A 72,089-nucleotide genomic window follows, 5' to 3' on the forward strand; every position below is an offset into this window, starting at 1 on the left:
ACAGAGCCACCTACTCTGGGAACAATGGCCAGGGCAACACCTAGAGAGGAGCCAGGCCCATACAAAAGTGGGAGAAGTGCCTGGAAAAGGAGCGAGTGCTGAGCAAGCGGAATTGTTACCTTTCAGACCCCTTCCCCATACACAGTGCCACAACGTGGTAAAATGGGTCGCCCTGTACTGACGAATACCCAAGGCTCCGCCCCTTAAATGTAACAGCTCTACCTAAGACACAAAGGCAGACACAGGAGCCTGTGAAGATGAGGAGACAGAGAAGTATGGCCCAAAAGAGAGAATGGATCAAGGTTCCAGTGGGAGAACTAAGCGATGAGAAGATAGCCAACCTAACAGATGAAGAGTTCAAAACACTAGTAATAAAGATGCTCACAGACTAGACAGATATGCTTAAGTATGGCAAATGCATAAGGGAAGAAATGAAGGCTATGCTAAATGAATTGAAGGAAAATCCACACAAAACCAATGGTGAAGGGAAGGAAACCAGGGTTCAAATCAATGATTTGGAATAAAAGGAAGAAAAAATAGTCAATAAGTATAAAGTGAGGAAACAAGAATTGAAAAAAATGAGGAGAGGCTTAGGAATCTCTGGGACAACTTTAAATGTGCCAACATCCAAATCATAGGCATGCCAGAAGGAGAAGAGGAAGAGCAAGAAATTGAAAGCTTATGTAAAAAAATAATGAAGGAAAACTCCCCAAATTTGGTGAAGGAAATAGACATACAAGTCCGGGAAGCAGAGAGTCCCAAACCAGCTAGACCGAAAGAGGATCATACCAAGACATATCATAATTAAAACACCAAAAGTTAAAGATAAGGAATCTTAAAAGCAGCAAGAAAAAAGTAGAGAGTTACCTACAAATGGGGTGCTTATAAGACTATCAGCTGATTTCTCAAAAGAAATTTTTCAGGCAAGAAGGGGCTGGCAGTAAGTATTCAATGTGATGAAAAGCAAGGACCTATAAGCAAGATTACTCTATCCAGCAAAGCTATAATTTAGAATGGAAAGGCAGATAAAGTGCTTCCCAGACAAGATAAAGCTAAAGGAGTTCATCATCACCAAGCCATTATTATATAAAATGTTAAAGGGACTAATTTAAGAAAAAGAATATCAACACTATGAACATTAAAATGACAAGAAACTCACAACTGTCAACAACTGAATCTAAAAAATAAAAACAAAAACAAACTAAGTAAACAACCAGAACAGGAACAGAATCACAGATGTGGGGATCATTTGCAGGGTTATCAGCTGGGAGGGAGAAAGGGGAGAAATGGGGAAATGGTGCAGGGACTAAGAAGCATAATTGGTTGGCACAAAATAGACAGAGAGGAGTTAATAATATAGGAAACGGTGAAGCCAAATAACTTATATGCATGACCAATGGACATCAACTAAGGGGGGTGGGATTGCTGGAGTGAAAGGGGGTACTGGGAAGAGGAGAGCAAAGGAAAAAAAAATGGGACTATTGTAACAACATAATCAACAAAATAAACTTTAAAAAAAAGATTATCTCTATCTTTAACCTTCGGCATTTTAATTATGATGTGTCTTGGTGTGGTCCTCTTTGGGTCTAGCTTGTATGGGACTCTCTGTGCTTCCTGCACTTGTATGTCTATTTCCTTCGCCAAATTAGGAAAGTTTTCTTTCATTATTTTTTTCATGTAAGTTTTCAATTTCTTGCTCTTCCGCTTCTCCTTCTGGCACCTCTATGATTTCGATATTGGTACTTTTAAAGTTGTCCCAGAGGTTCCTAAGCCTATCCTTGTTTTTTTCAATTCTTATTTCTTATTTCTGTTCTGGTGAATATTCATTTCTTCCTTTTGTTTCAAATCATTAATTTGAATCCTGGCTTCCTTTTCTTCACTGTTGGATTCCTGTATATTTTTCTTTAGTTCACTTAGTATAACATTCACGTCTTCCTTTATTTTATGCGCATACTCAGAGCATCCTGAGCACCAGTGTTTTGAACACTGCACTGATAGGTTGGCTATCTCCATTTCACTTAGTTCTTTTTCTGGAGTTTTGTTCTGTTGTTCCATTTGGGCCACATTTCTTTGTATTCTCAATTTGGCAGCCTCCCTGTGTTTCTGTGTATTGGGTAGAGCTGTTTTGACTCCATGTCTTGGTAGTGTGGCCTAATGTAGTTGGTGTCCTGTAGGGACCAGTGGCACAGCCTCCCTCATCACCCAAGCTGGGTACTCAAGGTGCACCCTTCATGTGGGCTGAGTACCCCTCTTCTTGAGTTGAGACTTGGTTGCTGTTAGCAGATCAATGGGAGTGATTTCTCCAGGCCAGTCAGTTGGAAGGACTGGCTGTGACAGCTGACCACTAACCTCCTCCCTCTGTGGAGGATCAGCTGTATAGGGGCAGGGTGGTAGTGCTCCACCCTGTTGCTGTAGCTATATACTGGTTGTACTGGCCCTGGAGTTTCCTGGGTGGCACAAGCCAAGGTCAATCCCCACCTGTGTTTTGCCCAGGGCACTCTGCCTGAGCTACAAAGCAATCTGAGGTGTCTGCTACTAGTGCTGGGTCTGGAGCTCAATAAGGCCAGCTGTTGGTTGTTTGATAGGATTTAGGAAATTGTGAAGCCTGAGCCAAGACCAGCCATTCACTGAAAGGAAGCTTGGATGGGCACATAAATTGTCTGGGACAGTCTCTGGGTATCTCCAAGTTGGGTCAAATGCTGTTAGTGAGGTTGATGGAGTCTCAGACATAGCACCAGCTTGCTGGCTCTATCTCAATGGATGTTGTTTCTTTAATTTCTTAATACTCAGACTTCCATTCAACTTGATTTCTGATGGTTCTGGCTGATGGCTGTTCTACATTTTAGTTGTAATTTTGATGTGGTTGTGTGAAGAGGTGAGCCATGTCATCCTATGCCATCATCTTGAACACTAGATTTAAAAAAAAAAGAATGATAACAGGTATTTGGTTGCCAAAAATATATGTACAGACAAATAAAACATAAAGCAGAAACTTCCTTTAAAAAAAAATCTTTTGTACTAAGATGAAGGACATGGCCAGTCTGAGACACACCCTTCTGAGGAAATATTTTCATGTTATTGTTTGCATATTCCTAGTCCAACTTCCTTAAATCAGCCAAAGAGGATTACAGACCTTCCCTGACATGAACCATTAAAAGGAACAACAGCATTTCTCTCTATATATATTAAAGCACCATCACCTTATTGACTGATTCTGAATTTCAAAAAAAGCATAACATATCAAAAATCACGTGTGCATTTTTTATTGTTGCTCTTTACATTGAGAAAGAAAACAAAAATGACAGTCCCTGACATTCAGAAGCTTGCCTTACACTCACAACTGGATCATGTTAATCTCCTATTAGACATAAATCATCTCACGGAACATCAACCTCAGACAAGATTATACTAAAACCATGATAAAATGAGACAAAATAAGCCCCCGCCCATAATTTAGCCTGAGCAACAGACAAAAACAAAGGCAGATGACACCTACAAAATACCAAATATCTTCTACCTTGGACAAGATGATTGCTACTTATTAGTCATTTACTTTATCCTTGTTCTAATTTCCCCTCTGTACGGATAATATTTATTGATTCCCAATTATAGAATTGCCCCTGCTTTCTTACATCATCTGATCTAGAGCAAACCCCTGCCTCCTTAGAGCCTCCTAGAAATTATCCAATCTGATAAAATCTTTCTAATTTCCTTTTATGGAAATGCTCCATAATTCCTGTTGATGTATCATCTCCCTGGCTACCACAAGTAATAAACCCAATTTGTTTAACTACAGGCACATTCTCTTTTTTTGCTTATAAACAATAGAAATTTATTTCTCACAGTCCTGGAGGCTGAAAGTCTGAGAAGAGGGTGCCAGAATGCTCAAGTTCAGGTGAGAGCCCTCTTTCAAGATGTAGACTGATGACTTCTGGTTGTATCATTACATTGTATATGTCAAAAACAGAGCTACATGTGCATGACTAATGATCAATTGTATGTTATTTTCGTTTTTTTTAAAATGAAAGCTTCTTTCATGAGGACCCTTTAACACAACTGATAGAATGAATCTGAAAAGAAATTGATTGACCCAGAAGCTCATCAAATAGTTCAACCCTCTGTGCCAATTCACCTGGTTGTTACTTTGTACTATGTTTAATCCCTTAAGAAGTCAAACATCAACTATTTGGTTTATATATCACTTTTATGCTTAGATTTGGTCAATTTAGAAATAGTTGTTAAAATAGAAAATAAAAATCCACATATTTCTAATGGTCAAAAGCTAAAAAATGAAAATCATACTTAGATATTTTTGACCAAAAAGATTATTATTAGCCTCTATTATTGTGACAGCATGGATGGACCTTGGAGAATATTATGCTAAGTGAAATAAGTCAGTCAGAGAAAGACAAATACCATATGATTTCACTCGTGTGGAATCTAAAGAACAAACTGAACTAACAAGCAAAATAGAGACAGACTCACAGAGAGCAGGCTGACGGCTTGGGGGATGGGCAGTTTGGGGGTAGGGATTGAGAAAAAAAGAAAAAGAACTCATGGACATGGACAACATTATGGAGATTGCAGGACAAGAGAGGTGGGTGGAGGTGTAAGAGGGATAAATGGTAATAGAAAAAATAAAATTTAAAAAATGTCAAAAAATTTGATAAAAAAATAAGAAAAAAGAAAAATCATCACTTTCCAGCAAAACACTGGAATACAAATACCTTATACATGAAGGTCTAAGTAATAGCCTTAGTATTGAATAAAACCACATATTTTCAAAAAAATTTTTCATACATTCCAATCCACAAAATGAAGGGCTGCCATCATAAAAATCCTCTTTCATCTTAAACCTTGACATATTTTCATTAATTAAAATTTATAGTAATGTATCAACAAAGTTTTAGCTCCAAGTAGTTTATCATCCAAGTCTCCAGAAAAATCCATGTGGACATAAATTGAAATCCTTAAAGAGTTCATGACAACATTTAAAAACTCATCAATAAAATACTTTTTGGAATAAGAAGAAATTTTAATCTAGAAATATTTCAAATAAAACCAAATTTAGGAGAAATGTCCCTTTCTTAGAGTTGAGTTCAAGTTCCCACATTTTCTTGTGTCTGAGAGTAGTAAACACAAGTCCACAGCATAGGATGAGTAGCAGACAGTTAATAATATTCACCCTGAGAGCATATAAACACCCCATTGGAAAAAGATGTTCTGCATGAAATAGGTTATCTCAGTGGTAGTAAAAACATGGCAGACATATTGGTATGCTCACGTACTCATGATCTACTTTACAATCATATTATTAGACTCCTTTTATTAATTTATAAGAGGTTAAATTTTCTTTTGACAGTAAAATTATAACAAGGGTTGATTTCTCTTTGTTTTATAAAAAGTGTGCAGCAAACTTCTGGTAATAATAAAATTGTCGAATGATTATTTTTTATCTAATTATGCACATTTAATTTTACTGCTCTGTTGTTTAAAAAATTTTTTTACAAGCCACCAATTTTAAAGCTATATTTTTATATATCAGACATTCATTAATGGAACCATGATTTCAATAAGAGTTCTTTCAGGAAGGGCAACTAGTCATAAATAAAATGGAGGAACATTCAGTATTTATTGGATGCTCCAATTTTGAAAAATATTTTCAACCACTAACATACTTCCTATGCCTGTTATTCAACCATAACCTTGTTATGCAAGCTAATTGTTAAGATTTCATTAATAATTACAATATGTAGGGAAATACAACAAAACACACACACATGAAATAAAATTACCCAAAATTCAACCCTGTAGACAACTAATGTAAACATTTTGATTTATTGCCTTCTTGTTTATTTTCAGAGTATATACACATCCAACTTTTAGAAACAAATTAGAGTCATACTAAACATAGCTTTGGTTTCTTGCTTTTTAACCTACAATTATAATGGAAATTTTTATGTTAATAAATATGAAAAGAAAATGTTTGAATCATTGAGTGGTATTTCAAGATAAAGATTAGCATAATTTAATCAAACCTATGCTGATATGCATTTATGTCATTTCCAATTAATTAATTAAAATAAAAAAACTTAAATTACAGTTGACATGCAATATTATATTAGTCTCAGGTGTAAAACATAGTAGTGAGACATTTATATAACTTATGAAATAACCCCTATAATAAGTATTCTTGAATTAATGATTTCTACATATTTTTAATTATTTTTTACCTTGAAACATAATTATTGATATTAAAATATGATTTTTAAGGTTCTTAATACATATTTTTAAATTACAAATGCTGGACAACAAAAGAAAAAATAAACAAATGAAACCATATCAAACTAAAAAGTTTTAGCACAGCAAAGGAAACCATCAACAAAATGAAAAGACAACCTCCTGAATGGGAGAAGATATTCGAAAATGATATACCTGATAAGGGGTTAATATCCAAAATATTGTTACACAACTTAACACCGAAATAACCCTCCAAATAATCTGATTAAAAAATGGGCAAAAGACCTAAGCAGACATTTCTCCAAAGAGGACATACAGATGGCCAACAGACATAGGAAAAGATGCTTAATGTCACTAATCATCAGAGAAATCAAGACCACAGGAGATACCACCTCACACCTGTCAGAATGACTATCATCAGAACAATCAACAAATAACAAGTGTTGGTGAGGATGTGGAGAAAAGGAATCCCTTGTACATTGTTGGTGGGATTGTAAATTAGTGCAGTCACTATGGACAACAGTATGGAGATTCCTCAATAAATTAAAAATAGAGCTGCCATACAACCCAGCAATCCACTTCTGGATATTTATCCAAAAGGGGAAAAACTCACTAATTCAAAAAGATATATTCACCCCATGTCCATTTCAGCATTACTTACAATAGTTAAGACATGGAAGCAGCCTAGGTGTCCATTGATAGGATAAAGATGCGGTATTTGTACAATGGAATATTACTTAGTAATAAAAAAGAGTTAAATCTTGCTATTTGCAAAAATATGTGTGGATCTAGGAAGTCTTATCAGTGAAGTAAGTCAGACAGAAAGACAAATATAATACCATATGATTTCACCTATATTTGGAATCTAACAAAACAAAACAGAAATAGACCCATAGATACAGAGAATAAGCTGATGGTTGCCAAAGGGAGGTGGAATAGGGAAAAGAAGAAGAAAGCAAGTCTGCAATTTTGTGGGAGACTTAATCACACTTGTTATATCAGTAAATCAAATAGACTAATAAATAAGGATTTAAAAAAACCAAAATGAAATGCTTACTATTAATTTTAAAGACATAATTAGAACACAAAGAGTCTAAATATTTTGCCCAGGTCCTATAGTAAAAATGTTGATGCACTAGTGCAAAGCCCGCTTTAAGCCCTTAGCACACATAGTGCATACAGAAGTTTGGCATTTTTATTAAAATCTTCCAGGATGGCTTATCCATGTTACTCTTTGGCATAAGATGTTCTTAGATGGGAAGTCACACATCATCAAGATATCAAGTCTCCTTAAACTAAGCCAGAAATGTAAGGCAGTCCTAATAAAAGTAACAAAAGGATTTTTATAGCAATATGAGCATGTTTTAATATTGGTATATTAAAAATAATATTTCACATTCACATGAAATATTAAATAAACAAGTATAGAAAAATTCTGAAAATGAAGAGTAATAGAGGTGGACTACTTTTTCAAATACTAAAGCATATTATAAGGTGACAATAACTTAAACAGTATGATAAAGATACAGGAATAGATTGATAGATTAACAGGAAACACAACGGAGTCTAGGAATACACCTAAAATACATACGTGAATGTTTAATATAAGATAAAGGTGGCATTTAAAATTATTGGAGAAATAACTTTATGATCAAGAAAGGTCATTAGAGCAACTGGAAAAAAATCACGCCAATACCTCTCACTTCACAGCAAAATAAATTCCATTGAGGTCTAAGGCTTTAATGTGAACAATAAAACCACAAATGCACTAGAAGAAACTAGAGGACAATTTTTAATAATCTTTACATGAGTAAGTCCTTCCTAATCTTGAAAAAACTAGATAAAATTTTAAAAACTCAGATAAAAGAAAAAATTCATAAAGTATATTATTTACAATAAAAAAAAGGTTTGCATAGAAAAAAACTACCATAAGTCAAGTCAAAATCTACACTGAGAAAAATATTTGCAATTTAAATCTGAAGCAGAGGCTAATTTATCCCACTCATAAAAAGATCCTACAAATCAATATTAAAAGACAATCCAACAGAAACTTGGCCAAAGACATACATATCGTTCACACCAAGGCTCTTAAATATCTGAAAAGATGTTCAACCTCACTTTTTAAAAGATGCCAATTAAAACTTCAGTAGAGTACTATTTTTTGAGAAGCTATTTTTTTATCTAGTAGATTGGCAAAATCAAAAAATTTGGTGACATTCTTGGAAGAATATGGGGAAACAGTCACTCTCATGTAATGTTGGTGGGAGTATAAATTGATACAAACTTTATGGAGAGCACTTTGGCAGTATCTATAAAAAATCCATATGCACATGCTCATTAACCCAGCAAGTTTACTACTAGGCTTTTATCTTAGTGACATAATCACTCATACATGTGAAAATATCACACATATAAGGTTATTTGTTATAGGAGTATTGAAATAGCAGGTTGGAAACAACCAAAAAGCCCATCATTTGAAACTAATTGAAATAACCATGATACATTGAAACAATGAAATATTAGACAGTCAAGAAGAATGAAATGAGGAAGCTCTTCATGTGTTGATATGGGATGACCTCTGAGATAGATTGATTGATAAGTATGGACAGATATATGTATATGTACAAATGTATAGGGTGTTATTGACTGCATATGCATAGTTTTGCAAGAGAAACCAAGGAGCTGGTAATTGGTTTTGAAAATGGATATTGGATTGCTTCTTTGTACCCTTTGAATTTTGAAGTATTTGAATATACTATCTGTTTTTAAAACTAAACAGAAATGTTGTTTTAGTTGAGTAGGCCTTGGTAACCACAGATAATAGCCTGGATCCAAAAGGAAGCAGTCCAAGAAATAACAAAAAAAATTTATCAGCAGAGCATAATATCCAGGACCTATTGTTCCCCTAAGTCTCCAGTTGTCAAGTAGTCTGAATTATCTACTCCCCATGCCAACCAGGTAGCAGGGTACTTATCAATGCCAGAATTTCTTTGGCATCCGAAATCGGGGCTACAGCGGCTCACACCTTCCTCTCCTTGGTTGCTAGCAATGGAGAAGTCAGTACAGCAAACATTTAGACTGACCAATGAAAGAATGGGTGGAGCCTTCCAGTTCTTCAGCTGATATTAAACTCAGTGAGACAAAGAAAGTATTGGAGTCAGTGGGACCAGTGACTACCAATCTTCATGTCACTTCCTCTTTAGAGCGAAGTCTTTGAGTTCTCCTCCTTGGATCTACTCCAATGACTGGATGACTAACTACATCAGCCACCCAGCCTTGGCTAGAAGGAGGCAGTGCAGATGAGGCCCACTGTAAGGTCTTCATAGATATTCTTTTTAGTTAAATGTAATAAATCTGCTTTTGTTTAAGTGGCAGATGGATTGTTCTTTGGCAGTAGGAAAACTTATGTGAAGAAACTGAACCCAGATGGTCTGGAAGGGAAAATTAGGGCAACTATCAAGATCTGGATCTAACTATTTAGCTAATCATTTAAGAGTCAGCCATGATTAATGGGCAAGGTCAGGATGAAAGGGACTTCTAAGAATGCCTTACCCCTAATCTTAAGCACTTTACTTGTATTAACTCATTTACTTTTCACAACAACTCTAAGAGGTAGTCATTACTATGATTTCTATTTTACAGATGAGGCAACTGAAACATGAAAAGTTTAATTGGTCCAAAGTTACCCGAGGGGTAAATAGCAGAACTAGGATTGACCCCAGATAATCTGGCTGCACTCTCATCAAAACAGATGGCATTCTGTCATAGTAATTTTACCTATAGTATGATCTAAGCATGAAAAGCAATAATTTTTGTTTGAACCAGCCCCTCCTGAAACTCATAGATCCAAATGTCTGTTGATGTCTATATTTATTTCCTTTAGTCAGTGTTTCATACATTGTTGAACTTTTTGATCTGAGGACATAAAAACCCAGTTATATGTACCTAAGCATTTTGCAACACTAATTTTCCTGAAATAAACACAATTCCCTTTTATCCTGTCCCCCTCATTTTTCTTTTTCCCTCTAAATCAAAGCAGTGTTTCATTTAGCATACACATCATGTAGTGTGAGCAAAGAAAGCAAATAAAACAAACCAGGAGTCCTAAGCAAATTTAGGACAAAACTTCAGTTCTAAAGACCGAAGAGTGGAACACTGACTAGACAGCAGCATGATGGAGTTGGGACACAAACCTCCTGACTTCCAGTCATGAGTTATTCACACTAGGCAAAGACTAAAAACAGGTCACCTTCACCTCTTCATGCCATTTCTTGATTTTATCTAAAAATTGCTATGGTTTTCTCCTTGTACTGCCAACCTCTCCTAAGATTTTCCACCATGGGAAAAGTAGACAGATCCATTAAGAAGCAGCCTATGGAGTCTAAGAACCACCAGACTCAGAGCCAGATCACTTGATATTCCAATGACTTCATCTACCAGCCTGTGATCTTGGGCTTATTACTTACATCTCCAGCTGCAATAGCCAGGGACTAATAATGTTATAGAGCGAACCTGGCTACAGGTTCCATTAGTCCCATCTGGGGTCACCAAAACTGTTACAGAGCAAAAGGGGGTTTGGCACCTTAGTGTAAAACCTGACAACGAGTGTTGAGGTAAACAGGTCTTTATTTACAATATTCCAACCTGGGGAGGACAGTGAGCACTTCAGCTCAGAGCCCTATTCTCCCATGGGACCCAGCACTTCCCTTGCTCCCTAAAAGGCTAGAATCCAAAACAATGCCCAGAAGTTCCCCATCCCTTATCTGTCAGCTGTCTCCTTCAGGATCTGGGGTACGATGTCATCAGCTTCTGTATAACAGTCCAGGAAAACATGTGCCATGTTGCACTGGATCACACATGTTCTCTTTGCCCTTTCAAAGCTGCATGGTGTTCTCCTCTGCCCTCCTCACAAAACTGCATGGAGATCTTCTTCTCAAAACCGCATGGAGAACCTAGCTAAAATGTCTGCCGCCTATTTTTAAACCCCTGACTGCATCCTTTGATGCAGTGGCTGTGGCACCCAGTTCTGACCATTCACAGAACCTTGCGCAGGCCCCTTGTGCTCTCTCTGTACCACTCCATAGCCAAAACCCCTCCCATCTTCTTGGGGCTTTGAAAGAACCAAAGCCATTTGTATAACTGAGAAACTAAGCTACTGGCCATAGTCATGCAAAGGCATCTCATAAGCTGTTCCCTTTTCCCCATCCCCCAACCCGCAGGCTCTGGGGATTTTTTTGGAGACCCCCCACTCTGTAACAATAAGATGAATCTTGTGGAAACATGGAGATGATGTAAATTAAGTGCCCTTAGGTGATAAAGAAATGAAAATAGTTATTACCAGTATGGATTTCTCTAATTTATGCAGCTACTGAGCCGTCCTCATTTTTTCATTTCTCAAATCATCACATCTGTAATAACATTCTGTAGCACCTAACATGACTGTGTATGCTAACTTAGAAAATGACTATGAATTATTTCAAAATACAGAAAAGCATGGGAAATAATATACTCTCACCTATGTAAGTATCCATTAAAATATATAGTGCTGTCTTGTTTTAAAACTTTATATAAATGGTATCAGATTGTCCATTTTATGCTGCAACTTGCTCCACCCTCCCCAGCTTTATGTTTTTGAGATTTACCCATGTTTCTATATGCAGCTTTGTTAGTTATTTTAAATGCTCTATAGTATTCAATTGCATGAGCGTAAGAATCCATCTCTGCATTCTCCTACTGGTGGACATGTAGATTTTTTCCAGTTTTTCCACACTTACAATGTTGCAATAGCCATCTTCCTCATGAGTGCTTCTTTGGGGACCTGTGAAAGAGGTTCCCTAGGGTACAAACCCAGAGGAGGAATTGCTAGGTTCATAAAATATGTCCATTTTTGACATGACTAGCTATTGCCAAATTACGTTCCAAATCACTATAGAATTTTGTTGTTGCAGTTTCTGGGTTTTGTTTCTTTATTGTTATACTTTATATGCCATAAAAGTTACCCATTTAAAGTGTACAATTCAGTAGTTTTTATATATTTGCTGAACTGTGCAACTGTTAACAATATAATTTTAGATTCATGTAATAGTGTTTTTATTTATAAATATACTTAAGGCATCTATTTGTAAAGCTGGTTATGTGTTCTGTCCAATGTATCCATGGAAATCTTCTGGAGGAGCTAGTTTGTACAGATTTCCTTGTTTTAAACCTGTTGTTTGAGTAGGTAGCTGAAAGGAACATTCCTAATTAGATTATGAAACTGCTTAAATGTAGGTTCTTGTAATTTGCTATAAAAAGCATTCCTATTTATTCACCTCAGAGTAAAATGACTCAGAACTAACTCTATTTGAAGAGAATGGGAGGAGTGCTATACCAAATAAAGGAGTTTTTTTTTTTTTTCCCCTGGAACAATTCTTGCTGAAGCCAGAAAGGGAGGAAGGTGTGAACGAGCAGATGCTGGAGTAAACAGTTGTGGAAGCCAGTACATTGGCAAAGGAGGAGGGAGAGCAACCATCATACACATAGCTTACCTTGCTGAGCTTTTAATCAAATAATTTTCATGCTCTGAGTTAATTAATGGCACTTTCAAATACTATAATATTTACTCCAATTCAAACTTAATGTGTTAATTGACAATGTGGATTGCCAAATATGACTTAGAATAAGAATTTATATAAGAATATTATTCTTATTCAGCTACTAAATATTCCAAATTTAATACATTTTTTTCTACTTGGAATCTCGTAAGGAACATCAGGTTCCCGGATAACAACATTGCTCCTCTTGTATTAGCTCATTCCTTTTCATCATTGGCTTGGGGACATCAATTTTCAGATGCTGTGGTTTCATTTCATCAGGTGCTCAACAGCTTTCTGAAATTTCCTCCTTGCCCTTCAGACTTTCCTACAAGTACAGAGAGGATAGTTACATTCTGTGACCTTCCCAGCAGGTGGCATTAAGACCTGGCAATGTAAGACTGTGATGAGGAGGAAAGGCACAGGGTTGACTGCCCAAGCAAATACACTGTACCTCACCTTGCTAGCAATGCAGCTGTGGCAAAAGCTTCTCAGCCTTGGGCCAGCCCCACCCCAGTCATGGGTCAAGAGGCTTTACCTGAAATAGGTAACAGCTTGACGCAACAGTGAAGTGTGGAATGAGGACAGACACAATTCTGAATTGGATGTTTCTACTGAGCCACCCTAAATCCTCAGCAACTCGGTTGCTGACTCAGATTTCCCTGAGTCAGTGAATCACCTTGATCTCTATCCTGTAGCATCCTCTGCTGAGCAGGGAGATGGCTCTGAAAGATCTTGTCTACATGTGCGTTTAGTATTTACTACCTGGGGATGAAGTGATTGGGCTTTTCAGGCCTTGGAACAGTGTTCACAGTCAGCAGCCAGGCTTGGGTTTTAATGAGCTGTAGTCATTGTGAGGACCCAAGGAAGCTGCTTCTGTAACTAGCTGTGCCACTGCCTGAGCATTGAGGCCTGGCCCTTACCAGAGGTAACTAGCTGTGCCACTCCAAGGCTCAGCTAATGTTTTAGGATCTGCAAAGGGGAAGGACAAGGGAATCAAATGGAAAACAGCCATGACTTGCACTGGAAGGGATTAAGTCCAGCAAGCAACCTTGAATTCAGGGTAGAAATCCAGTTCACCAGGACAGGAAGGAGCCAAGTGGATGAGTGCTCCTTTCACTACCCTCTCCGCCCACCCTAAGAGGGAACAGTCTAACTACACTTCATCCAAGCTATGTTCCTAAGTGAAGCAAAATTATCTAGGTGTTGCTCAGTCCCAGAAAAGGGCTCAGTTAAAGGAGCCCTCCGCCCCCAACTCAAACGCATGCTACATCTATCCGCTGCTTCTGAGTGTGAGGAGCAACAAAGACAGCTGGGCCATTCTCCTGACCTGGCTTCTGAGCTCACACTCCGGGACTCCACCTTCCTGCTTTCCAGTCTCTGGCCCCACTTCTGTAACTTGTTACAGTCCTGGGGCCATGCTTTCACCCTCCTGGCTTCTGTTCCCCTCACACCCACACCTACTATTAACAGCTCACACATCTCTTGCTATTCAGGGGGCTTCTCCCAGTTTTCAGCATCCAGATGGGAACTGTACTGCACAAGGTAATGAGGTCCAGTGTCTTTTATTTCTGTTTAAAATCTATTTTCCACAAGTTACAAGGGTTCCAAGAGGTGGGCTGTGGGTAGTTTTAAACTCACATGTGGCCTCTCCCCCATCCCATGGTGCAGATTAAATGTGGGTAGGCAACAATAAGTTCTAATAGCATAGACCTGGCATAGCAGCTATGTGTGAGGCACTATTTGAGTGCTTCACGTGTATTATTTAGTCCTCAGTATAACCCTACCAGGGAGGTATTATTTTAGTTTTGGATAAGGGCTCTGAGACCCAGAAAGCCTAGGTATCTTGATTAAGGTCATATTTTATAGAGGATGGGATGAGGTTTAAACCCAGATGCACTGATTCCAGAGCAGTGGTGCTGGAGGGGACAAGGGAAGGGGTATGAAATTTGAGAAACAGGAAGCAATATGGCAAAAAAGAATACTTATTATTAAAACTAAAAAAGAAAAGTTAGCAAGCTACTCTGATAGAAAGGGACTCGAGGTGAAGAAAATGTCACCATGCAATGAAAACAATCTCTTCTTTAAGAAGTACTAGTAGAGAAGGAGGCCACACTTACTTCCATGATTTTGGGGGTATGTTCCTCATGGAACATTTTGGTTCCTGGCTATGAAGAGGTTAACTGTAGACAGATGTGAGCAGACCCCAGGACTAGCAGGAGATTCAGAGAAGTGGGATAAGGAGAACGAAAAATCAAGCACAATGTCTTTGCTCAAGGGTCCCTATAAAAATATATCTATTTTTTAAAATCTCAGTAAGCATTATAATTTTCTCTGTGACTATAAAAGTATAATGGGCAGTAATGAGAAAAGCTGTAAACATATAACACCCTTTCATTGTAAACAAACATACCTCCTGAAACTACATTATATATCACATTACAAAATTCTGTTTTTTTGCTTGTTACCTTTTCTGGTTCCTAGTTATTCACACTCTGGGAGAGAACAAAGGCTTTTACAAACCCATCAAATCCAATCCTTTTACTTAACAGATAAAGAGAGTAAGCAGCTTGCCAACGGCCACATTCATCCTCAGTGGCAGAGATTGAACTAGAACCAGGTCTCCTGATCTCCCATCAGGTGCTTTTCACATTGTAACAGGACATGATTCATACCACACTCCATCCTGGTCTGTGCTTGATAGTTCCCTGAATCTCAGCTGGGGCAGGACTGTGAGGGAAAGGAATAGGTCTGTCTGGGGCTTCTCTGGCTTGTTATGAGCGTGGGACACTAGAAGAGGAGGTGATAAGAAACATCTCCCACTTCTATCCCAACTCTAAATATTGAGAGACAGACAAGAGACTATTCTAAATACCTGAGAAATACTTCCTGGCTAGAACCGTGTGCATGTGAGAAATTTTTTAAAGGTTACCGTGAGAGACAATTTATTTTAAAGAATATCTGACCAAGGACACACAATCATAAACCTTTCAGAAGCTCTGCAGATAAAGCCCTGGTTATAGGAGACGACCAACATGAGGAGCTTCAGGCTCCAGGGGACATCTCAAACCTGCTTCATGGAGTCTCTAACCACCACACTACCAACTGAGCTACTCATCAGTGGTGGGACCTGCCTCCAAATCTGCAAATTCCAGCAGAAAGAAAAATACATTTGACTGGATTCTTTTTAAGAGACCCATCATTCTCACATCTACTTCTGATTTCATATTAATCAGCACTCAACATTCCATATGTTCTATCCTGGCTAACCAGATCTCTGGTGACGATACGGGGATGCTTTATCACAACATTTATGAGAGGTGTCTCAAGAGGGAGGGTGACCAGATATCTCAGGGCCATTATTATGTGTGTCCTTTGAGAACAAATTTCAGTGAAGGTGTTATATATATATTTTTAAATCCTCACCTGAGGATATGTTTATTGGATTTTTTTTTTTTTTAAAGAGAGAGAAAAACATCCACATGAGAAACATTGATTGGTTGCCTCATGTACATGCTCCAACTGGGAATCAAACCTACAACCTAGGTATGTACCCTGACCAGGGATCGAACCTGCAACCATTTGGTGTATGAGATGACACTTCAAACAACTGAGTCACCTGGCCAGGGCAAAAGTGTTATATTTTTAAAATGTCTATCATACAAGTTTTGTTCAAGGTGCAACACAAGGACTATGAATTGAGAATATCCTTTGTCATATTCACGAACTGGGAAAACTCTGACAGACAAGTTCTTGAAACTCTGACAATTCTCGAGTTTACTGAAACATCAAAAAGTACCACAATTCTTTGATTTTTCTGGCAGAAATTTATCTTTGTTGTACTCCACAGGTTCCTACAAGAATAGACTCTCTTTTATTTAAACTTTTCCTGGAAATTGCTTCCTCGAGTATAGATAAATCATTTGTTTTTTAAGACAAGAGCCAGCCATGTGTTCTGTGTTCCATCTCAGGCAATAAATTGCCTTTGTACAATTTTTCTTGTCTCTTTCCATACAGTTTCTTGTGTCTTATACACAGAATCCTGAAAAATTCTTTCTACTTGTGTAGGAAAGCCACGACTTTCTTCCTCCAGGGCATTGATGGTTCGCAGAGCAAAGGGAGTACTTTCCCGTGGCAGGGGATTGTTCAGGGGCCGCATGGGTATAACAGAGTTGTATTTGTGCTCTCTGTTAACAGAGTTCATTAGGGAGGTATAGAACTGGAACTTACACCAGGTATCTCTTAAAAAGTTTTCAGTCAACAATAAGATTGTCCATGCAGACCCATTTACAGCATCGTCTAAATTCTGTAAATGCTGTCTGCCACATGGCATCTCAGCAAAAATTATTCCAGGTTTGATGCCAAAGTCATTTTGGAGCAGATCCTGGACTCTGAGAGCTTCGTTTGTGTCATCTTCTGCGTGCAGTATCACAAATTTGAAGAACACCTCTTCTTCTGCTTCCTCATCACACATCCCGTTCTCTCCTTCAGCTCCCTGCTGCTCTCCTGTTGGCATCTCTGTGGTACTGCTATGCTTGGCAACATCAGGGAGGGAGATTTCAGAGGTCCTGGAATCTGACTCATGATGTCTTTGACTTGTATCCACACTGTGGCTTTTAACCAAAGAGAGAGAAAGAGGGCAGGGATCTATTTTAGACTTCCCAATACCCATTATAAATATCCAAGACAGAAGAGAACAGCTTTATTTCTCAGTATTTCTTTTCATTCTAAAAGAAGAAATAACAAAGAGAAGAACATTGTAAATGTAATCAAAACATTAAAATAGAAACTTGCATTCAACCTGAAAAGCTCAAAAAGATGACAATATGTAGGTCCTAAGAAAGAAATGCTGAACAGATCATTTGGAAACAAAATCACTTGTCCTTTGTGAGCTTCACAAGGGCTACTACAGGTAGTCGAGGGTGAGTTAAACTGAGGGGTCCAGGTATATATAAGGGGAGACTTTTGAAAATATTAAATGGTATTATATTAGCACTATAAACCTCCAGATTAAAATGAATTATTTTGGTACTGTAGTGAAGAGGTATCATACCACTGTATCAATTAGGAGTTAAAATCCAACTTCTCCATTATCAAATTATTGTGTAGAGTAGAAATATGGAAACCTAAAGAAAAAGAACACTCAAATATTAAGTACAAAATTTATTTTTGTATCAACCACAAATACAAAACAGGCATCAACATCCTAAAGTTGGCTAGCAGGCAACTCCTACTGACTCAGCATAAAGATCAAAAATGTTAAAACTCACTGGTTCAGAGCTTTTTTATTTGTCTAAGGTCAGGCATTACTATGTAATGAGGCTGGTGGAGAAATTATAATAAGGGTTATTGAAAAGTAAGGAATACTTTCTTCCAGCTAATCCTGTGAATACTGAATAAAACATATTCATTATCTAGGAAAAAATTAACATCTTGGTTTGGTAGTGAAATCTAGAAGCAAAAACTTGTGATTTTCTCCAGTGAAATCAACAAAGAATCATTATTGTCTAAACTCATTCTTTTATTTTAAAAATTCTAAGATAAGAGTGAAAGAATTTGATCAGCCATGAAAGAAAAGTATTCCATGTGAATCTGATTTAAATAAATGTTCAAATAATGTTGGTCAGCTTGTTAATATAACTCCAAAATAGGCAGTTACAAGGGGAATTCTTTTATCAAAAGACATAAAATTTAGAATACATAAATATAGGTTTCCATATTTCAAATATGGGCCTACATTGTTTATTTTCCAGAGCATTTTATTTATTGTGCATGGACAAAGACCAGAGTTCAATAAGAAATCAAAATTATAGTCATAATCACATAAGTAACACAGCTTCATATATCAAAATAATTCAGGTTTAGAAGAAACCAGTCAGCAAAAATGATGAAAATTTGTTATGAGAAGAAAAGGTAAAAAAAAAGAAACACAGAGAACTTCTTTCTAATATATATAAAGAATGAAAGGGTTTGCTACTGCCTCTGACTAGTGAAGGCACCGCCATTTGTTATACTATACTTCAGGTTCTGACTCCATATTATATTATGCCAATTACCAAGAGGCACTCTAGGCATAACTCTAAACTACTACACACACACACACACATATATATATACATTCCAAATAATAAAAACAAATGAATTTGAATCTTCTTCATCATTTAGGATTAACTGCTGACTTTGTTACTGCACTATGAAAAAAAGGTTTAACTATGCAACATTGCAGAAAGAAGCTTCCCCTGCATAATGAAATAATTGTTAAGCCATACAAGGACATCTCTTTACTGTGCCTATTAAAATGATCTTCATTTACTCATTGAGATAGGTTTGTTAAAGTAACTTAACATCATCACCTTGATCACGAGCTGCTGCAGATAAGTGCAGTTGAAGTAATACAAGATACACATAAAAATGTCAAAAATCTCTATGGTAAAATGGTGTGTCAAGCCAAATCACAAAATCTTTTAAAATAAATAAATAAAAAAAAAAAAGAATTACAACTTTATGTCTTATTTTTCCTAAATACATACCAATCAGAAAAAGAGCAAAACACTCCAGAAATCTATGGTGTACTATTCAACTTCCAAGCACTCCCACCCACCCCTACCCTAAGCAGACCAGAGAGAAAAAAGTTAACGACAATGTCTGAAAAACGTCACTATGCTTCTAATTTGGAAGGAGAGAAGAAGGAGATAGCCAAGCAGGAAAGACGTGGAAAGCAGTGTGCTCGTGACCTGCCTTTCCCACCACCAGTGACTTACAGATGGGGAGATGGTCTGAATTCATCACTGAAGTTGGTTCTCAAGGCTGAAGAAAGGAGAGAACCCAGTTGTGCTCTCTCTGAGCCAATCAACTCCATCAATACAGAGTGCTCTGCCAGAACAGAAGGGAGGCATGGAATGCTGATGGAAATGGGCAGAGGAGAGAAGGCTCCCAGCAAGAATCCTGGAAAGCTCCCTTTCAAGTTCTCCTTGCCCAATCAGGAATGGTCAGCACCAGGGCTAAAACATTTAGGTTTCCTCTCTTTCCCTCAGCTAAATGGGAGGAAAGTGAAAGTGGCCGCTGGGGAGAGGTACATGAGATGGCTGTTTACAGGAATGAACAACACGTGTGTATTCACCTTTTAATTCACTTTTTAAAGAAAAGGTAGTGGTTGAAACACCTAATGACACTGAAAACATTTATACTGAAGTCTCACCGCTATCATTATCCATCCAGTTACTCCCCCAGCCTCCCGCTGGTCAATTTTAAGTTTCTCCTATATCCTTCTATTGTTTCTTTATGAATATAATATATTTTTCCTTTTTCTCAAAAAAGTACTATATATATGATATATATGTATTATATGTGATAGTTAATATACTTAAAAAAATTATAATATATGTTCATTTACATACACACACACCCAAACACCAGTATATAGATTGTTTTCATTAATACTATGATCTCAGAGCTTTCCATATCAGCACACAGAGAACTTCTTCACTCTTATTTACAGTGACATAATCTTATAGCACATGGATGTACTGTAACTGTTCCCTGTTCCTGGAAATGGGAGTTGTTTCCAGCCTGCCACTATTATGAACAATGCTGCAATAACAACTTTGGGCAACAGTTATTTCATATGTGTGTGAGTCCATCTGTAGAATAATTTTACCAAATGGGGTTTCTGTAGCAAAGGACAAATGCATTTGTGATAACAATGATTTGGCCAATTGCTCTCTATAAGACTGAACCGTTTTTTTTTTTTTTTTTTTTTGGTTCTTGTTTTTAACTTGATACAGTAACACTCCCTCTTCCCCCTTCCTTGCCCCAGCCAAGATCTAAGACCACCAAAGCTACCAATTATTATTGACCACAAGGGCAGCTTGGCAAATATGCAAAAATATTACAGGAAATAAAAAAGAATATAAAGAAGAGTCATAGCATACAAAACTATGTGCTCTGGAATCAGACTGTCAGAACGCAAATCCCAGTTCTGCTATAAAAAAGCTGGGAGACAAATTGGAACTATTGTAACAATATAATCAATAAAATATACTTAAAACAAAACAAAACTGGGAGGCTTTGTCCAAGTTACCAAATATATTTGTACTTTGATTTTATGTATAAAATGGTAATAATTACAGGACCTACATTTAGGGGTTTTAGTATATAATTATAGTACCTATGAAGGTCAAAAGGATTTAGTGTCCCCAAAATTTTAGCAGCTATTAGTTATTAAATACGTAACAAAGAAACTAAAGAAAAATGGACACAACAAATGCTATGCTCCAGGACAGTGCTACTCAAAGTGTAGTTCATGGACAAGCGGCCAGTCTCTGAACTTTCAGGTGCCGGTCTATGACAGGATAAGGAGACTGCCAGGAAGTCAATCAACTATATCAGTTAAGTACATATGCTGTTTAGTTCAGCTGACTTTTTTTATAGAAAGATACTTTCAATGAAGAAGGAAGCATGGCTTACATTGGGTGTGTGCTTCTTAAATTACAGACAAGCTCTTTGATTAATAACTGTTCTAGGAGACAATAAAGAGAATATGTAATCAATAAAACAAAAATATTAGTCTTGGCAAGGTGGCTCAGTTGGTTAGAGCATTGTCCCCATATGCCAAGTTGTGGGTTACAATCACCGGTCAGGGCACATACAAAAAACAACCAATAAATGCATAAATAGGTAGAACAATGAAGCGATGTTTCTCTCTCTCCCACTTCCCCTCTCTCTCAAATCAGTCAATAAAAATTTTTAAATATTGAGGACAACACAATTATATGAAAAGGGATACTGTAGACAAATCAAGGACCAAACACCATGAAATAAATATCAAATCAAAACCATATCAGTTAAATATGGTGGAAAGACTTTTAAAAATCTTAGAATATGGGAAGGAAAAAAGACATAAGTATATAGCAATTTGGAAAAAAAAAAGATATAGCTATGGAGATCTCTTTTAAAAAGCAACCGATATAATGAAAACTGATGCATGTGAAATAGAAAATCCAATGAATATAACAAAAAAATTCAAAGATATAACAGATTCACCATCCTAACCCAAATGTTCAGTCTTACTGATGACAGCCAGACATTATGTGCCTCCTGATGTAATTGGATATGATACACATAGCATAATGTATGATGAGATTTGCTAATAATGTTGAGTAGGCATAGAATATAGGGTCTGGAGTTTGGGAGAGAGGTCCAGCCAGGGGATGTGTATTTGGCATTTTCCTGTGTATATATTATATTTTAAACCTAAAGACTATATGAAATTATTAAAAGAGTATAGATAGAAAAAGAAAAGTGGATTTCATACTTGCCAGCCCCCACTGTCACGTGAGCCAATTCCTAAAATAATTCCCTCTCCCTCCTTCCATCTCTCCTGCTCTCTCTCTAACCTATTAGCTATGTTTCTCTGGAGAACCCTAATACAGTCTTCTTTAAAAGTTTTTGCCCTAAAATTAAGAGTTAATGTTTGATTTTTTAAAACATTATGATCACTTGGGAAGAGCAGCTCCCAAACAGTAAGTAAAATAATAATCAGAGTAATAATTTGATAATAAAATACATACACATATATAATTTTTTAATCTGCCCATGTGTTTACCACAGATTAAATCACTGTCTCTGAAATTTAACACATTTAAAATTAAGGCATCTAGTACTATACTTGAATCCTTCAGCTTTTAAGCTCATTCCTATCTAAACAGCACCATCTTGTGGCGAATACATGTAAAATCAATGGTTTCTTTGTCAATAAATTTTCATGTTATGAATAAATGTGTTAAAAACTCACTGTGCACCAAGGCCTGCTAGGTTTTAGGGCTGTGAAGCCGGACTAAATAGACAACTAGAATTCACTGCACAGGTGCTTCATTCAGGATAACAGGTGCTAGGAAAGGCCTGCAGCAGGGAATACTACGCATTAGTAGGGCTGCTGCCCCTGGTTGGTTTGGCTCAGTGGATTGAGCGTCGGCCTGCGAGCTAAGTGTCGCTGGTTCGATCTTCCAGTCAGGGCACATCAGAGAAGGAAAACTCTGACTCCAAAAAACCTCCGCTGCCTTGCGGCATACCTCTTCAGGGGAAAGGCTAAGGGAGTAAACCCCGACAGAAAATCCGGAGCCGGAGTCCCTAAGGCGGTTTGACGTTGTAGTCAACACCGGCAACTCCTGCGGCGCACCTGAAGCCAAGCTGTATTGACTCCGTCTTTCCCTTGGACCCTTCAGCTGCGAAGAGAGGGGGGGTCTGCTGCATGGGCAACAGCAGACCCTCCATATCACCCTGCCCAGGCTCTGTAGCTTCAGCTTCATTGGAGAGGACACTCCAGCGTCATCACAAGATGTCGATTCAACATGGGAGGAGACAGATACCGTGTCACTCCCAAGTCGGACTGCACAGCCATTCTCGGCGGTGCAGATAGACTCTTAAGAAGCTACACCATCGTCTCTCGAGACGGACGGCTGCCGACGACGAGTAGGGCTTAGGGGAGTGCACGTTTTCCAGGAAGTGGAACCAGCATTTGCAAAAACACTGAGGCACCAGAGGGCAAATTCTGTTAGGATAATTTTGCACTAGGTGTTTAAAGGGCTTCATTCCATGAATAAAAAAGCAAGAGGAAGATGGTGGTAAGAGATAAGAATGGAGAGATATACAGGATTAGAGCGCATAAGGGGTCTAAATCTATGATATTCAGGACTTAAATTTGATCCTGTTGGCAGACAGATAGCCCCTGGTAGGTATTAAATCATGAAGTGACATGATCTGACTCATTTAGACAGGCTAAAATATTTGCAGTAAAAAGACTAGGCTAGAAGACTGGAAGCCCTTAGACTGGGAGATCAGTGGAGAGGCAATAACCTGGGTGAGAAAGCAGAGTCCAGACCTAAGGAAGTGATAATGGAGACAAAGGTATGTAGTAGGTATCAGAGGCAGGTAGGTGGTAGAGAGAAGAATCAAGTATGCTTCCCAGGCCTGAGCCTTGTGTACCTTGGTGGTGTTGCCATTTGCCAAGATGAATGGGGTGGGGGATAAAGGTAGGTGTGACCAATTAATCCAGTTGGGGATATAAGGAGCTTGGGGTCCACATAACCTAGAAGAGGAGCTGTCCAGTAGAAGTTACACAGGTGGGTCCAATGCTTGGGAGAGCATCTTCATGGAAGATAAAGGTCTGGTGCTAGCTCAAATCTGTGAGTAACTTAAGACTAGATAGAAAGAAAGGAGAGCAGAGACAGAACCAATGCCTGCCAGGCATCCAGAGGAGGAGGGACCCAGAAAGGAGAGGGAGGAGTGGCCCTGGAGCAGGAGGAGGATCAGATACAGATGGGTATCTGGAGCCAAGGGAAGAGGGTGCTTGGAGCAGTGGTCAGTGTCCACTGCGTTCAGCACCAGCAGGATGGTGGGAGTCACCACATCAGACTGCAGGGTACTGAAGAATCTACAGAAGTGAGGGCAAGAGGAGAGGGGAAAGCTTAGCTGAGAAGGAAGGGAGAGGCAGGCCAACTGCTACAAAGGAACGCAGGGTCAGGAGAGGATTTCACTGAGAAGTGATACATGGACTGCCTAAAAACTGAGGGAATTTGTTAGTGGAGAGAAAGAGGATGAAAAATATGGGTGGAGGTATCTTAGAGCCGAGCTGTTATCCTCTTAGTCATTGGGCAGTTCTCTCTTTCTTCAACTTCCCCCTTTCCCTAGGAGAGCAGAGAGAAGCCGCTTAACTCCCAAGTGGGCTGGGTTGTGGGATAATACCCGTGACGAACACTGCAGATAACAAGGTGACCTACAGGACTATGGGGTTTACCTTCTGGGAAGAAGGTGAGTGCACTTTTGTTTGTATGAGGGACAGATGCATTATCTTGAAAGAGATATTGCTATTACCATTATTGTCTGGAAGTTTAGGTGTGGAAAGAAGGAGAGGTAAGGATGTTAAATGGACAGAGTAGTATTCTGTAGCAGATACTGCAAATTTACTCATCCAAAATTTATTCCGACTTTCTTTCAGTGTACCTTCCTGGACTTCCTGTATTTCCTACACTACCTAGAAGCCAGTGTTCAAGATGTAATTTAACTTCTGCCAATCAGATGTACTTACATGTCTGAGTTAAATAAAGGCAGGCAGAGCATGAGGCACATATTTTGCTGGTTAAGACTCCAGCAGAGTTAGCATGATTCAGGAGTTGGCAGCTTCCTGATTTGGAAGGTTTCCTGATGGTAGCAAAAGCTCCAGAAACACTAGATTGATGCTGTTAGGTGGTGCCAGGAGGTGTCCTTAGACTCCTAGACACTCAACCTACAGTCTAGCTCTAGCTAGAAGATTATGTTCTCTGCAACTAAACTATGATTGGTACAACATCCAAATTCAGATCAAGGAGCTACAGCAGAGGTCAGCAGCAAAACATGGCCTGCCACCTGTTTTTTTTAATTTTTTTATTTATTGATTTGAGAGAGGAGGGGAGGAAGAGGAAGAGAGAAAGGGAGAGACAAAGAGCGACTTGTTGTTCCACTTACTTATGCATTCACTGGTTGATTCTTGTATGTGCCCTGACAAGGGATGGAACCTGCAACCCTGGCTTATCGGGACAACACTCTAACCAACTGAGCTACCTGGTTAGGGCCCACCTGTTTTTGTAAATAAGGTTGTATTGGAAGACAGCCATGCCCATTTACTTATGTACTTTCTGTAGCTAATTTCCTGCTACAGAGGTAGAGTTGAGTGGTTACAATAGAAAAAATATGGCCCATAAAGCTTATAGTATTTATTTATTCTCTGACCCTTGCCAGAAAAAGTTTGTCGACCGCAGGAAGACAGCATGGCAGTGTCAGGATACCAGGACACATCACAACAGATCTGTGTCAACCTGACAAGGAACATGTGGACATTTTTTTCACTTTATCATGCTGAAAATATTTTTAAAATCTCAACTAGAGTAATTAATACTTTCAGGAATATGTAAAATTTAAATCCATCCTGACCTTATACTGAAATAACATTATTAAGAATCAGCTGTCATCCCTGGTCAGGTGGCTCAATTGGTTGGAGCATCATCCTGGTCAGGATGCGGGTTTGATTCCTGGTCAGGACACATAATCAGGTTGTGGGTTCGATTCCCAGGCTGGGTGCATACAGGAGGAAACCAATCAATGTTTCTTTCTCTTTCTCTAAAGAAAAAAAATAAAAAAACTTAAAAAAAATAATGAATCAGCTGTCATTTATTTTCTTCTCTTGGTGGATGCACAGAATCCATAAGGCTGGCAAAGGCCCAGTATAAATAAAAGATCAAATATCACTTACTGATACTTATTTATAGTCCAAATAAACCAGTGCCTATATTTTTCATATGAGGTACCAGGGGCTTGCATTAGAACGGTTAGAATTATGGGCTCTATAGGAGTATAGCATCCTGTATCTTTCCTTCATGGCACTAACCATAACTACAATTAATTAATGATGTGCATGATTATCTGCTTAGTTTCTCATTTTTCCCCCATTTTGATTGTAAGCTAGTAGACTGTAAAGTATACCAGAACCATGATCAAATCTGTTTTGTTCACCACTGTATCTCCAGTCCCACACATGGTTACCACTCAAGAATACCTTTTGAATGAATTAATGAGACAGTTTTTTAGGTTTAGAAAGATAGCCAAACAGATAGCTCTTCATCATCTGCATTATGTAAATTACTGACTCAATCAGAACAGGACTATTGGATACAAATATATTTTGTTGGATGTTTTTAATGAGCAATTATATCGCATTTTTAAGAATTATGTGAAGATGAATATGGTACATTCATTTCAAGATACAGCTCAAGGATTATTATTTGGCAGAAAGCATTTTCTTTTATCTTCAGGTTATGTACTCTTCCCCTGGACCCCCACAATACTCCTGTTCACATCTCTTATAATATTAATTGCACAGCACTCGGTAGCCTGGGAGGTAGCTTCCACCTCATTTTCCCAGAGTGCTCCATCAAGGTAAACGGCATCATCACTTGCCCAGTTACAACAGCCAGAAACCTGAGGCATGGCTGACACTGTCCCCTTCCTCACCTACACTTTCACTTACAGCTGTCACCAAATTCTGTCTATTCAACCTCCAAAATACATCTCAAATTGTTCCACTTTCCCTCTCCACCACATTTTCACTGTAGATCAACATCTCTGCCCTAGACCACTGCACTGCTTCCTAATTGGTCCCCTTTATCCACTCTGATCAGTCTAATCCATTCTCCACTCAGCAGCCACTTTGATCTTTTTAAACACATACATCTGATCAAGTCACTCACATTTACAACCCATCAATGACGCTCTCCTGCTCTTAGAATAAAAATTTCTTAATATGGTCAATGCTGCCCTGTATCTAACTCCTCAGCTCCAACCTCATCTCCTGCCTCTCTCCCCTTTGTTCCTCCAGCACCCTGCACACAGGTCTTTTTTTCAGATTCTCCAATTTGCTCAGCTTTCTCCTGTCACAGGAGACATTTTACCACAATTTTGAAGTATAAGTTATGTGACTGTATCCTCTTATTATTAGAGAACTTGTATGTAGTATCACGGGCGAGCCAAAATTCTACTGAAAGTAAACAATCAGAATGTGCAAAAACCTGGGAATGTCAACAACATAAGCTATGTCATATTATTTATATGATTGAATCCTATTAAATCATTAAAAATGTTTTGAATGTTATAATTTTAAAGATGAGAAAATGCTTCTATAATAAGTAAAAACAGTAGAGTATAATATAGCATATACAGTATGATCTCAGCTTTGTAAAACAAACTAGAGAAAATAGATTGGAAAGAGGTACACCAAAACACTGGTTATCTGTGTTTGGTAGCTGTGTAAATGTATATATACCTATATGTATATCTATATCTACATATATATCCTTTTCTACAATGATAATACAATCTGAAAAAATTGTCTTTTTAGTAAATAAAAAATTGTTTTCTAGGTTTTATGCTTTTAAATAGAGGTCAGTTAACTTGATGCCCCGATAGTATATTTCTAATGTGCCATATCTGCTCATTCCACATGTGTGGAGCCCATCTCCAGGTTTTATTCTGTCTAACCTCCTATTTTCTACCTATATGCAAATTTTCCAAGAGTTTGGGCTTGCTAACTCTAAACCAAATAGGGATCCTCCAATATTCTACTTAATTACAAGCACCATAGAGCAGTATCATCTCCACAGTACCTGAAACAGGTCCTTGAGTAAGTAAACATTTAATTACTTGAAAATAAACAAACACACACACATACTCACACACACTGCTTCTATCAGTTAAAAAGTAAAAATACACAAACAGATCTTTCTTTGGTACCTCGTTTTTCATCTCTGAAGCCTCTCTCTTGATTCAGCTGCTAGGAAGCTCTAGGTTGCTGAGTGCTGTCTAGCTGACACCTTCAGAAGTTTGTGACAGGTGTTTTCATTCTAACTGTACACTTGGCTTCCTTTTTAACCCTCCTATTTTTCTCTCTGATACATATTTCAAATCCACTTATTTTAAAATTTTGTTTGATTTTCTATTGCACATATTTATTCAAGCATTCCAATTCTGAAATTAAATTTTTTTTCTTCTAGAACAGGGCAGAATAATACATATACCACTGATAACATCACAGAACAAGTTCCGTGGGATTAAAATGAGAAATAAGCATTATAAATTTAAAAGCCTTTTATCCTCCATTTCCATTCCCATATATTTTTAAAAGAGAACTAAATTTTGCTGTAAAATCTTGATATTGTGAGAAGTGCTTATCAGTACACTTAAAAAATTGTATATATTTCTGAACAAGTTACTTCATTTTTCTTCTTTCCATTTAAACTACCTGTTACTGGTACCATTCAGAAATTCTCCAAATCAGAGACCACAGCTTCCTACTGATGCAAAGGAATTGCCAAAAATAATTATTGCATATTCTTTTCAGTAAACTGGATGGCATTTTTCTTTCATTTTCTTTATTTAAAAATGAGAATTGGCACTAAAAGGCAAATCCCCCAAACAGGAAGAACATTTTTAAAAGCACAGAATTTAAAGGCAAACTGTATGTCTTATCAAAATGAGGCTCAAGAGAAAGCATCTGTTGTGTATTTCAATACTAGAGAGTCCTAGCAACCAACAATGTTCTAAAGGTGCCATAAACTTCGTGGAATACCAGTATCTGACAGCAACTCACCTGAGGGTCAGTAGCAAAAAACTTTAAAACACAGCTAAAGGAGATAAAACATTTGAGCAGGGAAGTTAGGGAAGTGAAGCTGAACAGGCTGTGATGGCCTAACAGAGGCCCACTGCAGGCGAAGGCAACAGCAGCAGGACCAGTGTCCCTACAGTGAAGTAAGGGAGAAGGTAAGAGACGAGAACAGAGTAGTCAAGGGGTAGATCACATAGGGCTTTGAAGCCAGTGTTAAGAGTTTGATTTTTATGATTGTGATAAGTAGCCACCCAAAAGGTATTGAAGGGAAGTGAAAGTTCTGATTATATTTGAGAAAAGTCATTGCTCTTTGTAGAAAGACTGTAGAGGAACAAGGGCGGTACCAGAAGAGCAAATCAGAGAATTTACAGTCATCTAGGTAAGAGAGACTGTGGTTTACATGAGAGGGAGTGAGATGTGGTTAGATTTGAGATACCCTTTCAAGGTTGAGTCAAAAAATTTTGCTAGATGCTTGGATATAGGGTCTGAGCTAAAAAGAAGCATCAAGGATGATTCCTAAAGTTTCAACCTAGTTGAATGGCATTAACATTTACTGAGATTAGGAAGGGGAAAGCAGAAGGGAAGGATTGGGTGGGTGTGGTATCAGTAATTTTGTTTGAACATTTTTTTTTTCTCTGAACAACCTGGTGGAGAACCACAGTGTTTGAGAACTGAGACATTCCAGAACCGAGGTCTGACTGTACTAAATTTAAATGCGTATAAGACTTCCAAGCGTAGTTCGTGAGTAAACAGCTGGATGTACGCACTTGGAGCTCAGTATACGTAAAGCTAGAGATAAAAATTTGGAAGTTATAAGCTTATAGATGTTATTCAGAGCCACAGAATATGGGTTAGGGTAGAAGATGCCTTGGGATAAAGTATGGCTAGAAAGAGAAGATGGCCAAGAACTGAGCCCTGTGCTACCCTTAACTTTTGTGGCTGGGAAGAGAAGCCTGCAGACACAGGAATGACCAGTGAGGGGGATGGAAATGCAAAAGTGGTGACCTGGAAGCCAAATGAAGAAAGAATATCGATACCGAGGAGGGAGAGGTCAACCGTGTCATATAAAGTGAAAACTGCATAGATAAGGGATTTCACAAGTGACAAGGGGGGTAATGAAGACAAAAAGCCCAGACGAATGGGTGGAGGATAAAATAGAAGTGTAAATAGAGACTTGGCAGCAAGTCGTTTAAAGAAGTTTTGTTGTATAAATAACAGGGAGCAAAGAAATGGGTGGGAGACTTAGAAAGAAATGTTTGGTGGGGGGATTATTTAAAGGTAAAATTTATCAGACCAATATTTGTTAAGTAAATAAATTAAAAAATACCATGAGGAACAAATGATTCAACAGTATAAACATGGTTTTTACTTAAAGTTCCATACAGCTGACCATGAGTAACATTTACTTTGCTTCAAAAGGAAGTGAGGCATTATTTTACTCCGGCTAATCTATTTTCAGATTTAAATGAGATATAGAGTTGCTTGACTTTGTGTATAACTAAAATACTATTTAGTGTTAAAATACCATATTTTAAAGACCACCTGTTTTTGAAGTTCACTGCCATGAAAAACTGGAGGGGTCCTAACTAATATAATACCGAAGACTAGCTCACAGTTGCCAGCCCCAATTATTTTTATCTAAATTACCGTTTGTACAAGAAGCCAAAAATAAAAACTAAAACCTTCAGCATTTTGTGCCTGGCTGAGGCTCACGCAGAACCTTGAGGCCATTTAAGACGCTGGGCTATTTGTTTTATGAACCGGAGGTTTCTTTTGAAAAATGAGTTTTCTAGTCTCAGTGAAACTTACAAGAACAGTAGGAAGTTGTGTGGATTTTCCCTTCAGAGTAAGGCACCGACCGTCTGGCTGAAAAGACAACGCTGGAGCGGGCCGCGCACCTGCCTGCCGCGGGGCCGGGTCCACTGAGGCAGCAGCTCGCGCCGCCGGCCCAAGCCCACCCCGAGCCCACGGGCACCTCCCTCATGGCGCCCTACTTGCCTGTAAGGAGTGCAGCCCACACTGGGCCCTGCCTGGGCGTTTTGGTCTTTGTCTCCCGCTGGGCGGACACACTGGGTGTGTGACTTCCCCAGGGCCTTGGGAGGGAGAGGACTCTAGTCCGGACCAGCCCGCAGCCCCGTGCCCCGGGGCTCCGCCCAGCCAGGAGCGGAAGTCCGGGCCCCACGGAGTCCCCGCCCCTCGGATACGTGCGGGCACTTAACCATTGAAGGTCGGCGTGGGGTCCCCTGCAGCCCCCCAGGTACTGCTTCTGCCGGGGAGGCAGCGCCCTGGGGGCGAGTCAGAGGCCATAACCTGGCTGGGTCTCTCCACGCAGAAGGAAGAAACAGGCCATTCAGAAGGGTGGGAAAGGGGAAATGCTGAGAAACTGTCGCGCAGGCTAATATGGACTCCTCCGGCGCTGCTTTTTGTTCTTGTTTTTCTTTCTCCACATAACCCCCGACTCGAAGGCCAGGGAGTGCGGGGTGGAGGCGAGGCAGGGAACTCCACTGTATCTGGTTCTTAGAGACCTGGGTGCTGGGATGGGGGCTACAGCCACTGCTTCCATCTTCCGGGCGCACCCAGCTCTGAGTCCCCAGTAAAGTGTAGGCCTCCCAGACCGGAGCCCCTAAAATCTAAAGGAAGGAAATGGTCTGTCTTACCCAGACAGGGACCTTTCCCCGAAGTACAGTAACTACCTGGGTCCTCCAAGGTGGTCCTTTGACGTATCCTTTCCCTTTGGGCTCTCACTGAATGCTGCTGCAGTCAACCACATGCCTCGCCATGGATCCATAGCGCATCATCCCCTACCCCCAAAAGCCACCTTGATCAGGTTCCTCTTGCACAACCAAAATGGATTGGAAATTCACTGATTATTAAGGAAGAACCAAAAAAAAAAAAGCAATCAAGTAAAAGGAGCATAAAAAGCCTTATTCGATGTAAGAAACATCCAAACTTCTAAACATTTTTGAGGTTATTTGAGCCAAACTGCCGACAATTGACTGGAAGCAAAATCTCAATGGATTGCCACGGTTTTGCACCTTATTTCATACAATACAATCAAAAGAGGGGGCCTAAGGGGGTTACATGAAATTCATTGGTGATAGCTTAGGGAGGCAGAGGAAAGCAAAGCAGGGAAATCTCTGGAATTGGATAAAAAAATAAAATGAATAGACATTTCTTTTACATAGGTGGATATAGGGTAATTAATGACACAATAACAATGGGACAATGAGGGGATCTGGTCTCCTGCTCTGGTGGGAGAGTATGCCCTGGGGTGTCTGGAAAAGGAAGTTACCCTGACATTCCATAGGTATGTTATCATAGATGTATAAATGGCAATAAGACAGCTCAGTTAAGGTAAGGATTGACCTTTGTCAAGAATGGTACCAGCCCGGGACACAATTTCCTGGCATGACCCGCTTTTAGTTAGGAAGTTTTGATTTCAGACCATCCTATGTGGTTACCTTAGGTTTCCTGAGTTTGCAGGCTTCCCCTGAGCTCGTCAGGTTTTGTTGACACTTATAAAGCCAAATACTTAATCCTATCCTATCTACTTCAGGCTCCCAATCCTAGTTCAAAAATAGTCCCCCATGCTTTCTCTTATTCTCAGGTAATTCCTACTCTCTGCTATGGGTAGAGTTAAGAGTATTTCCTGCTCCTCTACCCCCACCCAACAGAATGGGCCTTTGAAGGTAAATAGTAATTACTTGGGGAAAACGCCTAACAAGCACCATTGCAACACAATTCATTACCCTCTGACAGATGGTTTCTTCTCACTCCACTTTCAACAATTCTCTCCCAACTATTCAGGTAAATAGTGGCCTTGTTACTAAATTCAAATGATATCCCTGAGAGTCTGTCTTCAGCAATTGACAAAGTTGACTCTTGTTTTCTCCAAATACTCTATTTCCTTGATGTCAACCACCCCACGTGGCCTTTATGCTTATCAAACTTAAGATTCTTCTTTGTTTCCTCTGCCTGTTTCTCTTACAACCCTTCAAATAGTGCTTTTCAATATTTTAAATTGCAATACTACTAATGGCAAATGCGATAAACATTTATTTTCCAATTCACCACCCATATCCCAAGCACAAATGAACTTAACGTCACTAATGTCAAGGGCAGGTTCACCTTTTTGCATTGTTCTTCATAAATATGTTCTAAGAAAATATTTTAAATTGGTTTCAAGTTCCATTACTTAAATTTTTCTACCCAAATTATTAAGTATACATTTAAAGAAAATGCACGAATAACTTATGCCACAAATATTTGGTGTCTTCTATGTGCTAGGCACTAGGGATATAGTGTGAACAAGACACACGTGGTCCCAATCCTCATGGAGATTTTGCACTTTAGTTCAGGAGACAGACAATAGACATGTAAACAAGTAAGAAAATTTCAGGTCCATTCACTGATAATGAATGAAATAAAGGAGAGTAAAGTGGGAAGGAGTGCTAATTAAATCAGAGAAGAGATAGCTTCTCTGACATGGAAAATATTTTCCTTGTGGATTCAGACCCCTGAAATCCCTGACATTAAGTGCTGGTGTTTTCAAGGTCATGATCCTCTGTTCTCTTTAGCTTACTCTACCATTTCCCTGGACATCTTACATATACCCAGCAGACACACACATAAATCAGTAAGAATATAAATGATTTGAACATGATTAATGAACCGATTGACATGCAAATATTACAGCATCCAACACAATGTCAAAACATATATTCAAGTGCACATGAACATTAACAAAATAGTCTCTCTATGTGTGTATATATATATAAATTTTTTTTTGCCACAGAGCAAGTCTCAACAAAGAAAAATCAAAACAAAAGATTTGAATAATACATAATATGTTCTCTGACCACCTAGGTATTAGTCTGAAAACAAAAAACAAAAAGATAACTAGATAAGCCTCTACATGTTTGGAAGTCAAAATATATTTAAAAAATAACCCATGGGTCAAAAATAAACCACAACAGAAATCAAAAAATTTTATCTGAATGTTATAAAAAAATAACATATATCAGTATTTGTGGGACTTAACTAAAATCTGAGAACACAATTTCTAGTACTAAATGCACATACCAGAAAACAAAGCCAGAGAATCCACTATCTAAACATCCACATCAAGACATTAGAAAAACACAGAAAATGAAATCCAAATAAAAATAAGTAACAAAAATAAGACGAGAAAATAGAAAAATAAAAGTATCAACAAGAGCAAAAGATGCTTCTCTGAAAAGACTAATAAACTACTGATGAAACTACTTAGGGAAATAAAAAGACAGAGAAGACCCAATAAAAAGGAAACATCACTGCAGATAAGACATTTAAAAGGTAAAAGATAACTCCATTCCAATAAATTTAGATGAAATGAGCTGGGAGACAGTTGTCCATGTCTCTCTCATGTTTCTACGTATCCTGCTGGGTACATCAAGAATTGCAAGACCCTGACTGCTCTTTACCTGAGTCGTTTCACAGGGTAGTGCTTACAATGAGCAACTCTGAGACATAAGGCAATGTCTCCCACCAGGACCAAGAATGGGCTTGCTTAATCCTTGCTAAAAAAATGGTGGATTCCTCAAATTGTGTACCTCAACTGTGACACAAACCCCGTGTGTGTGCAATACCTACACGGATCTTTTCATGTCACCCCTATGGGACTTGTGAGCAAGGGGAACCAATGCATATGTTCTGCTTGCTATGTCTGATCCAGGAATTCTGTGTCTTCTGTCAGCATCCATTAAACAGTAACTGGTTAATTTATTAGATTATAAGTGGGGTAAAACCGAATCCCAGACCTGACACAATTGGTAGATGGGACTTGTAGTGATGGTGAAGATTATCATCAAATTCTCTCCCCCCAGAACAAACATAAACTGGACAATTGTCAAAAAATATCATTTGAGGGTTCTGGATATTGAAACAACTTGAGAATCATTTATTTTAAGAAAACATGCTGACTTTTGGGTAGGAGTCTGTGGCATTCTTGCTAGAAACTGATGTCATCTCCCCAATCCAGCACATCCTCCAGCTATGTTGGTGCAACAGTGCTTGCTGCCAAGGTGAGGCCGACAATGAAAGCCAGAGTTCCACTTCTGGAGGGAACTAACTTGACTTGGAGTGGATGGCAAAAGTTCTTATCTGGTGGGACTGTCAATAAAAATCACAAACTTGGGAGGAAATAAATGGAGAAACCCCACAGTTCTGTTAGTCTGAAGCTGCGGTCTCACACGAGGTGAGCGGCAGGCAGACCAGTGGATTGGCTAGCAATTTAACAGGAAGATCCTGGAAATGAGAGTGCTATTGAGGGTCAAGAGTGGCTCTTCCCATATCTCTGCATGTTTGAACCCTGGTTTTATCACTAATTGTATGACCTTATGCAAGTGAACTTTATCATTCTGTGCTTCAATTTCTCCATCGGTAAATTGGGGGGAAAGCATTGTTTAGAAGATTAAATAAACTATGTAGCATAAAGGTAAAACACAGTACAACAGGTACATAGACTACAAAAGTGTTTTCTATCATTATTTCTCAAAATGTGGCATAACAACATTTGTATCAGAATCTTGGGGAGGATTTCCAAGATTCACCCCAGATTTATTGAATCAAAGTTTCAGGGTCAGGGGAAGAAACCCTACATGTAGATTAGATGATTCTAATACCACAAATGTTTGAGAATGGCTACTTTCAGGTTAGATACTGTAATTTCCTGTTTGAGATCTATGTCCAGATGCCTTGAGAATAAGAAACTATCATATTTACTCCAGTATTCCCATTGCCTAGGACATAATACTTTCAGTCTTGGATAGTAGAAAGTTTTAAAGTTAATCAATATCCATCCCACCATGCAAAATAAATAACAAAATTGGCTTAGTGTTGAAATCTTCATATTAATAGAAAAAAAACTAAAATTACTCTAATATCATATAGAATAATTCTTTTATTTTTTGGTTTAATTTTTAGAGAGAGGGGAAGGGAAGAAGAAAGAGGAGAGAAACATTAATGTGTGGTTGCCTCTCACACACCCCCAACTGTGGACCTAGCCCAGAACCTAGGCATGTGCCCTGACTGGGAATCGAACTGGTGACCCTTTGGTTCACAGGCTGGCACTCAATCCAGAGTCACACCAGCCAGGGCTGAACAATAATTCTTTAAAACTTTCTGAGTCATGGACTCATTCAGGAGTGTGATGAAAATGACACATTCTTTCTCTAGAAGGCCGACAATATCTGTAAAATCTTGTAAATAATGTTAAGGGGTTCATCCCAGGTTAAAAAACTTATATAATAAAGCTGGCTTGTTGTCTAACTCCTAGGACAAAACAGTAAGTTCTTGAATCTCTATTTCTAGAAAAAATGATAGAACATACTTGGCACTAGGTGAATATTAGTTGAAAAAATAATCCAGTTACTGGTAAGAAGATATCTGCGGGAAACTGAACTCTACGAGTCACCCAAGGGTGACATAGATAAAAAGTACATAAGTTGCACATTTTATTCATGACCAAGATGTGACCTTGATTTTCTGAAGGTGAGTAATGAGGAAACAGAAAACATGTCATTTGGATCAATGTTCCTACTGAAGATGAAACACAGTATTTTTTTCAGGATTGAAGGGCTAGAATTTCCCAGCTCAAATTCAGGGACAGGATTAAAGTTCAGAAAGCAGTGCCAAAGCTACTTTTGGCCTTGGGTGGATTGCCAATTTTAGAGATAGTAGCTGAGAGGTAGTTGTCTTTTCATCAACAACCAGAGTTGGAAAGACAAGGGTTCGGTTTGGTATCCACCAAAAGTGGTGAAAACACCCCTTGTTCTAGACCCAAGCCCAGGGGCTGTATCCTGGAGTTGGGGGTGCAAACTGCAGTTCAGTGGGTCATCTAGATGGGCACAGAAAATCTAAATCCTGAAAAAAGGAACTCCTACCTTTAGCAACAGCATGGATGGAACTGGAGAGTATTATGCTAAATGAAATAAGCCAGGCAGCAAGACAAATACCATATGATCTCACCTAATACAGGAACCCAATGAACAAAACAAACAAATGAGCAAAATAGACAAAATAGAACCAGAGACATGGAAACAAGGAGCAGACTGACAGTGACCAGAGGGGAGGAGGGAAGGGGAGAAGGGAAAGGGTCTAGTTAAGGAACTAGTATAAATGACTCATGGACACAGACAACAGGGTGTGGATTAACTGTGGAAGCTGGGGGGCAGGGCAGTGGAGAGCAATGTGGGGGAAAATTGGGACAACTGTAACAGAACAATAAAAAGAAAAAAAAATTTAAAGCCTAAGTTCCAGACTGTGACCTCAGGCACCTGGCAGAAAGAATTAAAAAACCCCCTTCTCCAGGGTCAAACCTACTTTGTGGCAACAAAGCTAAATACACCAAGGAAGTCACAATTGTTGGCAAATACAAGACCCATTATGGTGAAAATTGAAATTGGCCAGCATGCCAAGTATACTTGCTCTTTCTATGGCAAAACCAAGGTGAAGAGATGAGCTGTGGGGATATGGCACTATTGTTCCTGCATGAAAATGACAGCTGGTGGTACCTGGACCAACAACACCACTTCTGCTGTCACAGTCAAGTCTGCCATCAGAAGACTGAAGGAACTAAAGACCAGTCCAAGATCTGTCATTTAAAATATTGCTAGCCTTTAATAAATGGGTTAACTTATATAACATACCAATAAATAAACAAAAAACCCCAAAACCTCTTATAGAAGATAAAATCATCACAGATCTTAAATTATTTCTGTATTCTTTTTCAGGTTCTTCAAGTAAACAATCAAAGATAATGAAGTACAAGGATAACCAAGAGAACACTAACTAGAAGCAATTTGAACTACAGCTAGCACAAAAAGAATCACAGCAGACTGTACAAAATTGAATTATCAGACACAAAGGATAATCCATGGAAATAAAATCCTCATTTTAAAAACAGAGCAAGGCCTAGCCGGATGGCTTAGTTGGTTGGAGCATCACCCTGTATGCCAAAAGGTTGTAGGTTTGATCCCTGGTCAAGGTGCCTACGGGAGGCAATCAATTGATATATCTCTCTCTCATCAGTGTTTCTTTCTCTCCCTCCTCCCCTTTCCTCTGTCTCTGAAATCAATAAACATATCCTCAATGAATGTCTTATGGCAGATTAAAAAGCTAAAAAGTGAATTCAAGATAAGCTATATCAGAAACTAAGATGATGCAGGGAAAATAAATACAGAACATATAGAATAAAAGTAGATACAGGAAATACACCAAGGTCTAATATATGTTTACTACTGGAAGTCCCAGAAGGCAATAAGAGAGCACATTAGACAGAGACAATATTTAGAGATTATAGCTGAGAATTCCCCAGAACTTACATACCAATCCACAGAGATTGGAACCAAGATGCCAAATAAAACCCAAGTGATAAAATATAATGAAATCACTTACAGCAAGGAAATTGCAGAAAATCAAACAGAAGGTAAAAATCTTCAATGCAGCCAGAGGAAAAAAAATTAGTTTCAATAAGGCAACAGATAGCTGATTTCTTCATAACAAAATGGAAGCCAGTAGACAATGGGAAGATATCTTCAAGACAATCATCCAAAGAAAATTCAATGCTCAGCACAAATTTCCTTAAAAAATGAAGGCAAAATAAAGGCTTTAAAAAAAAAAGCATGAAATGAATTTGCCATCAGCAAATTTAAATGTATTCTCCAGGCAGAAGAAAAATTATTCCTGATGGAAGCTTAAAGAGCAGCAAGGAACAGACAGCAAAGAAGGTGGCAAATATATGGGTAAATCTAAATAAATATCGAATACATAAATTAGCAAAAACTTATCAAGGTATACAAATATATGACAACATAAATTGAGAGGAAGATAAATGGAGTCACAAAGCAACTGCTCATAAATTTCAAATAATTTAAATAGAGAATAAGCTGATTACAATGCTGCAATTATGTTAGAAATCAGTAATAAAAAAACTTAAAATTCTTGTTTGGAAAATAAGAATTCGAATTGCAAATAATATCTATGGGTCAAATTAGAATAATAAAATCAGAAAATTCTTTGAAGTTGATAAGTAAAATAGGTATCAAGGCTTATAGAATGGAGCTCGTACTAAGCAGGCAGAACTCTAAGATGGTCCCTGAAATCCCTCCCCATCCCATATCCATACCTTTGTGTGGGCTAAATTTATAACTTGCTTCTCATCAACAGAATATGGCAAAAGTAAAAAGATTTTGGAGATGCAGTAAAGGTCCCTATTCGGTTGACTCTGAAGGGAGATTATTCTGGTTGGCTGACCTAATGAGAAAAACCTGTCAGGACTTCCCTGAAAGAACAGACTCCATGGAGCAGATTCTCTCCCCTGCTGGCCTGGAAGAAGCAGGAAACAGTAATGATGTGAACTGCTTAAGTGGAGGGGAAGCCTTCCGGGGCTTAGGGTCTTAGTTCTACAGCTCTAAGGAACTGAATTTCATCAACAACCTGATGAGTTAAGAGTACTCCAAACTCCAGATGGGAATAAAGTCCAAGTGATTATTTGATTGCAGCCTTGTGAGATGCTGAGCAGAGGACCCAGCTAGGGTTTGCCCAGACTCTTGACCCATAAATATTGTGAGATAATAAAAGTTAGATATTTGAAACTGATAGATTTGTGGTAGATTGTTACATAGCATAGAAAACTAACAGAGCTAACATAGGATTTAGAGGGAAATGTAGAATTTTAAGTATGTATTAAATTTAAATATATATTAAGAAGTTGAAAATTTGAGCTAAATATTCAATATAGAAATGACATTAAACTCAACCTTGAAAAATAAAAATCATAAAGAAGCTGACATCAATGAAATACACAACAAACATACAACAAGAAAACGACCAAAATATTTGTTCTTTGAAAAAAACAATAAAAGTGATAACCCTCTGGTAAGACTGGTCAGATAAAAAAGAAAACACAAAAACCAGTATCAGGAATGATACTGATCTGACATGGTAAAAAAGAACAGGATTAACATTGCGCTGATAAATTTGAAAATGTGGATGAAATAAACACATTCTCAGGAATATTCAATTTACCAATATTACACAAGAAGAAATACACTTATTACTAATAAAATTGAATCGTTACCCCACAAAGATGCCAGACCCCAAACATACTTCACCTAAGATTTCTAATTTTCTTCTAGTTCAAGGTAGAAGTAATGCAAATCTTAAAGCTCTTCTAGATAATAGGGAAAGCAGGCCACTCTCCAACTCATTTTATAAGGCTATAAAATGTTAATATTAAGCAAAAAATCTTAAAACAAACCACATCCAGTTATTAAAAACAAATTACATCATGGTCAGACTGGTTTTACCTCAAAAAAGGAAGTAGGTTTAACAGCAGAAAACAAATCCATGTACCTGACCACATTAAGAGAATATATAAAGATGGAAAAAGAATTTTTCTCAATAAATACAGAAAATTTTTTGATAAAACCCAACGTTATGATTATAAAAACAATCTTAGCAAACTAAGAATAGCAGGGAAATTTCTAAATTTAATAAAGGTACCATAAATTGCTTATAGGATACCTTGAAAGAATTTCCAGAGAACAGCAACAAAATAAAAATGCCTATTATGACTTATATTCAACATCCTACTGGATGAAGATCCTTTCAAATATAATTAGACAAAGAGGAAAAAAGAAAAAGAAACAAAAGGTGTGAGGAACAGAAAGACAGACAAATCTGTCCTGACTTGTATACATAGAAAGTCCAGAAGACTCCACAGATGAATTATCAGAATTGGTTGACTAGAAAAATCAAATTAAAAATTGTATATTCATATGCCAGCAATGCACAAGAGGTAAAAAATTTAAAGGTACCTTTTTACAATAGCATCAAAAATATAAAAAATAAAATGAGATTAAGTTGACAAAATACATAAATATGTACTTCTATGAAAAAAATGATAAAACTTCATCAAAAGATCTAAGACCTTAAGAATGGAAAGATATGCTCATTCACTGGAAAATGTACTATTATAAAGAAGAAAATGTTCACAAATTAAATACAATTCTGGTCAAATTCCTAAGAGATTTATTTTGATACCTGTGTTAATTCTAAATTTTTTACAAAAACGCAAAAGACAGCTAAAATCTTGAAAAACAAGGTATAAAGACCTGTTTTTCCCAAATAATAAGAATTTAAGCCCTGGTGGGTAGCTCAGTTGGTTGCAGCATTGTCCTGACACTCCAAGGTTGCGGGTTCCATTCCTGGTCAGGGCACATGCAAGAATAAACCAATAAATGTGTCAGTAAGTGGTACAAATTGATGTTTTTCTGTCTCTGAAATCAATTTTTTTTTAAAAGAAAAAACTTTAAAGGTTTAGTAACACAAAATTATATATATTTTAGAACATAGCAGAGAAGATATTCATGATCTCAGGATAGAGAAATATTTTTTAAATAAGATATAAAAACACCAATACAAAAAAAAGTGATACATTTCACTATGAACAGGAAAATAAAAACAAACTGTGAGAAGATATTTGAAATACTTATAACCAAAGGTTTACCCTCCTGAATACATGAAGAAATGCTATAATAAAAAAAAGTCAAACAATCCTATTTTTAAAAATGGGCAAAAGATTTGAACAGGGACTTTATGAGAGGACGTCAAAATTGTAAATAAACCCATGAGAAAAAATATAATTAATCTTATGGAAATACACATTAAACAATGATGAGGTACATTCTTTAACAAATGTACATACATCTATAAAAATAACTGAAATATCCAGGAGATTTTCAAAAGTTTTCAAGTCTAACAATACCAAATGTGGAACCTTCCAGTGCTGCTGGTGAAAGCACTAAGTGATACAACTGGTTTAGGAAAGTTAGACATTACCTAGTAAAGATGAAGATGAACACAGTCTATGAGCAAATAATTCTACTCCTAGATGTATTCTCAAGAGATCATACACATGTGCAATGGGACACATATACAAAAATGTTCATTATGGATTTGTTCATAATAGCAAAAGAAAAAAAAAGTGAAACAATCCAAACACCATTACAGAAGACACATAACTGTGGTATACTCATATGACAGACTACTACACAGTGACAAAACAAACTACAGCCATATGCGTCAACATGGATGACTTACCAAAATGAAGTCACAAAATAATACATATTCTATTTATTAAATAGACTTTCATGCTCCATTAAATCTTACTTATTAAAGTTTATTTTTTGATTAAAAAATATTTTTCAGGAATGTAGATATCAGTACTATTCAAAATGTGGTCAACATATCATGCCGAACTGTTACAGGCTGATGCACAGCAAGTGAGTGTGATATTGCCAAAACCTTCAAGCATGTGACTTTGTATTTATAAAAGTATCTGTGATGTTTGAAAATTATTTTTTAAAGTAGTCTGAGGTCTATTATACATAATTGGTAAAAATATTTTTTTAAAATAAGAAAAGTATTTTTTCATTACAAGCAGAACATTGGTTATCTCTGTGGAGAAATTCAGGTATTTGATCAGAAAAAGATAACATAGGAACCTTTTACAGTGCCAGCAATGTTGTATTTCTTGAACTGTGCATTGGTTATATTAGCATGTGCTTTATAATTTTACTTCTCTTTAAACTGTACACATTTAATACCCTCTTCTGAATTATGGCAGATTTTACAATTTTTAAGTTTAAAAATTTATTATTGACAATATCAATTTTAAAAAACATATCCATATTATCTATAAAATTACTGAAATACATCAAAATGGATGGTGGGATTATTGGTGGATTTACTCTTTGAACCATTATTTCTCAAATTCTTTTTAAGGTAGTAATAATCACTAGCAAATATCAGTACTAAAAACAGATTATGCCAGACCAGTGTTACTTCTCAATCCCAGCAAGGAATGTGATCGTTTCTAATGATAACTTATAGATAAAATGGAAAAAAATGCAGACTCTCTAGAATATGTAAACAACTGAGATGGACAAGTTAAGCGATCACCACCTTTATTATTAACAAAGTTAAAGAACATGCTTTCCAACCTTTAGCAGTGGGAACTGGCTAATAGTCCATATCCCTGAATTAGTTTACTCAACTGTTGGCCTAGCTAGACAACCACAGACCTCCCCTGTGAGTAGACAAAGTTAAACTTTTTGGGACATAAGTCTTTCCAACCTATATATTTCCTTCCTCCTATAACGCCCTGTAAATGCCTTAAGCCCCTTCAAGGCCATTGTGCTTCATTACTTACATAACATTGGTTGCTTATATAGCTTTCCTGCCACCCCCAGCTAAGTTATGTTCCTGAAGTACAGACTATCTTATTCATTTTTGAAACTTCTAGCAGACTATCACACAACCACGATTTGAACTTTACACTAAAGCTTGGAACTAATATTGAGCTACACTGAAATCAAGACAGTTAAGCCTTCAGAGATCTATCCTTTAACTGGTGTTTACAAGGCAATAGTGTTGTGGTTGAGGGCTCTGGAGGCCACATGCAATGGTCGGTATTCAGATTCTGCTAATCACTGTCATACGGGCAGGCCTCCGTTTTCCCATTTGCAAAACAGGAATTCCTTAGTTCATACAATTATCGCAAAGATGGTAGTATGTATCAGTATAAGTAAAATGTTTAGCACAGACCTGGCACAGGGTGAACATTCAATAAGTGTTAACCTAAAATAACTTATTTATTTTTGTAGAATTGTGCCCAGAAACCAGAATGTCCCCTATGACTACATTAATAAAGGGAAAGAAAAAAACTGAGGCAACTCGGCATTATATGAACTAAAGTTAATTTACTTAAAAACTAAGAGCTTTTCAGAGAACTGAAGGTTTAACTGCCTTCCACCCAAACTTTCAGTAAGAAATGCAAAAAATGTTAAAAATGAGGCAGTTTAGATCTGGTACAAGCTTTCCCTGCTATCTGAAAGCAGACTATGAAAGCTTTCCTAAGCAAAAATGAGGTAAAGCAAAGAAGCAATTAACTATTTATGTGGAAAAAATCTTAAGCACTCCCAGACCCATAAAATAACATACTAAGTAACACATAAAACCTAAAATAATACTAACATAGAACAAAAGCAGTGCCACTCAACACTGCTCAGGGTGCACACTGCCTCTATAATGGCTCCCTGCAAAACAAATGCTGAATGCTATTTTCGCTATTTCTCATAAAAGGAAAATCCTCTGGATTTCTTCCAGTTTGTGGAAACAGGTACATAGAATGTAGCTCTTGTAAAAGTGAAATGGCATATCGCGACCTTTCAAAAAGTGGGGGATTATCTGTATTTCTCTCCTTTAATTTTTTTTCTTGACCAGTCCCCAAGATGTTTCGATAAAATACCAAATACATAATCATTCTCTCATAACAAAAATATACTCCAAGCTACAAGTTCATAAGGAGCTTTACAAAGATTTTAAACCCTGACAGAAACAAGTCAGTTTGTTGAAATATTTTTTTATTCTATAAGAATTGATTGATGCACTCCTACAGAACCATGTTTAGAGAATGTTTTTTTCAAAAGTAAATGAAAAACCCCTCTCGTTTATTTATATATGAATTTGTTTAATTTTTGAAAACAACAGGCATAGGGTCTGCTTTAGTCCTATTTAACTATCAATGTCACACATTTATAAACTGAAGCAAATACGGATACTACAGAGATTTAAATGTAATCTTTCAAATAATAAAATTGCTTTTCAGTCCACTGTGTTTTCAAAGTTGATTAGCATCAAGCCAGAATGTAAGTCATGAACCACACACCATTTGTTTCTCTTTAGGAAAAAATGTTTAGATTATTAGCAAAATAATCTTATATCTTCACAGTTGATATTTTAGTATAAACTTATGTATCAACCTCCCTTCTGTTATTTACTCTACTTTAAAAATATATATAGCTAATAATGTTTAAATATGTATTCTGAGCCATATGTTCAAATATGAATATTTGAGAAATTCAAACTGTTGCATCAAGTTATAAAAGAATTAAAGAAAAAAGATGAGCTACAACTTATATATTAGGAGGAAGAAAAATGTTTACTTAACATTTATGTCTTTATAGATATGTATTTTTTCATTTATATATACATCCCCAGTTGAGTATAGACAGCCATCAAACGTAAACCAGTTACATACAGACTAGACTAAGCCTGTACTATTTTCTACAATAGGTAACAGTGGTGATTTCAAACATTTCAATATATTTAAAATAGTTTCAGCAAGTTATTTGTAGAAATAGTCTAATATTATGAAGTTTTGATAGGCACAGATGAAATAACTGCATTATCTATGCCAAACTCAGCACACTGATGGTACCTGACTGTGCTTGATTATGATCTAAGTATCTGAGCACAACAGAGCAGGCAGGTGACCAGAAAAAACATGTAACATACACCCGTGCCTATAAACCACATTAATATTAGTGCTGAAAATTTTCAAATCTAAATACAGAGGGACATATAAAGCTGCAGGGCAACATCAATATAAGAATCCAAATAAATAAAGCTGCAAAATTTTAAACTTCAGTTCTTAATCTGATATTAAGGATTAACTACTTGCTCTTCAAAAATGTTAGAATTAAAGAGTTAAAGTTGAAAATATGTTTATCCCTTGCTATACTGGAGCATTTGAAATTAGCCAGCATGACAACTTTAGTTCCTTTTGCTCTTGCATGCAGTAGTGTATATATGCATTTTAAGACAGCTTAAAATTGAGTTAACTTTTAGTCAGCAGTGGTGACTAGAATTGCTATCTAATCAGTATTGTATGGTACCACATATCAAAGTCTCTACAACATGAGTCTTGTTCAGCACTTATTACCTTTGGGTGGGGGAGGGATGCATGACAAAAAGCAGTTCTTTTTCTTTTTTAACAGCAGAAAAGCTTTAAACACCTATACAATTTGCAATATCTTGGGTTCTACCTTAGAATACTTAAAAAAAAAATCCTATTTCAGTTGACTCAATCTATACAAGTTATAAAATACAAACACATTCTAAACAATATAGTGTACAGAATATGAACTATTTAATATTCATTAAATGCAGTACAATCAATGAAGTTTATCAAATAAAAAACACACACAGCATTCTAAATGTTTAAATCATCTTAGAGATGCTAATCAGAGATTATAGAAATTACATGTGCAAGACAAAAGAGAAAGAAAAGAATAGAAAAGAAAACAAATCCAAAGAAACTAACTTCTCAGTGCATCACACCTATTGGGATTAAACGTATGGCATTTTTACGATACTAATATTACAACTGTCAATTTAAGCTGGGAATAACTCAAAAACATTAAAGCCACATAAGGGCAAGAACCAGCCAATTCAATGTTTAAATGAAACAGATCACCTTTTTTCTTTGTAAAAGCACTGAAAATGTAGTGTGTGCAGGTAACCTACTAAAATTTTTCTTATTTCATTTGCCCCTACACTATAAGACATTGTAGTATCTTAAATTATTCTGTATTTATTCTATCTGGTATGACAGTCTGATTTTTAAGGCCTGTATAAACTCCATGGTATTACTGAAACATACTATTTTTTGTGTGGTAAGAATGTCTTTATGAAAAAATAACATATCTGGTTATAAATCATAGAATAAACCCCCAAAACGAAAATCTGACATTTTCCAAGCTAGTGAAAAATAAGTTATACCATGATGTACCAATTTAAAATTATATCAATATTAACAAACATTTCTATGGTAGACCACCCCCCCATAAAAAATAAACAGTGCAGAATAGGGCTTGGGCTACAGTTAATCACATTTGGTTTTCTGAAAATCAAAACCTTATTTACTATAAACAATTGAAAGGCAATTTTCTTCCTCCACAACATATGTAATATTAAATTGAAAGTTTTAAAAATATCTACTACCTATAAGAAAAGTATTTGTAAATGGCAAAAAGGAATCAAAATACCAAAGTTTAGTGTGCAAAGAGTAGATATAAACAAACAAGAGAAGAGTAGATCATTGGTGTTGAATATTTAACGTGAATAGCCCAAAATAAGTTCCAAAGTTTATATACCTTTACAAATAAAAAAAGGTGTCCTTTCCACAGTTTGGGGATACTCATTGTACATCCCCCCAAACAAGTATATGAGTAAGGTTTGTAAAATGTTGCCAATATTAAGTTCTTCAGTATCTAAAATTAATTAGAGGACAGCAATATTACAGCGGCAATGGTGCATCAATTTTCAAAACGTAGTTATGATCCAACACGAGTTGTGGTGGTTCTTTTATCTGAGAAAAAGCTTTTCAGAAGAAATACCTGCCCTATGCTAACCACCAGAAGAATGAGGGCTTCTCCTACTGACCAATAGGCCACTCTTGTATTCAGATCTTCTGCTCGGCTTCGGCCTTGAGCTTCTCTCAAGCGAAAATGAGTCTGATAATCAATGACAGACTTCAGAGCTTCATGAATTGAAACGCAGGCAGATTCCATCTAAAGAGAAATAGTTCCAGTTAGTATGTTTAATACTTCCTGTACAATACATCTAGCACAGTCATCTTTTCTTCTAAATTGATCTTAATTCCTCATTTCATTAACATTCTACTAAATTGGCACTCATTCATTCACACATTTATGCTATTGGTCCTGGCAATGCAACCCTTTACTCCCTTTACCCAGTCCCACTAGTACAACTAGTATGGTTAGAACAGAGAGCCCATAAAGCAGCAGCTTGCCCCAAACTAAAGTGTCACAGCTGTGGCATCTGTAAGGATGGAACACCAAGCTAACAGTAGCAGAAATGCTTATCAGTTAAGGTTTGTGCCTATAAAATTTCAAACCCAGATTCCCCAAAGAGGAAGGATTAGGAAGAAGAGGCTGAGCATATCAGTAAATTGATCAATAAAAATAACCAATTCCAAATAAAGTATGACATAAAAATAGATCGACTTTGTCAAAGTTATTTTAGCTATTTTAAAAATAGTTGAATCTGAAAATAATAGGTCAGAATAGGAATATCTTTTTTTTTTTACATTTACTAATTTTTAAAATAAGTCTTTTCCCTCATGTCAGTCAACTAAATCAATATATACGTTCTCAATGGGATATAAGTTTCAGTTTCACTGTGTAATCAGTTTTTGAGCCTTCATCTGATGACACCTTACCTTTTTTTTTTTTTTAATAATTTATTTATTTGTTTATTTATTTTTAGAGAGAGGGGAAAGGAGAAAGAGAGGAAGATAAACATCACTGTGTGGTTGCCTCTCACTCGCGCCCCCAACTGGGGACCTGACGTGCAACCTAATCATGTGCCCTGACTGGGAATCGAACCAGCGACGACACCTTACCTTTTAATACATTAATTATACCATCTGACTTGAGAAGGGTTAAAACTCTAATTTTTTTAATAAACCAGAGCTTAATATTTTTCTATTGCTCAAAACTTAATCCTGGTGATGAAATACATGGTTTATTATATAATTATTTTATATCACAAACCATATATTAAGGATTTAAAAAACATTCTGAGTTTGTCTTAACTTTAAGAAATGCAGACATTAGAAAATAATTCAAGTATTCAATAAAGTTCTACCCAAGTATGTATAAGAGAAATAATTACAAAAATATTCCATTAAAGCTGCTTTTAGAAAAGTGTAAAATTATAAGATCTACAGATTGAATTTACCTGTTAGAATACTCAAACATTTTTGCTGTTCTTGTTTCAGTGAGACCCCTAGGAATGAAAGATTAGCAAAACTGTGCTAAAATGAATGATTTCTAAATTGTGATAAGAGGCTAGAAAGGTGCTTCTAGCATTGCTTTGCTTTCTATGGATTCTCAAAATATGTGGCCTAAGGATTCTTCTCCTGAAAAATCTCCATAAAACAAGGATCTGACACAAATTCAGACTGTTTAAGGATTCCCTGAAGCCTGACCATGGGGTATGGATTAAGACCAGCTGGATCAGAGAAAATACAGACATCAAAGGACTAATTGCATAGATTCAATACAATTTTTCAGATGATGTCATTTCCCTTTTTTTTTTTTTGGTACCTTTAGAGTGGAAATGTTCATACATTTAAAAAAGTATAGAGAACAGGACAAAGAATTATTAACACATGGCCAATCATGTTCCATCTATATTCCCCTCCAATTTTCCTCCCTATTCCAATTATTTTAAAGCAAATCCCAGATATTTTATTATTTCAGCTATACTTTTATACTTCATTTTTGAAAGGTTCTACTTTGAAAAAAATGGAACCCCAATAGCATTATAACACATAAATAATTAAAAAGTTCCTTTATATTGAATATAAAGTTACTATTCAAATTTCCCCAAATGCCTCACAAGTTGTTTACAAATCAGAATCCAAACAAGATCAACACGATTTGGCTGATATGTCTTTTAGGTCTTCTTTAACCTTTAGGTTCTCTTCCTTCTTTTATCCCTTCCTATCTATTTATTGAAGAAATTGGGGCCTCAATCCTGTAGCATTTCCCACTTCCTGAATTTTGCTAACTGTATTCTCACAGTGTTCCTCTATCCTCTGTACTTCTTATAAACTGGTAGTTAAAGCTAGAGACTTGATGGGATACAGGTGTAATGTTCTTAGGCAATGTGTATTTCATTACTATTATCAGAAGATATATCTCTAGTTATCTCTCCATTTATGAAATATCACTAGATTTAGGTGACATCAGTCTTATCTACCCATTATAAGGTTTCCCATCTCCCCTTCACCTAATAATGGTTTTAGCAGTGACTGGTGATTACTGCCTACCTAGAATCATCATTTTATTAGTATTTAAAAGTAATGATTTAATAGAACTATCATTTATTCTGCATTTATTAGCTGGTAATATTTTTCAATTTCAAAGTACAAACAGCTGCTTTATAAATATCCCTATTGTAGAAGAGACTTACTAGCTTTTTGAAAGTAGAAAAATAAAACTAAGAAAATATTTTTTTAAATGTGATACAAATAAAGGAGGTTAAGTGCTACTAATTGCTTTACAACCATTCATTTCTTACATTTATCTACTTAGGTTTTTAAGAGCAACCTTTTTTAAACAAATTAAAATTCATTAAAGTTATAAAGCATGGCTCAAAGAAAAATCTTTTTATAAAGCAAAGTGCCATTCGCACAGGATACTAAAATAAAAAGAACATTTCTAGAAATAAGAGCACTTGAATACATCTTATTAAAGCCCACAATAAGTTTATGAATTAGAGCTCTTACACATTCTTAAAAACTGCCTCTATCATCACATGACTTGGCCAGGAGACTAACTGGAACCTGGGAACAACGAAATACTGTACCAGTTTAAGGTATTAACAAGCAGGTTAAATAATTCCTTTTAATACCTAATTGAGTATCTTTTTTAGATGGAATCTAAGCTTGTACTGTATCTGAACTAGAACTAAAATAGCCCTTTCATCACCTGAGCAGCATCTGTTCACTGATTTTAAGTTTCTGTAACTTTCTTTCTCTCATTAAATTCTTCTTCAAAATACAACCCAATTTAGTTTTCTTAACTATTGTTAATGACTATATAATCTTTTAATATTTTACCTTAAGTTACAGCAAAAGTTATTAAAATAGCAGCTTGAATAATGTAAATATTGGTATAAAACCATCTGTGGAATCTTTATGTATTAAAGCATCATTTTGTTCCTAGTTATACCAGTCTGCTGATATGTTAGCAACATTCCTCCATGAATTACAGAAAATACTTCAGAATGCTGGAGCACTGTTTACTTCCTAAATTTCCTAAGTGGTCTTCCTTTTAATGTTTTTTTTATACTTAAAAGTTCATACAATCCTTTATCACTGGTCGTCACTGAAAAGTCTGAAGTTCTCTGTGTAATGCCTGACCTACTTTAAGAATTAAGGTAAGTTTAAATGAACGTGGTAAAAGTAAAAAATTCTGTGTTTATCAACAAATTAATACACATAAACCATGCATTTTCTCCTTTTATGCACACCAACATTATATCGCTGACTTTTTATTTACCTGGGTAAGAGCACTGACTCGGTTCTCACTAGGAAACAAAGGCGGGTCTTCTCCAACTTGAAAATCAAAATATACGGTTTTATGTGTGAAAGTAGAAAATTCATTGCTGAAGCAAAATTTGTATGTCCCATTTTTGGAGGCTGTGAAGGTAAAACTGTCGTACTGTTTCTTCATCTCCTTGTATAACACATTACCATCAGGATCTTCTAGTCTACAATCTACATCATAGTGACCGCCAGTAATCACCTACAAAAAGACAGAGGAAAAAATAAAAAAGAGATTACTGCAATTAACAAGTTTTAGAAATAACTAATTTCCTGATAAAATGGCAATAAGATTATAGGCTAAGGACCTTTACTATCACAGACAATTTCACATTTTTTTGATTTCCACAAGTGAATGGAACTTAGGAGGCAGATTTCAGTTCAACTAAAAGTTTATAAAAACTGAACATATTTCCACATAAGAGGAGAGAGGGAACTAGCTAACTAGCCAAACTAGTCAGTTAATGTAGGTCTCTTATATCACTTAATTCTTCCAAATAATCCTACCAGCGGGTTTTTTTCACCCCTCCACCTGACAAACTGAGAAACTTAAAACTTGAATTCCAAAATCATACTATTTACCCTTAAGCTTACCATCCTGTAATATTTTCCTTTCCCAAATTTTCTCACCCAGTTTCCCATTAGTATCATAGAGGCACACACATGGATAGTGAAGTAGCAAAGTAGGTCAGTCCTTACCGTAACACCCCAAGCATACTTCCATCATAGAACTCAAACTAATTTTACCACCAAATTACAAATACATTGATTCAGTTCTTTCATAGGTCAGTTATATAGAATTTGATATATAAAAATTGAGTAGACTTGTGGGCTGTTATAAGAGTATTGTCATCATTTATAAACTCGTTTCCAAGAGAAACATAAAGCAAAAACAACACAACTCAAAAAGATCTTTTATCTGGAAAGCTTGTATTTCAAGGCAAGCACACTGAAAGGAAAGCTGCAGGTACAGAAAATGTTTCTGAAAAGGATTTTGGAGCTACTTTCAAAGGCTTATGCTTAATCAGTTACAATTTGGGCAGCTTGGGTTGTCCAAATGAAGAGAGCAGGGGAAGACTTTTCCTGAAGCAAGTGGACAATCATAATAAGAGAGAAAAGGGAAAAAGGACTAAAAAGAAAGGCCTCCTTATATGAGAAAGAATTGAGTGGGAAGAAAAAGAAGAGAGACAGGAGAAGAAACACAGGGTGAATGTATCCACTTGAGTAGGGAGTGATGACGAAGAGACTGGGTTTGATGGTTCTCAGCCAACATGAGACTGGAAGGCACAAGCCTGTATATTCAAGCCTGAACACTTGGTTAGTATAATACTAATATTCTAGAACTCAGGGATCAAACTTTGGACTTCAAAGAATTGGTTACTTATGTGACCTTTTGATACTTAAGATATGATGAATAACTGAACTATGTTACAAGATCATTTTGGTAATTAAATGAAATTACATACTTAGGAAACTACAGAAATATATAAAATTAATACACAGATATAATGTTTTGACAAAAGTATCTTATAAACTGGGCATTTACCCCTCTCCCCAAAAGTCAACAACTTTTCTTCCAGGTGAAAATAATGACATCACTTTTATATGCCCAATTATTCACACTGACTTTTGTACTTTGAATAATCAAATCCATACATAAAAACTGAACAGGACCAGAAATGACCTTCATGCCACTTTTCTTCCAACAAACTTTAAAACAAGTAATCTCATTTCAGATAAAAGCATCCCTTTACAACCTGTCTGGTCACATAATACAGAAACATGGAATCATCCCAAATGAAGTATCCCTCCCTGTCCGTATTTCTTAATGTTGTTGCCTTTCTCAAATTCATCTCACCTTTTCCATTCCTAATCCATAATCCAGACAGGACTATTGCCACAACTTCCTAGACATTCTTCCTACAACCCAATCTCTCATCCCTTTAATCAACTGTTTCTCAGTCTTGATTAGATAATTTTGGGCTGGGTAATTCTTTGTTGTAAGGGACTATGTTGCCCTGTGCATTCTAGCATGTTTAGTAGCATCTCTGGTCTCTACCCACTATTTTTCCAGTACCACCCCCACCCCCACATGTCTCCTGGAGGTAGGGGCAACCTCCCTATGCTTCTCCATCCCCCATTTGCTTAAAACCCTTTGATAATCCCTACCAAAATATCCAAACCTGTTAACAATGGCATACCATTCCCCTATACCTTCCCCAGGTAGCCTTAGCACCTCTTTTATAACCCTTCTCATTCTGTGTTCCAAAAACATCAGACTGCCAGAAGTTCTCTGAAATCTTTGCTTTACATCTTCACTAACAATTAAACAGGGTTTGTTTGCTGAAGAATCATAGGACCCAAAATGACAAGGCTTACAAATCCAGTTTATTATAGAAAAAGAAAACCTCACAGCCAAAAGTTGTCTCATGGAAAGAGGTGAGGAGAGGTTAGGTGCTGGCTTCTTTGGCCTCCCTCGGTGAGGGCTGTGGCTAGACATATGTTCTCGCAGATCAGGAACCACCAAGTGTACAACACCTTGGCTTGAACACCAAAAGACTGTTGGCTGGGTGTTTTATATTTTGCTGGTTACATAGGCATCGTCCTGATAGGTAACCAGACTTAATACCAAGCCTTGGGGGGGGGGGGGTCTCATAGAGACCAGGGGCAAATCATCAATCTCACTATTATCAATAAACAATGCTGACAAACTATTACAAAGTACCCCTAAAACCCTTAGATCCATAGTTACAAAGCAACACTTGTACTCAGTGTATTTCAGTGCCAGCTCAGGCTAATTTCAAGCCAACTAGAATTAAGTCTTATAAACATAAAACATCTGCCTACGATGTCCTTTTTCTTTCTGTAGCCTTGTAACTCCTATTTATCCTTCTAGATTCAGACCAAACACCAGCCCCTCAGCTAAACTTCCCAATGAGCCTTCCTCCTTCAGCCAGCAGCAAACTGGGGGGCTGGGAGGGGGGTGACGGGAGAGGGGCAAAGTTTTGCCACTCCAAAAATATGCCTTTTGGAATACTGATATTATGCTGGTTATTAAGAAACAAAATACTCAAATAGACTTTGTTACCTCCCCTTTTCCCGCCTGAAAAGATTCAGATAGAAAAACCTGCTTCAGCTCTCGAGCTCATCGCCACCTTAGAAACCTCCGCGCCATGAGAGCCAAGTGGAGGAACAAGCAAATGCGCAGGCTGAAGAGCAAAATAAGAAAGATGAGGCAGAGGTCCAAATAAACCGCTAGCTTGTGCACCTGTGGAAGCAACAGGAGCAGAAATAAGGGAAGCCAGAGGCCAGGGACACTGATACAAGTTGTTGGACTGCACGCCTGCAATCTAGAACTTCACGAAGGATCTAGAATGTACGTTGCCATCTGACTGCTGCAACCACCTTTTGAGAGACACACCCTGCTCTTAACAAGTCTCTTTTGGTCCTTTGCCCTGGACCTGTGCATTCTGGACTGGGTCTGTTCTCATATGTGACTGAAGGTGTACAATAAATCATCTCTTCTTAAGTGAAGGGAAAAAAAAACCTGATTCTGGAAGGGAACCTTAGAATTCACTTAGTCAGTCACTTGATCGTATCAGACAGACAGGGAAAAAAAATCTAACAAAGCCTGTTTCTTCACCTCTGCCCCATTCTTTCTGGGCTGCCTAGCAAGAATTTGCCACGTGTTCTGCTCTTTTTTGCTACCTATGAATTGCCTCCTTCCCTTCTGAAATCCCAAACTCCTGCCCACACCTTCTGCTTTGTCTGGCGTGGCATAAAAGCCTCGACTGTCCAATGGGTTTCGAATCTCCTATCTATGACACCCCTGCATATACATCCATAATAAACTTTGTATATTTTCTCCTGTTAATCTGTCTCGTCTCTGTTAATTTGATTATTAGCCCAGCTAGAACGTAGATGGGAGGAAAGTTATTTTTTTATGCTCCCAGAATACCTAGTGTGTACTTTCATTGTTGTATTTAGCATTATATGACTATGTGACTATGTAAGTTTCCTGAGGTCAAAGTCAGTCTTATTTATCTCTGGGAAGTATAACAAAATAAAGAATTTAACCTGGAGTCCTGACTGGTATGGCTCAGTTGGTTGCTCATTGCTCTGCAAAGTGAAAGGTTGTGGGTTTGATCCCCAGTCAGCGTGTATGAGAGGCAACCAATCGATGTTTCTCTTTCCCCTCAATATTTCTCTCCCTTTCTCCCTTCTGTCCCCTCTCCTAAAAATAAATAAATGAAATCTTACTCATAGTTTTTCCATACTCAAAGGAAAAACTGAAATTCTTATCACAGCCAGCAAAGCACTAAATGCTTTGTCCCCTGCTGACACCCCTTCCTCTTTCTGGCTTCTTATTCCCAAATATGTAATAAGACCTGTCTATGGTCTTCAAATTCTCAGTCACTCTTACCACTGGGTCCTTGCAAAGCCTAACTCTCTTCTTCTTACTGAAGTACTGTAGGCACAACTGATTCTTTACGATTCACCTTAAAATCACTTGCTAAAGGAAGCCTTCATAGATTCCCAAAGACCAGATTGTATATCCCCTATTTTCTGCTCTTAAAGCAGTTTTGATGGATAGGCAGGTACTACATAAGAAAAGAAGGGTAGGATAGGTGGGGAATCAAGAACGAATAAAACACCCTCCAGTGTTTTGATCACTTCCGTATCACAAGCACCTACCACTGAACAGCTGCTCAAATGTGTGAAGTCTACCAAAACGAATAGAAACAGTAAAGATTGTTCTAACCAACTTAAACTACATTCTGCCAAGTAAAGTTGTTTTTTTTTTAATACACTCCCAAAGATGAGAAGAAGCCTCTTACTTATTGCAGCAACTCCTTCTACAACACCTTTGGCAAATGGTCATCTGGCCTGGAACGATGTTCTTCCAATAAAAGGGACCACATTAACCAACAGTCCTAATATCAGTGAAAAAACTGAAAAGCAATTGAGTTAAGATATTAACAGTGCCTCAAATCTAAGTACAGGTGTGGATTAGAGTTCAATGGCCTTCAAAAGAAGGGCACTGGAGAAGGCAAAGAAAAGTCACAATGATGGGAAGCATTTCTGGAATTCATAGGTCTTGCTATCTGGTTTCAAATGTCTCTTGCCTAAGGTTTAGAAGAGGAAAGCCACACGCTCTGTATCAGATACCTAGAGTTGATTCTGAATCACCAAAGAATTAAGAAACAAGGTCAGGAGGGGGGGAACCAGCCAATTACTCCCCAACTTTGGAACCGCGAGCTGCAGCCGCGGGACCGCCAGAGCCTGTAGTACCTGGAACTCGAGGGTGCACTTGGTGCCTTGTGTGATGTCCTCGTAGAAACACTGCTTGGCATTGTCGGGCAGCTCGAAGGTGATCTCCGAGGCGCCGCCGGGTTCCGTCACCAGCAGCAGTACAAGCAGCGCGAGCAGCCAGCAGCTCCAACGGCCTGCGGCGGCGGCCCAGCGCTGCGCCGACCCCAGCCGCGGCATCCCGAGGGGGTGGTGGCGGCCTCAATGGACTTGTGGAGGCAAGCGAGGTCAGGTCTGCGCGGACTCGCCGCGCGCGGCAGGCCTCAGCCTGAGTCGCTCCGAGCCTCGGAAAAATTCTGGATGAGGAAGCAAGCCACTGGCGGTGAGTGAGGGGTGCTCAGAAACCAGGACCTAGGGCCCAGAGCGACTTACGGAACAGATATTAAAACCGGCACAGCACAAGCGGAAAGGCCTGAGGTGGCCGGAAGTGGTGGGCGAGTACTTGGGAAGGGGCGGGACCTGAGGCACCTGCTTTGGCGACCCGGAAGTACTCTCTTTGAGAGAGACGTTGAAGTGTATACGTGGAAGCTCCCTAGGCCTCTTGTCCCCCACCCCCACCCCAAGCTAAGACGAGGGGCGGGACTACAGAAGGGAGCGGGTGGGGTGGGGTCAGAAGAAGGGGTGTGGCCGGCGGGTGCCTAGCCGGGCTTACAGTCAGAGGAGCGACCTGCCACCAGTGAGAATAAGCTGCACGGGCTTGTGCTTCTTTGAGAGCCGAGTGCTGGGAGATCTCCGAGGGAGTGAAGGAGAGCTCATTTTACCCTAGGGGGCTAACCACTGGTGGTTGCGTGCTTAGCTGTTTGCAGAGAGTTTTCTCATAAATAATAACAAATCTGGGGGAAATCAGTTGCAAGGAGCATGAATTCTGGGACCACATACTGAGTTTTCATTATCGTCAGGCACTGTGCTAAGCACACTACATATATTGTGTTTTTGGATCCTGCAAACAACGCTATAAGATAGGTATTATGCCTGTTTTACTGAGGAGGAAGTTTGTGTTGGAGTATTAAAAAATAATAGTGGGTGATATTATAAGTAGCTAACAGGTGTTTAGGTATTATACCTTTTTAAAAAATAACTGACCATGAGGAGACTCATGCACTTTAAGATCATCAGCAGAGAGAGTGGGTAGAGAGTTTTAGGAGAATGCAATATAGGCAGGTGGGTAGGAACAAGGCACGGAAGTGAGGGGGCAATGAGGAGGAGGTGGAGTAGAGAGATGGGGTGGTGGGGGTGTTCAAGAGCAGCGAGAAGCAGAATTTCTATCTGCCCAGGGTGCCCAAAGCCTCTGCAGGAGGAAGGATATATAAGGAGGTGAAATTTGGGGAAGATTGCAACTTCCTGTGAGCTAGACTAAAAAAGAAGCATTATTTCTTCTGAGTGGAAAGAAGACTGATTTTTAAGGTAGAAAATGTGGTTTCTGCTTTCTAACCCTTGACTTTGGGCAAGTAACATTGCCCGTCTAATCTGTTTCTTTCTACATAAAATAGCAATACAAAGAATGAATGAATGAATTAGATTAAAACCACAACGTGCCCTGGTGGGGTGGGTCAGTTCGTTGGAACATCCTTCTGTGCACCAAAAAGTTGTGGGTTCGATTCCAATCAGGGCACATAACTAGATTTTGGGTTCAGTCCCTGGTTGGGGTGACTACAGGAGGCAACCAATAAATGTTTCTCTTCCACTTTGATGTTTCTCTCTCCCTTCCTCACTCTCTAAAGTCAATAACTATAACCTCGGGTGAGGATTTTAAAGAATAATAAATAAAACCTCATCTGACACAAAGGAGTGGGGACCAGAAATGTCAATATCTTCACTGTTTTACCTACAGCCTGCATTCTTCATTATCTGTATCTGAAATAGTCCCAAAAACATGTTGGATAGCAATTTAGGAACTAGAATTTGCTTCTGTTTCTAGTATTTTTAGAGATGATCTAATATTCTAGTATTTTAAATAGGAAAAATAATTATGCATCCCATATCCATATAAAAAAATTTAACCAATTTTCCTAAATATCATTAACAACAATCTTCAACTTCCATAACACTCCTTAAATGTGTCTGCATGATATAAGCATTTAAGATACTAATCATTCAATTATTTAAGACTTAATGGGCTCATCAATGGTATGTTTGTATGCAGCTCTCAAGGATACTATACAGTATAAATAGTTACTTTCCAATTGCCCAAGTAAGGTTTGGTGGTGGGAGGGAAGAGAGACTGAGGTATGGTGATGGGTAAAATTTGAGAGAGCATGAGCTAGTGAAAGAGTTAAGTGACTCAGTACATGTCAGAGGCACGTCCAGGTCTAAATTCAAGGAATAGGTAGGCTAGTCTTCTCTACTTGGCAATTAAGACACAATCAGACTTCCAGCCAAGATGAAGGTATAGGTAGACACACTGTATCTCCCTGCACAACTAAGAAGGAATACAACTACCTTAGAAATGAAGACAACCAGAAGTTCCAGAAAACCGAGCTGCATGGAAATCAAATAAACAAAAATATAAAGAAGAAATACTCATCCAGACAGGTAGGAGGGATGGAGCCAGGGTGAAGAAGACGTGGTGTAGAGGCAGCGGTGGTGGCAGTGATAGCAGCTGTGGCCAGCTGGTGGAAAGCACAGTCACACATTTAAAAAAGTAGAGAGGGACACCTGGGGAGCGCTTCCAGCACCAGACCAGACTGCAGAGCTCACAGTTCCAGCACCCAGAAAAATAAAGCCTCATTGCTTCTGGCTGTAAAAACCAGTGGGGGTTGGGACAGAGGAAGAACCTGTCTCTCAGTTTCCACTCTCTCAGCAGAGTCCACTTGTTTAGAGGGCCCCCATGGTCCTAGAACTTCTGCAAACTCACTCACTCTGGGAACCGTCACCACGGCAACAGCTAGAGATGTGCAAGCCCCACACAGGAAGTGGGAGAAGTGCCTGGAAAAGGGGCAAGTGCTGAGCAAGCAGCGTCGTCCCCTCTCTGACCTCTCCCCCACATAACCCACCACAATGTGGTGAAATAGTTCTCCCTGTACTGACAAATACCTAAGGCTCTGCCCTTTACAATGTAACAGGTGCAACAGCTCTACCAAAGACACAGAGGCAAACACAGGAGATGGTCAAGTTGAGAAGATGGAGAAGTATCATCCAAAAGAGGGAACAGATCAAGGTTCCAGTGTGAGAACTAAGTGACAGGGAAATAGCCAACCTAACAGATGCAGAGTTCAAAACACTGGTGATAAAGATACTCAGAGACTTGACAGGTATACTTGAGCACAGCAAATGCAGAAGGAAAGAAGTGAAAACTATGCTAAGTGAAACAAATGAAAATCCACATGAAATGAATGGTGACAGGAAGGAAACTGGGGTTCAAATCAATGATTTGGAACATAAGAAAGAAATAAACAGTCAACCAATATAGAATGAAGAAACAAGAATTGGAAAAAATGAGGAGAGGCTTAGGAACCTCCGGGATAACTTTAAAAGTACCAACATCCAAATCATAGGGGTGACAGAAAGAGAAGAGGAAAAGTAAGAAATTGAAAACTTATGTGAAAAAGTAATGAAGGAAAACTTCCCAAATTTGGTGAAGGAAATATACATACAAGTCCAGAAAGTACAGAGAGTCCCAAACAAGCTAGACCCAAAGAGGACCACACTAAGTCACATCATAATTAAAATGCTAAAGGTTTAAGATAAAGAGAGAATCTTAAAAGCAGCAAGAGAAAAGCAGAGAGTTACCTATAAAGGGGTGCCTATAAGACTATCAGCCGACTTCTCAAAAGAAACTTTGCAGGCAAGAAGGGACTGGCAAGAAGTATTCAATGTGATGAAAAGCGAGGACGTACAACCAAGATTACGCTGTCCAGTACAGCTATCATTTAGAATGGAAGGGCAAATAAAGTGCTTCCCAGACAAAGTAAAGCTAAAGGAGTTCATCATCACCAAGCCTTTATTATATGAAATGTTAAAGGGACTTATTTAAGAAAAAGAGGATTAAACTGTGAACATTAAAATGACAACAAACTCACAACTATCAACAATAGAACATAAAAAAATAAAAACAAAAACAAACTAAGCAAACAACCAGAAAAGGAACAGAATCATAGGTATGGGGATCATTTGCAGGGTTATCAGCTGGGAATGGGAAGAGGGAGTAATGGGGAAAGGATTAAGAAGCATAACTAGCAAGTACAAAATAGACAGGGGGAAGTTAAGAATAATATAAGAAAGGGTGAAGCCAACGAACTTATATGCATGACCCATAGACATGAACTAAGAGGGGTGGGATTGCTGGACAGAAGGAAGGTACTGGGTAGAGGAGAGCAAGGGGAAAAGAAATTGGTACAACTGTAACAGCATAATCAATAAAATATACTTAAAAAATAGGTAACTATAGTTGACACAGAAATGTATTCACAGTATGTCTAAATTTTTTAAAAGAATTAAAAAACAGAACAATCCCCTCTTTTTTCAAGTTATGTATATAAATACACACATAGATGCAATAGATAAATTATACACTTTAGGTACCTGGTAGATAAGCTTTATTCAACAGATAAAATACAAGGAAGTTTTAGAAAGAGAGAGAAAATATGGAGAACCTACAGATTAAAAGAGACTTAAGAACACTGGCTGGTGTGGCTCAGTGGATTGAGCACTGGCCTGTGAACCAAGAGGTCATTGGTTTGATTCCCAGTCAGGGCACATGGCTTGGTTGTGGCCAGGTCCCCAGTTGGGGGTATGTAAGAGGCAACTGGTCAATGTCTCCTGACATATCAATGTTTCTCTCCCTCTCTTCCCCTCTCTCTCAAAATAAAATAAATATAAAATAAAATAAAAAAGACACAATCAATAAGTAAGAAGCCTCACCTGAAAAAACCGAAACAGATGATAGAACAGCTCCTCAAAATGGATAGCATAGCATTCCATTGTCATGCAATTAAATGGCTCCCAAGAATAAGATTGTACATGGAAATGCATTTTTTATTTTTGAATGTTATACTTCTGCTCTTGTCATAATCACAATCATTTACAACACCAATGATTTCCTATGAATGGCCTAAAAAACCTTTTAAACATTTGGGCAATATTTAAAATCCTCGTTTGAAAAATATTTTTGTGTTTTACAAAAGTGAAAACGATAACAAAACACCACCTTCCTTTAGAACATCAGTTAGCATCCTCCAAAATGCAGGAAGCAATGAATAAAGAAGCTTCACTCGTAAATGGTCAAGTGGCTCTGTAAAGACATTGTACTTTTAGAGACTTCTGGTCAACATGGCAGTATAGATAAACACAGGTCACCTTGTCACACAACCATATCAAAATTACACCTGAAATATAAAACAGCTATCACTCAGAACTGTCAGAAATCACGTTGAATGGAGTCTGACAACTATGAAATTAAATAAACCAATCCATCCAGACTGGTAGAAGGGGCAGAGACACGGAGTAGGCTGGTCCTACATCCATGTGTGGTGGATAAAAATTCTGGAGGGCTATCTTGGGAGCAAGGAGTCCCAGCCCCACACCAGGTCCCTACCCCAGGGTTCCAGTGCCAGGAAGATTAAGTCGCCTTAACTTCTGGCTGAAAAAAACAGTGGGGATTGAGTCAATGGAAGAAACTCCTGGAGTCCCAAGAGGTTCCCCTTAAAGAACCCACGTACAAACTTACCCAGACTCACTCCCTCTGAGCTCCAGAACCAGGGTAGCAGCTTGAAAGGCACCAGTGCCATATAGGGAGGAACTGAAGTGTATGGCATCAAGACAGGAGCTGGAGGACTGCATTCTCCCAGAGAGAAAGGAGGGAAAAAGCCATTGTCCATCTTCTGAACCATCCCCCACAAAGAGTCACAGAGCCAGCAAGCAGGTGCCATATCTGAGACCACATCAACCTGGTTAACACTGCCTTACCCTGGAGATCCCCAGAGACTCCATCCCACCTAACTTTTGGAACACCAAGATATGATGGCTGGTCTTGGCTTGTGCTTCATAACTTCCTGAATCCTATCAAATAGCAACAGCTGGCCTCAGTAAGCTCCCAGTCCCCAGCCCCCATATCTCTTGTTAAGCAGCCCTAGGCCTGGCACTAGCAGCAGCCAGCCTAGATTCACAGCTTGGCTTTGCCTGGGAATCTCCAAGCCCAGCACAAGTAGCAGCATCTCAGATTGCTTTATAGTTCATGCAGGGTGGCCCCGGGAAGAACAGAGGTGAGACCTGACCTTGGCCTGTACCACACAGGAAACCCCAGAGCTGGTGCATCTAGTGGACAGCTACAGACTATTTCAGAGCACTGCCACTCTGCCCCCACAGAGCTGATCCTCTACAGAGGGTGGAGGTCCGTGGTCAGTGGCCACAGCCAGTCCTTGCAGCTGACTGGCCTGAGTAAATCCCTCCCATTAATATACCAACAGCAAAAAAGGCTCAACTACAATAGGAGGATGTACTTAGCCCACATGAAGGGTGTACCTCAGGTACCCAACTTGGGTGATAGTGGAGGCTGAGCCACTCGACCCTACAGGACACATACTACATTATGCCACACTGCCAAGACATGGAATCAAAGCAGCTCTACCTAATACACAGAAAGAAACATACAGAGGCAGCCAAAATGAGGGGACTAAGAAACATGGCCCACATGAAAGAACAGAACAAAACTCCCAAAAAAGAACTATACAAAATGGAGATAAGCAATGATCTATCAAATGCAGAGTTCAACACACTGGTTATAGGGATGCTCAAGGAACTTAGTGAGGACCTCAACAGCATAAAAAAGATTCAGTCAGAAACAAAGCATACACTAATTGAAATGAATAATTTACAGGGTAACAACAGTGGAGTGGATGAAGCCAATAATCAAATCAATGATTTGTAACACAAGGAAGCAAAAAACAACCAATTAGAACATGAAGAAGAAAAAAGAATCCAAATAAAAAATGAGTATAGTGTAAGCAGCCTTGGAACAACTTCAAGCATTCCAACATTCTCATCATAGGGGTACCAGGAGGAGAAGTGAAAGAACAAGAAATTGGAAATCTATCTAAAAAAATAATGAAAGAAAACTTCCCTAATTTGGTGAAGGAAATAGAGATGCAAATCCAGGAAGCACAGAGAGTACCAAATAAGATGGATGCAAAGAGGTCCACTCCAAGACACATCTTAATTAAAATGCCAAAGGTTAAAGACAAAGAATCTTAAAAGCAGCAAGAGAAAAACAGTTAATTACCTATATGGGAGTCCCCATGTACTGTCAGCTGATTTCTCAAAAGAAATTTTGCTGGCTAGAAGGGATTAGCAAGAAATATTCCAAGTCATGAAAAGCAGGGACCTACAGCCAAGATTGCTCTATCCAGAAAACCTATAATTTAGAATCAAGGGCAGATAAAGAGCTTCCCAGACAAGAAGAAACTAAAAGAGTTCATCATCACCAAACCATTATTTTATGAATTGATAAAGGGACTTACTTAAGAAAAATAAGACCAAAGCTATGAACAATAAAATGGCAATAAATACATATCTAGCAACAATTGATTCTAAAAAACAAACTAAGAAACAAGAATAGAAACAATTCATGGATACAGAGGTATTCTGATGGTTGCCAGATGAAAGGGAGATATGAAGAATGGTTGAAGAGGTGAGGGTATTAAGAAGTACAAATAGGTAGTTATAGAATATCCATGGGGGTTTCTGGGTGGATGGGGGTAAAAGAGAAAAATCAGGACTATTGTATGGCATAGTCAATAAAATATAATAAAAAAAGACATTGTAGGCTTTCAGCTGACTTCTTTCCCCTTCAACTGTTATTCACTGGCCTCACCGACATCACACTGGCCGCTAGGGGGTGATGCTCCCTTTCTAATATTTCCTCCTTAGTACAAACAATTGTTTCTTTTTCATCTGGGATTTACACTAGCACAGCTGATATATTTAAGCAAACCTTTGCAAAAGGCACCAGGATAACAAAAGGGAGATAATAACAGTGTTAAGCATGAGAGAACATGAGAGTGGTGTGAAAAGAGCATTCTAGTGGCCATATGAAGATTGCATTAGAGAGGTGAAAATATTTAAACAAGGAGAGCAATTGAAAGACTATTAACGAAGATGGTGGTAATCAGAACTAAAATGGTGTGTCTGGTGATGGCTGACTAGCACATGCTGTGATGGATATAGGATGGAAGATGATATGAGTCAGTACAGTAGAAGGTGAAAATATATTGGTAAGGAGTAAAAGACTAGAAGAGGGGGGCAGAAAAAGAGGGAGAGAGATTAGATTGATTAGATTTATTTTCTCTGGGGTTAAGAAAAGATTTCCCAAACAGAAGCCAAGTTACTCACATATTCAGAGACATCTTGGTGATGCAAAAGAAACTGAAGCAGCCTAGCAGTAGAGAGCAGAGAGCAGAGAGCAATAATTGCTTGGATAACTGTAAGGTGGCATTCTATAAACAAACACCTCTGTTTTCTAGGCACTGTGCTAGGTGGTACAAGTACCAAGAAGTCAAGCATCCTTATTTTTATTATAATTTCTTCCTTTAAAAAACACATTATGAGACAGAAAACTTTCTTCTCTTTGCTCCACTATTAGGCACATAATAGGTATTAAATAAATATTGACTAAAGTTGGTTAAAGGGATGGATAAATGGAGAATAAAAAGGATAATTGTTTGAATATGGCACACCATTCAGAACCCAGCTCTTTACTTTTATGTTGCATATAACAATCTTATTTTAACCATGTGAAGATATTACTATGTCACTTTCAAACAACTATATTTACTAATTACCTTAATCAAATATGATTTTCTTTTTCATTTGTAGGGATATCTCAGTTGGAAATAAAGTTACATTGACAAATGCAAATGAACAGTTCCAGATGGGTGGCCCTGGCAGGAAGCAGTTGTAGATGATATTAGTTCATTTGTGTTGAGTTTAAATGTTAAGTCTTACAACACACAATGTTCTACATATCATATTATATAATCAGGTAGCAAGAAAGAATAACAAAACAATGTCTTTTAGCTTTTCATTGGCACTTGAAAAATAACATCAGCGGCAGTCTTGCTGAATGAGGCAGACAATGCGGTATAACTAGAAGAGCCTAGTTAGAATAACCTTTGAAAAGGTTACCCTGTATGATCCTAAACACTATATATTGTTCTAGACTATACTACTATATAAAATACATTAAACATAAAAGAATGACAGTCTGCCTCGTTTTATTGTTGTCATATCTATTTCTAGAAATCTAAGAATCATCCTTGATTTTCCTGTATTCCTCAGTATTGCTTTGATTTAGTCTTTTGAGCTTCTTACCATAATTTTCCTTACTCCAGGGGTAAGGACATGTTATCAATTGTTGCTGCTATACCAAACCTATAGTAAAAAGCTGAGAAAATAACTACAGAATGGGTCTTGGGCCCAACTGGCTTAGGGTGATGAAGACTTGGATTAAAATCCATTTATTACTTGGTCCCTGTCTTATTGGTGAATCATAGATTCACCAACCCTCAAAATCAGAATTATTTCTCCAAGTGCACAATTTCCAAGGTAAATGGCCAAGGTCCCTAAGAGAAAGGATAGCAGGATGATCATGGAAGGGACCTATCTCAAAAATACCCAACATGTTATTCAAAACATTCTAGGGGTGGGAACTAGCTCAGGTCTGGAAATGGATGAAGACTGTAGTTCTGTAGAGTGTATATTCAGGTCAGGTTTCTCCTAGCCTTCACCTCCTTGGAATCTGTGACTGCATAAATCAAGTAGGACCTTGGTATGTTGCTTATCAATTTTATTCCTGTGGACTCCATGGATTAACCACAACCAGAAATCTCTGCATATTACACCCTAGTCTAGGTCTGAATAGCAAACCTACTCTGGTGCTTATTAAGATTAGCGGAACCATATTCTTTAGGGCACTGCTTTTAGGGACCCTCCCGACACCACTGACCTCAGGGAGTCCATTTTTATTCAGCTTTCCCTACAGCCTGTCTAGCTTACTAAGGACAACTAGTAAAGCAGGTTTTAGTGGTGATGGTGCCCTTCTCACTCTATGGCAAGAGTGACAGTCTTCAGGGTGCAATGACAGAGAGAACATGTGTGTGTGGGGAGGATGGAGGATGGATACTTACAATATTGAGTCCAATGTGAATATCCTCTTAAGTCTTTGAATTCATTCCCCAACCACAAGCAAAAAAATTTGCCACCTTTTGATATCTTTTAACACAGTCATTCATTACAGGATTGTATTTGCTGGTCCAGCCAACACACTTTTAGGATCACAGTTGATTTTCTGAGCCAGCCCAAAGAACAACACCACCTGCATCAAAGGATAAGCTACCTTAAAATATTCCCTCTTCAACTGAGCACCTTTAAAATCCATTTTCACTAGTATTTTCCATTTTTTAGGTCATGAATTAGTAAATTCCAGCAATTACTTATTATGTAACTACTCTGTAATATTCCCTACTCTGGTTGTGTAATTTACTCTATTTGAGTTTGAATTGTGGTTATTAGCCAAGCCACAATAAGACAGGGCATGATTTATTTGTTAGCTTTCTTTTGCAAGGCCACTGAGCTTCCCCAGTAAAGGCAAGCAGTGGCTAAGTATTTCAGAAGATTTTGGGGGTTCTGGATTCTCCAAGATTTAAATGTGTTCTGATAGTTGCTCCTCTAATTGCCAGTTTTTCCTGATAATTATCCTAATTTACATAAAAGACATAGTGAGCTGTGAATTCAACTCAGTGTACAGGGGTGGGCAAAAGTAGGTTTACAGTTGTGATTATTATTGTTTATTAATTATTGTATTTCCCCCTGGCTGGTTTGGCTCAGTGGATTGAGCGTCGGCCTGCGAGCTAAGTGTCGCTGGTTCAATCTTCCAGTCAGGGCACATCAGAGAAGGAAAACTCTGATTCCAAAAAACCTCTGCTGACTCCTTACTTCCGCTTCCTTCAAGTAAGGAGTCAGCCGCAGCTTACCCCTTTTTTCTCAGCCGGGCAACGGAGACACAGGCTTGAAATGTTTGGCCTCAAGAGAAACGCAGTAATTGGACTCAACCTCTACTGTGGGGGGGCCAGGTTAGGGGCCAGCAGCGGTGGCGGCGGCGCCGCCTCCGCCTCCCCTCCGGGAGAGCGGCTTCTGACTGCGGGGAAGGAAGCCCCGGCCAGGCGAGAGGCAGAAGGAGGGGAAGCGGGAGCGGTGATTGGCGGAAGCACCGGCGCTAGCCCCCCGGCCGCACTCGCGCCGGACGCCCGGAGGGTCCCGCGGCCTTCGCCCATTGGCGCCGAGGGCCCCAACGTCACCGCGACCCCCTTGAGGCGGCTGTTCGCGCCCGCCCGCCGCGCGCCGCTGCCTGAAGAAATGGAAGCCGCGGGCGCCGACGCCATTATGTCGCCCGAAGAGGAGCTGGACGGGTACGAGCCCGAGCCTCTCGGGAAGCGGCCGGCTGTCCTGCCCTTGCTGGAGTTGGTCGGGGAGGCCAGTAATGGCCCCGTACCGGGAGGTTCACTGCCCTCGACGCCGCCCCCAGCAGAGGAGGAGGAGGACGACGAATTGTACCGGCAGTCGCTGGAGATTATCTCTCGGTACCTTAGGGAACAAGCGACCGGCGCCAAGGACGCGAAGCCAATGGGCGGGCCTGCGGCTGCCAGCCGGAAGGCATTAGAGACCCTTCGGCGGGTCGGGGACGGTGTGCAGCGGAACCACGAGACGGCCTTCCAAGGTATGCTTCGGAAACTGGACATCAAAAACGAGGACGACGTCAAATCTTTGTCTCGCGTGATGGCTCATGTTTTTAGTGACGGAGTAACAAACTGGGGCAGAATTGTGACTCTTATTTCTTTTGGGGCCTTTGTGGCAAAACACTTGAAGAGTATAAACCAAGAAAGCTGCATTGAACCATTAGCGGAAAGCATCACAGATGTTCTCGTAAGGACAAAACGAGACTGGCTAGTCAAACAAAGAGGCTGGGATGGGTTTGTGGAGTTCTTCCACGTAGAGGACCTAGAAGGCGGCATCAGAAACGTGCTGCTGGCTTTTGCAGGTGTTGCTGGAGTAGGAGCTGGTTTGGCATATCTAATAAGATAGCCGTTTAAGTGAAATAATTGACTCTTAACCAACTTCAGGCACCAAATCCACATCCATCTGCTGTGAAGTCAATAAATATATTTATGAAGTTGAACTCCAAGCTGCCCAGGCTGTAACCTCCAAGCAACGTAGGAAAGTGGCAAGAGGATTATGGCCAACAGGAATCAATAACATGGGAAAAGTAGTCCCTCTTGAAGAGTCTCTAACTGAGAGAAGCAAGGTTCAGTTTCAGCAAGAGGCAAACTTGGGAGGCCACGGAGGAGGACTTTCAGATTTAGTGAACATGGCAGGGTGGAGAGATTCCATGTCCTTGTCTAGAAGAGGAGAGTGGCCAGGCTAGTCATACAGAGTTCATTAAATATGCCCATTGAATTTATTAACTTCTTATAGTGTTAAAAGAGAAGCACTAACAATGCCAGTGAACCATGCAAAGTGGATTTAAGCTACAACAGAACTATGACTAGAAGCCTCAGTACTGTACAACAGTGTGTGAAGGGAAGCTTTTTCCTGTCTAGGATTAGCTTTCCCAGGTATGCTTCTTGAAGAATAGAAAGTCCAAGTGCTCAGGACTTTTATAACTGTTCTACTTTGGCTTGGTTTGAGTGATTTAGTTTATTAGCCTTGTAAGGGCCAAGAATACTTGACTTAAGGCTCAATAATTGCAGTTACAATGTGGAATATCCTCAATTTTTAAGATAAAAACAACTTGTAAATCTGTTTGTCTGTAAAAATTGTATATCTTTTTACAGAAAGTCTATTTCTTTGAAAAGGGGGGAGAGTCGAATTTCATTAGTTTTAACCTGGGTTAAGGAATTGAGTAATGGAAATTAATCCTTTCACTTTGTTACATGTAGATTTTCAATAATTGAGTCAAGGTGTGGTTTTTAAGGGTGTTGGTGGGGGCAGGCTGATTTACAAATAATGAGCTCTGATTGGGCAACAACTTGTCTGAGTTCCTTCTGTTTGACCTAACTTATTTAATGGTGAAATTTGTGTTCATGAGCTCATCTGCAAAGCTTTTAAAAAGATTTTCAGCTGTTCCAAATGGGACTTATTAGTGGTATGTGTATAAAAAGACCACATCAGGTGGATGAGAGACATTTGATCCCTTGTTTGTTTAATAAGTTGTAAAATGATGGCTTGGAAAAGCAGGCTATAGTCTAACCATGGTGCTATTTTAGGCTGGCTTGTTAAACTGCAGGTCTAAGCCTAGTATATTAATAAAGCAAATACTTAATTGTTTCATTTCTAAATGAAAAAAAAAAAAAAAAAAAACCTCTGCTGCCTTGCGGCATACCTCTTCAGGGGAAAGGCTAAGGAGAAGGGAAACTCTGACTCCAAACCTCCGCTGCCTTGCGGCATACCTCCTCAGGGGAAAGGCTAAGGGAGTAAACCCCGACAGAAAATCTGGAGCCGGAGTCCCTAAGGCGGTTTGACGTTGTAGTCAACACCGGCAACTCCTGCGGCGCACCTGAAGCCAAGCTGTACTGACTCTGTCTTTCCCCTTGGATCCTTCAGCTGCGAAGAGAGGGGGGGTCTGCTGCATGGGCAACAGCTGGCCCTCCATATCACCCTGCCCAGGCTTTGTAGCTTCACTGGAGAGGACACTCCAGCATCATCGCAAGATGTCGACTTAACACGGGAGGAGACAGTTACCGGTTATAAGCTCATCCGATTGGCGAAGGAAACGAGCGCCAGGGGTCTCCTCTGACGGTGGGAGAGGTCATCGCACCTCACTGGACAGCTACCGCCCGCCTTAAGCTGGGCAGCCCCCAGCCAATTAGGTGCCGTCTCGCCATGGCTCACCTGCCCCACTGGGTGCGTGGGGATCAGAGAGGTGTCTCTTGAAAAGTGGGCCACAAAACACTCGCACCAGGCAATTCCAAGCAAACAACAAGAAAGAAGCCTCCAGCTCTTCGCCTCGCTAGCTGGAACATCAGGACCATGTGTCCCGGACTTACTGCAGACCTTCCGTGGATCAATGGTGCCAGGAAAACCGCCGTCATCGACAGGGAACTGGCACGACTAAACATTGACATTGCGGCTCTACAGGAGACCCGGTTGGCCGACAACGGAACTATCAGAGAAACCAACTACACCTTCTACTGGCAAGGGAAGTCTCCGGACCAACCAAGACAGCACGGTGTTGGGTTCGCTGTGAAGAACACGCTTGTTAACTCCATAGAGCCACCCACAGGAGGCACAGAGAGATTACTTACCCTCCGATTGTCAACAACTTTCGGCCCAGTCAGCATTCTTAGCGCGTATGCCCCATCCCTCTGCGCCACCACCGAAGAGAAAGAACAGTTCTACCATGCACTGGACAAAGCGTTATCCAAGATCCCCAGAAGTAACGCTCTTTATCTCCTTGGAGACTTCAACGCAAGAGTAGGAGCCGACCACATGGCCTGGCCCACCTGCCTTGGAAACTTTGGGAGAGGAAAGATCAATGAGAATGGTCAGCGACTGCTTGAGCTTTTGTGTCACCACGGCCTGTGCGTGACAAACACATTCTTCAAGTGCAAAGAGATCCACCAGGTGTCATGGAGGCACCCCCGCTCCCGCCACTGGCACCAGCTTGACCTCGTCATCACCAGAAGAACGGATATTGGTAGCACCCTCCTCACCCGCAGCTACCACAGTGCAGACTGCAACACGGATCATGCCCTCATGGTAAGCAAGGTGCGCATAATGCCGAAGAGGTTGCACCACTCCAAGATGAAGGGTCGCCCACGCATCAACACCAGTTGTGCCAGCAACCCAGTTAAGACCCAGCAATTCATCAACAGGATGTAAGATGCACTCGGCGAGGGAATGGCGGCCGATGACATTATCAAATCCAATTGGTCACGTCTCCGCGACGCCATATACAACTCCGCTATTATTGCTTACGGGAAGAAAGAGCGGAAGAACGCTGACTGGTACGAGGCTCACTGGGAAGAAATGGAACCCGTGATCGAGGCTAAGAGGAAGGCCCTACTGGCTTACAAGGCCACGCCCACTCCCAGTACACTTCAAGCTCTACGGGCTGCCAGGAACAAAGTCCAGAAGACCGCCCGCCACTGTGCCAACACCTATTGGCTAAACCTGTGCAGAAGCATCCAGGAAGCCGCCGATATAGGCAACGCACGAGGAATGTATGAGGGTATCAAGAAGGCAACAGGCCCAATCCCCTCCAAGATCGCCCCCCTTAAGTCCAAGACAGGTGAGGTCATCACTGACCAGGAACAGCAAATGCGGCGGTGGACCGAGCACTACCTCGAGCTGTACGCGACGAGGAACACCGTAACAGACACTGCTCTTAACGCCATCCCAGACCTACCAGTCATGGAGGAGCTAGACACCCCACCTACTGCAGCAGAGCTCGGCAAAGCCATCGACCGCCTCGCTTGCGGGAAAGCACCAGGAAGCAACGGAATCCCTCCAGAAATCCTAAAGAGTGGGAAACCAGTCCTGCTACAGCCGCTCCACCATCTACTCTGTCTCTGCTGGAAGGAGGGTTACATCCCCCAGGATATGAGAGACGCCAACATTATCACCATGTACAAGAACAAAGGAGACCGCAGCAACTGCAACAACTACCGGGGCATCTCTCTCCTCAGCGTCGTCGGCAAAGTATTCGCCCGGGTCACTCTTGCCCGCCTGCAGACCCTTGCTTCCCGCGTCTACCCAGAGTCCCAGT

At 38.9% G+C, this 72,089-nt stretch overlaps 3 protein-coding genes across 4 annotated transcripts; 1 reads left to right on the plus strand and 2 right to left on the minus strand.

Annotated features, from left to right (window-relative positions):
• Nucleotides 1–14,358: 14,358 nt before the first annotated feature.
• On the minus strand, nt 14,359–31,220 carry TICAM2 (TIR domain containing adaptor molecule 2). Of its 2 annotated transcripts, none has more exons than XM_090276598.1 (2): nt 31,000–31,220; nt 14,359–17,539 (listed from the first exon to the last, which is right to left on the minus strand). In XM_090276598.1, the coding sequence occupies exon 2, from the start codon at nt 17,482–17,484 to the stop codon at nt 16,780–16,782; it is 705 nt and encodes a 234-aa protein (XP_090132724.1). In that variant the 5' UTR covers nt 17,485–17,539; nt 31,000–31,220; the 3' UTR covers nt 14,359–16,779. The 2 variants fall into 2 exon arrangements, with proteins under 2 accessions (XP_090132724.1, XP_090132725.1); XM_090276599.1 differs by lacking the exon at nt 31,000–31,220 and adding an exon at nt 30,811–30,827.
• A 13,227-nt stretch (nt 31,221–44,447) lies between these two features.
• TMED7 (transmembrane p24 trafficking protein 7) lies at nt 44,448–56,779 on the minus strand. The gene is made up of 3 exons (XM_090276601.1): nt 56,318–56,779; nt 50,982–51,227; nt 44,448–47,459 (listed from the first exon to the last, which is right to left on the minus strand). Exons 1-3 carry the CDS (start codon nt 56,513–56,515, stop codon nt 47,223–47,225), a joined length of 681 nt encoding a protein of 226 aa, XP_090132727.1. The 5' UTR covers nt 56,516–56,779; the 3' UTR covers nt 44,448–47,222.
• Nucleotides 56,780–67,264: 10,485 nt separating this feature from the next.
• On the plus strand, nt 67,265–68,588 carry LOC150008847 (induced myeloid leukemia cell differentiation protein Mcl-1 homolog). Its single transcript, XM_090279030.1, has one exon. It carries the CDS (start codon nt 67,340–67,342, stop codon nt 68,405–68,407), a length of 1,068 nt encoding a protein of 355 aa, XP_090135156.1. The 5' UTR covers nt 67,265–67,339; the 3' UTR covers nt 68,408–68,588.
• Nucleotides 68,589–72,089: the final 3,501 nt, after the last annotated feature.

This window comes from Furipterus horrens, unplaced genomic scaffold (assembly GCF_987537825.1).
Source record: "Furipterus horrens unplaced genomic scaffold, mFurHor1.1.pri manual_scaffold_5, whole genome shotgun sequence".
Taxonomy (NCBI): Eukaryota; Metazoa; Chordata; class Mammalia; order Chiroptera; family Furipteridae; genus Furipterus; species Furipterus horrens.

Excerpts from the sequence above, each read along its gene's own strand:
- TICAM2 (XM_090276598.1), bottom strand. The coding sequence starts at position 17,484 with ATGGGTATTGGGAAGTCTAAAATAGATCCCTGCCCTCTTTCTCTCTCT.
- TMED7 (XM_090276601.1), bottom strand. The coding sequence starts at position 56,515 with ATGCCGCGGCTGGGGTCGGCGCAGCGCTGGGCCGCCGCCGCAGGCCGT. Across the intron at positions 51,228-56,317 it reads AGTGCACCCTCGAGTTCCAG|GTGATTACTGGCGGTCACTA; the intron begins GTACTACAGGCT and ends GTCTTTTTGTAG. Across the intron at positions 47,460-50,981 it reads GAGTCAGTGCTCTTACCCAG|ATGGAATCTGCCTGCGTTTC; the intron begins GTAAATAAAAAG and ends ATTTCTCTTTAG.
- LOC150008847 (XM_090279030.1), top strand. The coding sequence starts at position 67,340 with ATGTTTGGCCTCAAGAGAAACGCAGTAATTGGACTCAACCTCTACTGT.